Source organism: Homarus americanus, unplaced genomic scaffold (assembly GCF_018991925.1).
Source record: "Homarus americanus isolate GMGI-L3 unplaced genomic scaffold, GMGI_Hamer_2.0 scaffold11302, whole genome shotgun sequence".
NCBI classification, from domain to species: domain Eukaryota; kingdom Metazoa; phylum Arthropoda; class Malacostraca; order Decapoda; family Nephropidae; genus Homarus; species Homarus americanus.
In genome coordinates, this window is record NW_024736744.1 from 1319827 (window position 1) to 1391915 (window position 72089).

The 72089-nt window shown below is 39.9% G+C and overlaps 4 protein-coding genes and 2 long non-coding RNA genes across 8 annotated transcripts; 3 read left to right on the forward strand and 3 right to left on the reverse strand.

Annotated features, from left to right (window-relative positions):
- Positions 1 to 6240: 6240 nt before the first annotated feature.
- On the forward strand, positions 6241 to 11993 carry LOC121872438. Its single transcript, XR_006090080.1, has 4 exons — positions 6241 to 6368; positions 6680 to 6769; positions 9352 to 9441; positions 11846 to 11993. It is a non-coding gene; the product is annotated as an uncharacterized LOC121872438 (long non-coding RNA).
- Positions 11994 to 12071: 78 nt separating this feature from the next.
- LOC121872439 lies at positions 12072 to 21619 on the reverse strand. 2 transcript variants are annotated; one of them, XR_006090081.1, is made up of 4 exons: positions 21470 to 21619; positions 20323 to 20469; positions 19130 to 19191; positions 12072 to 12152 (listed from the first exon to the last, which is right to left on the reverse strand). It is a non-coding gene; the product is annotated as an uncharacterized LOC121872439 (long non-coding RNA). The 2 variants fall into 2 exon arrangements; XR_006090082.1 differs by having other exon boundaries at positions 12084 to 12149.
- A 2344-nt stretch (positions 21620 to 23963) lies between these two features.
- On the forward strand, positions 23964 to 32783 carry LOC121872440. Its single transcript, XM_042375201.1, has 11 exons — positions 23964 to 24334; positions 24605 to 24662; positions 25062 to 25186; positions 25746 to 25819; positions 26676 to 27305; positions 28338 to 28566; positions 29108 to 29304; positions 29703 to 29814; positions 30863 to 30937; positions 31414 to 31523; positions 32105 to 32783. Exons 1-11 carry the CDS (start codon positions 24257 to 24259, stop codon positions 32241 to 32243), a joined length of 1827 nt encoding a protein of 608 aa, XP_042231135.1. The 5' UTR covers positions 23964 to 24256; the 3' UTR covers positions 32244 to 32783.
- Positions 28193 to 45379, reverse strand: LOC121872441 (coiled-coil domain-containing protein 93-like). Of its 2 annotated transcripts, XM_042375202.1 has the most exons (16): positions 45146 to 45378; positions 42911 to 43024; positions 42161 to 42255; positions 41849 to 41960; positions 41402 to 41557; positions 40021 to 40128; positions 39515 to 39553; positions 37697 to 37750; positions 37001 to 37102; positions 36516 to 36745; positions 35598 to 35711; positions 34939 to 35147; positions 34456 to 34576; positions 34034 to 34118; positions 32783 to 32949; positions 28193 to 28426 (listed from the first exon to the last, which is right to left on the reverse strand). In XM_042375202.1, the coding sequence occupies exons 1-16, from the start codon at positions 45194 to 45196 to the stop codon at positions 28414 to 28416; spliced, it is 1770 nt and encodes a 589-aa protein (XP_042231136.1). In that variant the 5' UTR covers positions 45197 to 45378; the 3' UTR covers positions 28193 to 28413. The 2 variants fall into 2 exon arrangements, with proteins under 2 accessions (XP_042231136.1, XP_042231137.1); XM_042375203.1 differs by lacking the exon at positions 37697 to 37750 and having other exon boundaries at positions 45146 to 45379.
- A 10006-nt stretch (positions 45380 to 55385) lies between these two features.
- On the forward strand, positions 55386 to 56888 carry LOC121872476 (keratin-associated protein 10-6-like). Its single transcript, XM_042375265.1, has one exon. The coding sequence runs from the start codon at positions 55386 to 55388 to the stop codon at positions 56886 to 56888; it is 1503 nt and encodes a 500-aa protein (XP_042231199.1).
- Positions 56889 to 59642: 2754 nt separating this feature from the next.
- On the reverse strand, positions 59643 to 64280 carry LOC121872443 (ras-related protein Rap-1b-like; the record flags this gene model as incomplete). Its single annotated transcript, XM_042375204.1, is given in 3 exon segments — positions 59643 to 63327; positions 63642 to 63850; positions 64107 to 64280. Coding segments are annotated over 3 exon segments (533 nt in total), but the record flags the coding sequence as incomplete, so codon positions are not given.
- Positions 64281 to 72089: the final 7809 nt, after the last annotated feature.

Sequence of the window (72089 nt, forward strand, 5' to 3'; positions counted from 1 at the left end):
CTGACACTCCCTGATACACTCTGGCACTCCCTGGTACACTCTGGCACTCCCTAGAACACTCTGGCACACCCTGGTACACTCTGGCACTCCCTGGTACACTCTGTCCTGGTACACTCTGGCACTCCCTGGTACACTCTGGAACTCCCTGGAACACTCTGGCACTCCCTGGTACACTGTGGCAAACCGTGGAACATTCTGGCACTCCCTGGTACACACTGGCACTCCTGGAACACTCTGGCACTCCATGGTACACACTCTGGCACTCCCTGGAAAACTCTTGGCACTCCCTGAAACACTCTGGCATTCCATGGAACACTCTGGCTCTCCTGGAATACTCTGGCACTCCCTGGTACACTCTGGTACTCCCTGGTACACTCTGGTACTCCCTGATACACCTAGGCACTCCCTGGAACACTCCTGGCACTCCCTGGAGCACTCTGGCACTCCCTGGACTCTGGCACTCCCTGGAACACTCTGGCACTCCCTGATACACTCTGGGACTCCCTGATACACTTTGGCACTCTCTGGTACACTCTGGCACTCTCTGATACACTCTGGCACTCCCTGATACACCTAGGCACTCCCTGGAACACTCTGGCACTACCTGATATACTCTGACTCTCCCTGATACCTCTGGCACTCCTGGTACACTCTGGCACTCCTGGAACACACTGGCACACCCTGGTACACTCTTGCACTCCCTGGTACACTCTGGCACTCCCTGGTACACTCTGGCACTCTCTGGTACATTCTGGCCTCCCTGGTACACTCTTGGCACTCCTGGAACACTCTGGCACTCCTGGAACACTCTGGTACTCCCTGATACACCTAGGCACTCCCTGGAACACTCTGGCCTCCTGGAGCACTCTGGCACTCCTGGTACACTCTGGCACTCCCTGGAACACTCTGGCACTCCTGGTACACTCTGGGACTCCCTGATACACTTTGGCACTCCTGTAATACTCTGGCACTCCCCTGATACACTCTGGCACTCCTGATACACTCCTGGCACTCCCTGATACCTAGGCACTCCCCTGGAACACTCTGGCACTACCTGATATACTCTGACTCTCCCTGGTACACTCTGGCACTCCCTGGTACACTCTGGCACTCCCTGGAACACACTGGCACACCCTGGTACACTCTTGCACTCCCTGGTACACTCTGACACTCCCTGGGCACTCTGGCACTCTCTGGTACATTCTGGCACTCCTGGTACACTCTGGCACTCCTGGAACAGTCTGGCACTCCCTGGAACACTCTGGCACTCCCTGATACACTCTGGCACTCCTGGTACACTCTGGCACTCCCTGATACACTCTGGCACTCCCTGGTACACTCTGGCACTCCCTGGAACATGGCACTCCCTGGAACACTCTGGCACTCCCTGGAACACTCCGGCACTCCCTTGTATACTTTAGCACTCCCTGATGCACTCTGGCATACTCTGGCACTCCTGTCTGACACCCTGGCACACTCTGGCACTCCCTGGTACACTCTCTGACACTCCGTGGCACACTCTGGCACTCCCTGGTACATTCTGGCGCTCCCTGGAACACTCTGGCAGTCCCTGGTACACTCTGGCACTCCCTGGTACACTCTGGCACTCCCTGGAACACTCCGGCACTCCCTTGTACATTTAGCACTCCCTGGTACACTCTGGCACTCCCTGGTACACTCTGGCACTCCTGGAACACTCTGGCACTCCTGGGTACACTCTGGCACTCCTGGAACACTCTGGCCTCCTGGAACACTCCGGCACTCCCTTGTACACTTTAGCACTCCTGGTACCTCTGGCACTCCCTGGTACACTCTGGCCTCCTGGTACACTCCTGGCACTCCCTGGAACACTCTGGCACTCCCTGGTACACTCTGGCACTCCTGGTACACTCTGGCACTCTCTGGAACACTCTGGCACTCACTGGGACACTCTGGCACTCCCTGGTACACTCTGGCCCGGACACACTGGCACTCCCTGGACACTCTGGAACACCTGGCACTCCTGGGACACTCTGGCACTCCCTGGGACCTCTGGACACTCTGGCACTCCTGAGACACTCTGGCACTCCCTGGGACCTGAACACTCTGGCACTCCTGGGACACTCTGGAACACTCTGGCACTCCCTGGGACACTCTGGAACACTCTGGCACTCCTGGGACACTCTGGAACACTCTGGCACTCCCTGGGACATGCAGGAACATCTGGCACTCCTGGGACACTCTGGAACACTCTGGCACTCCGTAGACACTCTGGCACTCCCAGGACACTCTGGAACACTCTGGCACTCCCTGGGACCCTGGAACACTCTGGCACTCCCTGGGACACTCTGGACACTCGGCACTCCTGGGACACTCTGGCACCTCCTGGAACACTCTGGCACTCCTGGGACACTCTGGCACTCCTGGGACACTCCTGGGGTGCACCTCTGGCACTCCCTGGGACACTCCTGGAACACTCTGGCACTCCCTGGGACACACTGGAACACTCTGGCACTCCCTGGGACACTCTGGAACACTCTGGCACTCCTGGGACACTCCTGGAACACTCTGGCACTCCTGGGACACTCTGGAACACTCTGGCACTCCTGGGACACGCTGGTACACTCGGCACTCCCTGGGACACCTGTTCTCTGGCACTCCTGGAACACCCTGGAACACTCTGGCACTCCCAGGACACACTGGAACACTCGTTCCTGGGACACTCTGGTACACTCTGGGACACTTGGCCCTCACACTCTGGCACTTCCTGGGACACACTGGCACTCCCGGGACACTCTGGCACTTCCTGGGACACACTGGCACTCCCGGGACTGGAACACTCTGGCACTCCCTGGTACACTCTGGCACTCCCTGGGACACTCTGGCACTCTGGGACACTCTGGCCCTCCTGGGACACTCTGGCACTCCCTGGGACACTCCCTGGAACACTCTGGCACTTCCTGGGACACTCTGGCACTCCCTGGGACACGCTGGAACACTCTGGCACTCCCTGGTACACTCTGGCACTCCCTGGGACACTCTGGCACTCCCTGGGACACAGTGGCACTCCTGGAACCTCTGGCACTCCCTGGTACCTCTGGCACTCCCTGGGACATACTGGCCTCCCTGAACACTCTGGTAATCCCTGGTACCTCTGGCACTCCCTGGTACACTCTGGCACTCCCTGGTATGCTCTGGCCTCCCCGTACGCTCTGGCACTCCTGGAACACTATTTCCTCCCTGGAACACTCTGGCACTCCCTGGTACACTCTGGCACTCCTGGAACCTCTGGCACTCCCTGGTACACTCTGGCACTCCTGGTACATTCTGGCACTCTGGCACACACTGGCACTCCCTGGAACACTCTGGCACTCCCTGGTACACACTGGCACTCCTGTTGCTCTGGCACTCACTGGGTACACTGGAACTCCTGAACACTCTGGCACTCCTGGTACACTCAGGCACTCCTGGTACACTCTGGCACCCTGGTACACTCTGGCACTCTTTGGTACTCTGGTACACTCTGGCACTCCCTGGTACTCTCTGGCACTCCTGGGCACTCTAGCACTCTGGTACATTCTGGCACTCCTGCATACTGGCACTCCTAGTACACTCTGGCACCCTGGGACACACTGGCACTCCCTGGAACACTCTGGCACTCCCTGGTACACTCAGGCACTCCCTGGTACCTCTGGCACTCCTAATCTCTGGCACTCTTTGGTACGCACTGGTACTCCCTGGTACACTCTGGCACTCCCTGGTACTCTCTGGCACTCCTGAACACTCTGGCACTCCCTGGTACACTCTGGCACTCTCTCTGGTACACTGGCACTCCCTGGTACACTCTGGCACTCCCTGGTACACTTTGGCCTCTGGTACACTCCACTCCCTGGTACACTCTGGCACTCCTGGTACACTCTGGCACTCCCTGGTACCTCTGGCACTCCCTGGAACACGCTGAACCTCTGGCACTCCTACACTCTGGCACTCCTGGTATACTCAGCACTCCTGGTACGCTCTGGCGCTCCCTGGAACACTCTTTCACTCCCTGGAACACTCTGGCACTCCTAAGTGCACTCTGGCACTCCCTGGAACCTCTGGCACTCCTGGTACACTCTGGCACTCCGTGGTACATTCTGGCACTCCCTGGCACACTGCTCCCAGACACTCTGGCACTCCTAGTACCTCTGGCACTCCCTGGGACACTGCTCCTGGACACTCTGGCACTCCTGGTACTCAGGCACTCCTGGTACACTCTGGCACTCCCTGTACACTCTGGCACTCTTGGTACGCACTGGCACTCCCTGGTACACTCTGGCACTCCCTGGTACTCTCTGGCACTCCCTGGAACACTCTGGCACTCCTGGTACATTCTGGCACTCCTGGCACACACACACTCCTAGTACACTCTGGCACTCCCTGGGTCTGGCACTCCTGGAACACTCTGGCACTCCTGGTACTCAGGCCTCCTGGTACACTCTGGCACTCCTGGTACCTCCTGGCACTCTTTGGTACGCACTGGTACTCCCTTACCTCTGGCACTCCCTGGTACTCTTGGCACTCCTGGACACTCTGGCACTCCTGGTACACTCTGGCCTCTGGTACGCACTGGCATTCCCTGGTACCTCTGGCACTCCCTGGTACACTTTGGCACTCCCTGGTACACTCTGGCACTCCTGGTACACTCTGGCACTCCTAGTACCTCTGGCACTCCCTGGTACACTCTGGCGCTCCTGGAACACGCTGGAACACTCTGGCACTCCCTGGTACACTCTGGCACTCCCTGGTATACTCTGGCACTCCCTGGTACACTCTGGCACTCCCTGGAACACGCTGGAAACTCTGGCACTCCTTGGGACTTGCTGGAACACTCTTTCACTTCCTGGGACATGCTGGAACCTCTGGCACTCCCTGGACACGCTGGAACACTCTGGCATTCCCTGGGACATGCTGATTTGGCACTCCCTGGGACATGGCACTTCAGGGACATGCCTGGTGCCTCTGGCTCCTGGGACATGCTGGAACACTCTGGCACTCCCTGGGACACGCTGGAACACTCTGGCACTCCCTGGGACATTCTGGCACTCCCAGCGACATGCTGGAACACTCTGGCACTCCCTGGGACATGCTGGAACACTCTGGCACTCCCTGGGACACGCTGGAACACTCTGGCACTCCCTGGGACACGCTGGAACACTCTGGCACTCCCTGGGACACTCTTCTATGGCATTTCTATAATGTGTCCAGCACAAATAAGCCATAGTTTAATTATTGTTATTGTTATTATTTTAATTAATACTATAGTAATAGTTTTAATCCCACTCAAAGTTATTTAATACGGCTTTTAATCTCAAGGTCATTTAATTCCGCTTTTAATCTCATTCAAAGTCATTTAATTAGTCTGGTATTTAATCTCATTCACGTTACAGTTTATTTACGTTTGTTCGTTTTTTTTGATGACATTATAAGAGAAAACGAATCTTTTATGGGTAACTGTTTTACTTTTTATTGTATTATATAATACAATAAAAAGTGTATAATTATACACCTTGTCACATATCAGTTGAGACATTGTTACATAACTACTTGACAAATTTCATAACCGAATGACAGAACACATATCGAATGACAATCTAAAATAACTGTTCGTTCATGCTAATGGAAATGATTGACATAAGTTATGAAGTTGACAGATGTGAACAATAAACCGACGTCTACATATAGTTTGAGAATGTAACAATTGGAGAATGACAGACCACCAACAGTTATTTTAGATTATCATTCGATATGTGTTCTGTCATTCGGTTATGAAATTTGTCAAGTAGTTATGTAGCAATGTCTCAACTGATATGTGACAAGGTGTATTGAAATTACTTCTCTTTATCTTCTTCGCCACTGACCGGCCTGTGTATCTATCTGTATATATATGTATGTATGTATGTATGTATGCATGTATCTATCTATCTATCTATCTATCTATTACCAATCAGCGATAACTACCCATTAGGGTACGATACAGTTGAGTAAATCGGTGATGTTGGCAGCCCTGAATGGTCAACAAATGACTGTCTCCGAAGCTGAAGAATTTGGATTATATTATTGTATTTATCTTTGTATTTATTTTTCCGTAAAGTTTTCCTGATTGTTATTTTTTCTATATTACGATATAAATTAATTTACACCAAAATTTACCTTAAAATTTGTATTGAAATTTGTATATACGATTGAGGTTGTATATATTTTGTTATGATTCCTCATTCGGACAAGGCTTGGCAGGAAGACAAGTAATATAGAGCAGTGATTGGCTGGTGGCCGCAGTGCTCCTGGAGACGCCGAGGTGGAAGTGCTGCCGGTCGTCTCTCTCACCTGACAGACGTTGATCTTTAAAGGTATAGTTTGTTTTATTTTCAATTTATTTCAGTGGTTAAATTTATTATTCGATTTTGTACCAAGTGATTTATTTTAAAAGGAAATAATTTAAACAGACTTAAATAATATTGAAGATACACAATGACGAGTTAATGAACAAGCATAGGTTAATGGTCGTTAACTATCACATTGACTAGTTACTATAGAGAATACTATACTAGTTTTGGCTAGTGCTTTTATTTAAATTAATAAAATATGGTTTAGTTTTGGTCACCGTAAACACTCCGTTAATACTTGTTTGTTCCTCATAAACTTTTTCATTTCTTTACAGATGATGGATCCAATTGGTTGTGTCGCTGTCGTGCTGCAGACCAGTTTGCTGCATCAATGGTCGTCAGCGTGGGTCACCTTATTGGCTGAGGTTAGAAAGTTTGTTTTGAGGTGAAATGTAAAGTCTACTTCACTTTAAACTTTGCCACTGGGGTCTAGAGACGGTCGAACGCATCTAGACGACGTTGGCAAGTGTACTGGGCAAGTACCGATTGTTACATTTTTGGCAAGTACTGGGCATGAACTGGCTGTTACAGTTGGCATGTACTGGCTCTCCTGTTACTGTGGAAAGTACTGGGCATGTACTCACTGTTGGCAAGTACTGGGCATTTATTATGTACTAGCTATGTTACACTGTTGGCAAGTACTGTACTGTAGTCACAAAACGGCTCTCACTCGGTGCCGTCACAGCAGATTGTTCCAACAGTTCACAACTCGCTACAAAAAAAAATGCATTAAAGTTTTCTGGACTTGTGGCATCAACCATAAGCTGTGGCCTCTAGTGGGGCGGGCTTCTGCTAGTTATGAACACCAGACATGAGTAATGACCTATTACATGTTTATAAACTTTTATTAAGTCACACCTTGCCTGTCTATAAGCTGGACAATAGCATTAACCAATTGGCTCTACTTTACACAATATGCCAATCACTCTTAATACTGTTATTCATACGTCATCTGTTTCAATATAGGACTTGGGTATGTCCTTTTCCAGTCATTGGGGGAACGTTGTGCTTGTTTATGCTTCTGTACAACGAGATTTAATGAGGTCAGGAAGCTCATTGTACATCTTAACACCTGAAGCTCGCCATCAGGGCTCTACTGTCTGTACCTTTATGGTGTTAGTGCAGTTTGGACCAATACACGGCGGACTGTTCTAACCATCCCAACCTTTACGTCTCCTTATTGGGAGTATTTCTAACCCCATTTCAACCAGGGGGCCAAGAATGACAGAAATGAATCTTGAAGTTTTTCCATACTTTTGGGGGATAACAAACTGTTACTTTCCCCCGGAATTAAAGGTCAAATTAGATTGTCACACCAAAATACACAGGATAAACTAACGGGGCATATTGGCCGAAACTGCTATTTTACCAAGTTCAGTTTTGATAATGTGTTTTAATACATGAATGAGAACATGTCATTGTTGCCACTCCCCAAACACATGGGAGGTTTACATCCTCTTGTGAACACTCATTAACGCCTCTCGTCTTGCCCTGATCTAAGTGTGTAACTATGATCTTAGTCAAGAGTCTGATGTGCCCACATGTAGAAAGATTTTGAGGCTTTGACTTCATTTGGAATCGGACTGGCTATCTTGCTCAGTGTTCATACAATCTGAATGGACTGTGTTGAGTCGGTGGGTTTGGTCTGGAGTATACAGTACAGTATATTTTATCAAACGGTTTACTGGCTGTGATATTCAGCATAGTGTCTGCATTCCTGTTTCTCAGTGTAATTTCATTCCTCCAGTCAGTGTCGCCAGTAGCCCATAATGCTGTGTACAGTATTAATGCTTTTAAACTGGCTTGGCTTAATAAACTTCAGTTCTGTGATCTATAAATACATCCAACAAGGATTAAGTCTTTTGCCTTTAGTTTAATTTTCCATTTATATTCAGTCCTTCTCTTACCCCCCAAGTACCTTCACCTGGTTGGCTCTTAAGCTCCTGTACAGTAACAGAATCCTTCTTAAGTTAGCCGCCAAAATAACTTCAGTCAACCTTGGCATTATTAACTTGTCTGCCTCTATAGTTATCAATTTGTTACGTTGTTCCCAGTACAGGTAACTACACCTGTAATCTATATGAACCTTATACCTAGTGAAGAATGTGGATTACATCTGTTATAAATGGTGGAATTGTTTAATTATATTTATTTAACTTTACAAGGAACTTTCATGTAGTGGTAAAGAATTGTAAATTAATGCTCTGGGTTGACGGCCTGTTGATGTTTATAGACAGTCATTGGGTGAGTAACTCATAATTGTAAATGTTAAGTTTCTTCAAATTTTAACTTCTTTTCATTAATTTTTCGCCATTTTGTTTATTAATGTTGCTGCATTCTTACAGGAAATTGAGAAAATGTTGAATGTTACTTTGCCTTACTCTTACCAACAGCTCTTGAAAGTAGTAATGTTCATCAATAATAAAGTACTGTACTATAAAACATTATGGGGGGGTGGGCAGTTAACCAGTATAATCAGGGGATGACTACTTAATACTTGTAATACTGTACACTGTATCCAAGCTTACATAATACTTTTAATACTGTATTCAAGTTTATCAGTGATATCATCAATAGTTAAAGAGCTGTTAAAAATAAGGTTGCTTAACTCTGTGTTGTTCTCCACTTAAGTTGTGCTGTAATGCTTCATTTATTCAGTAGACTAGTTGACAGGTGTTCCTTAATATACAACAGTTTTATTCCTGGTAATATGTTCATTTAGTGGAAGTAATTTATATATTATTGGTTTATGTTCTGGAGGGAAAATCTTTATTCATATACAGATAAAAGTGGCATCAAAATGGGATTTATTCACTGTGCGCTTCTGTGTAGTCTAGACTTTTGTTGAAACTATCAGGTATATGTGCTGTTTATTGGGGGATACCTGTAATGTACTGTAGGTATAATATTTAATTTAATCATACAGAGTTGTAACAATTCATTCCAGGATGATGACTTAAAGATGAAGGATCCAACAAATGACCCGAGAGTTTTCTGGTGAACGGGCTCTTACTGCACGGCCCTACACTAGTCCAGGGTAACTCATTGTGGTTTCTTCACTAAACTCTCAACAAAGTACAGTACAGTATTTGTAATTCATGAACTGCTGTGTCTAGTTAACTCTTATGTATGTACAGTATATATATATATATATATATATATATATATATATATCTTGATAAAATCACACGGGAAAATGGAAACAACGGAGTACCTTAGCTATCGTCTTTATTCATCTGAAGATGTCTTGAATAAAGACGATAGCTAAGGTACTCCGTTGTTTCCATTTTCCCGTGTGATTTATCAAGATTTATCTTATCCACGTTTTCATTGTGGATTTACATGAAATATATATATATATATATATATATATATATATATATATATATATATATATATATATATATATATATATATATATATATATATATATATATATATATATATATATATATATATATATATATATATATATATATATATCGATAAAGTATTAGTACAGTACAATATTAGGGATGCACCAATTAATGTAAGTTAAAGATATATCAATATTTTGTGGAATAATCAGTATTAGTAAGCAAAGTATTAGCCGATGCCATTTTGCTGTGTTTTGGGTGAAGAAATTAATCGGTAAAATTTTTATTACGGGCAAAATACAGTAATTACGGAAACCAGCTTTAGTCTGTTCACTTATTATGGTCATGTCACTCGTCCGCCGATCATTGTCTCGTAGTTGTGATGGATAACATGGCAGTGTCCTCTGTGCAGATTTACAGCACTTCATTTTATGGTAATGAATATATTATCAGGACAGACAAAGTAACTTTTATTTATTGAGAGAAAAATAATCTGGTAAAGACTGTCGCTGATGAGAAAGTTTGTTTCATATATTGTAGCATTGTTAAAGTACATTAGATATTTATTTACCAATATTACTCAAATTAGAACTAAGAAAGACCTGGTACAATATTAACCTATAATGAACGACACTCAGTAGGTCGTTGAGGCTGGAGAGGAATTCTTGATAACAAAATTAGTCAATGATAAATAACTCCCTTTAAAGATTATATTTTATTAGAGAATGAGTAAATGCAGATTAAATGTCTCAAAATAAGTCTTAAACATTATCAAGTCTCTATTTGAGTTATAACATTAGTCCGTACTTTATATTATACCGTACAGTAAATATTTAATGTAGACAATATACAGTACATGGTATTCTTCCTTGATGGTTGCACCTTCTAACAGCCTTTAAATTATTTACCTATAAATAGTTGACCACTTGATTAGCGAGTTATGATAATAATTACTGCGTGTTGTGCCGGGTTGACTTAAAACACTGAAATAATGATGAAACCCAGCTGCTCTTAATATTGCAGCTTCAAGAATTCCGTAAGACTATTAATAAAGTTGATGTATTTGTGGACGGGTTCTCTACCACCAGAGTAAATTGATTTATTTAAATGCTGTATTTAACTGATATTTTACTTTGTTCATAGTCCGAGTTTGGTGGTGAGACTATATAGTGACTTCATTGTTATGCCTGCATGATAAAATTGATCAAAATTATAGCATTAAATCTAAATATGTGTTTTGAATCTGGCGGCAGATTACTGGAAAAGTTTTAAATATGGTTATTAATGGTGCATCACTAATGTTCTTCAATTACTGTACTAGATTAAATGGATTAATGTAGCACTTCTGAAGAGGATAAAACCTTCAGTTTAGGGTCATGTTAAAATACTGTATTAGGATAAAATAGTATTAAAATATCTTACTTTAAACCTTTTATAGGTAATAACTTTTGACTTTACTCTTAACTACTTACAACTTTAAAAAATGATAATTTAATACATAAAATTTAAAATTAAGTAAATTAACTTTTGCTCAATGCTGAACTTGGTGAAATAATTCATAAATATAGATGTAAACTTGCCTGCATTTTGTATACTTTAGAAATAATAAATTACTCTCAGCAACTTTAACCTTTAATAAACAAGACTGTACTGGGCCCAAGATATTCATTGATGTAAATTTAGTTAAAATTAATTGTTGACAAATCAATAATTCCCAGAGCATAGTCGTTGAAAGCCAAAACATTTTAAATATATTAACAAAACTATGAACCAAAGATGCAGGTTTATTGTAGTTATGACTTGGTAACTCTTATGGTTAAGCTAAGCATGTACAATATACATGGTTAGGTTAAGTTGATGTACAGTTACTGATAATATTCCCTGAACACTTAGCAGTATGTTATCAAAGATCATTAGGTGAAGGATTTCAATTACGAAATTTAGATTTTTGTAAGTAATTTGTACATTTGGTCCTTAAGTGTTAAATTATCTAAAACACTACAGAACATTTAGTCATTATTATATTTTAAATAATTTTCTGGTTAAATAAATGTGATTATTAATTTTACATTTTATTTTGTACAGAAATATTATTCTGGACTTTGGTTGGTGGTTACCACCAAGCTGGACTGCCTACTGCTGCCCTGGACCTTGTCCTGGGCTGGACTACCTGCTGCTGCCGCCGCCGCCCTGGACTACCTGCTGCTGCCGCCGCCCTGGACTACCTGCTGCCGCCCTGGACTACCTGCTGCCGCCGCCGCCCTGGACTACCTGCTGCTGCCGCCGCCCTGGACTACCTGCTGCCGCCGCCCTAGACCACCTGCTGCCGCTGCCGCCCTGGACCACCTGCTGCCCCCGCCGCCCTGGACTACCTGCTGCCGCAGCTGCTCTGCTAAAGAAAAATTTATAATGCCATTAAGTTTCCATTAATAAATGTTTAAATGTCATTACCAGTATTCATTAACCTTTTCTTTACAACTTGAACAGAAAAGTTCAGTTTCACATTTTGAAGCCAAATACTTTCATAAAGCATCTGAAAAATTATATATACAAATATAATAAACAAATAAAATATACAAATGACACAAAGATAATATACAAATGAAACAAATATAAAACATATATAAATATATATAACATAACAAAGATATATAAATAAAAAAAAACAAATATGAAGAAAACTATAAATATAATAGAAAAATAGCTATGAATATGAAAAAATAGCTATAAATATGAAAAAATAGCTATAAATATGAAAAAATAGCTATAAATATGAAAAAATAGCTATAAATATGAAAAAATAGCTATAAATATGAAAAAATAGCTATAAATATGAAAAAATAGCTAAAAATATGAAAAAAATAGCATTTTTTATGAAAAAATGGCTAAAAAAAAGCAAAATTTCAGCCAAAAAATTAGCCTTTTTTTACCCTTAAGTGTTTTTTGAGTTTGCCATTGCCAGGACTAACGTTGAAAAAATTTGGTAAACGATAATCGGAAGAGTCTCCAGAGACCAGCCTTCAAATTATCATTCACCAATAATAAATAAAAAAAAAAGCGTAAAGAACTACCTGGCCGTGGGGAGATTAACTCAGTAGGGGCCCAGTGAGTTACTCTCCCCCCGTCCAGGTAGTCGGTTATGCCTTATAATACACAGATGCCAAGTTGGAGCTCTTAAGAACGGCACAAATGTTTTACCCCTAAAACCACACAATTTCTTATTACTCAAATTTTGCCCAGGTAAAATTTTGGTCATTTTTGGACTTAGAATATTTTTAACGATGGATTTTTGGACTTAGAATATTTTTAACGATGGATTTTTGGACTTAGAATATTTTTAACGATGAATTTTTCGACTTAGAATATTTTTAACAATGAATTTTTGGACTTAGAAATATTACTGTTAAGCACATCTAGATAAATACAAAAATATTAGCATAATCAGATTTAATACATGAAAAAAATTCTGACATTTCGGTGCTACTATAATATGCAGTCTACTGGGGTATTTACACTGTACGCTCTACCCTTGTTAAATCGGATAGTTGTAATTCGGCTTAATTAGTATGTTTTCAAAAAATTAATCAAACGATTTGAATTTGGAATAAATCTGAAATAACTGAGTGGTTAAAAAAATTGCCTTGGTTGCCACATACAATATTCTATTTAAAATTATTGTACAAATATAAATATTTATAAAATATACTTACAATTATAAAGTAAATAATACCGCAATAAATAAATAATGTGAGATCGTAAAATGTAGATGATACTCCGAAGGTGTCATGGCCACACTGGTAAATGAAATAAAAACCCTCAATGGAGAAATAAAAGATGAAATTTTGGAGCTAGAGTACCAAGACCCTCTTCAGCCAACTAACAACAAAACAAAACACTTTCTAAATATCATCCACATATTATCAGTTCACCTCACAATGTGCAGTAAGTCTTACATTTATTTATTATTGTATTATTTACTTTATTATTACTGTTTGTGCACTTAAAAAATATTTGTTTGCACAGTAATTATAAATAGAGTATTTTATGTGGCAGTCAAGGCATGGTAACTGAGTATGTTTGTTGGTTGGAATAATGAGGAACAAATTGAACAGAAAATGAATGAATAATTGAACACAAAAAATTAGAAATTGTCGAATAATATCAAAATATTTGGAACTCAGTTAGTAATTTGTACTTTCAATAATTCTGTGGACCACAAACTGCATTAAACCCTCATTGACTCGACAAAAAGAGACTCTGGGTCACTCGAATTACTGAAAATACGAATTAACCGAGTTCCGATTATTTTAACATTATTCAACAATTTCTCATTTTTTGGTGTTGAATTATTCATTCATTTTCTGTTCAGATTGTTCCTCATTATTCCAACCAACAAACATACTCAGTTACTATAGCAGCACCAACATTTCTTTACAACCTGTCCTCATGTTATTCTTTGCCTACCTCTAACTACCCACATTCATTCGTGTATCTCTTGACCAAGTTAGTTTCCTCCTTTCTCTCCTGAACCATCTCAGTTTAGCCTCCAGGTACTGTACTTCTCTCTGTTGCCAATCATCTTCCACATCTCACACAATCTTCTTTTCTCTTTTTATCTCTCTGTTTCCACTTCATCATTCCCGCCATCAACCACACTCAACAGAACATCTTTTATTATGGCCCAGCATCTTGGTACACTGCCCCTCACTGGCTGTTTCCTAGCCTCTCAACTCACAAGAAAATGTTTCCTTTACATTCAGTTCCTTCACAATTCCCACACTCTCCTTCTTCGAACATCCACCTTCTTCCTCTCCCTCCATCTTTAAGTAACATGTCAAACACACACAAGCACCCTTAACAAGCAACTTGTTCTAATTTCCTGACAAAAATATAGCCAATCTGGGTTTCTGTGCCACCTGCCTTAGGCCTACATGGTCAGCCTACTTGCCCTCTTCTTAAACACATGTTACATACCATCCCCAAACTCAAGTGTTCTTTCACCTTCAGTATTCCTTATCCCAAAGCCTTTCCCACCATGCACACCTTCATAACCCAGCGAGACAAATTTAGAAAATAAAAAGGTTTGTTTTAACGGAGATCACTACATTATAAACTGTATCTCCTACAACAACATTAACTAGCATGACTATAACAGAATAATTGACACTTAAGTCACTCAACAGATTTTACGGCAACATTAAATGACACCGAACTATTGAGATTGAATTCCTTAACTAAACCGTAAATACATTTAGTGTAACGTAAATGGTAAAGATATGTAAAGTACCGGAACAATTCAACAGTCTCACTAAATCATATTAATTCTAAAGTCCTTAAAAACACAAAAGAATATAATAATTTCAAATCATATTGTGATGGCATTCTAAGTCCAGGTAAATTTAAAAGATAAATTTAGCCAAATTATACCTGAATAAAAAGTGATAAATAAAGGTGTTCTGGTTTATAATTAAAATAAGACAAATTGTCAATCTTCCAGAGCCACAGCTAAACACCTCAGTTTAATACTGACCTCCACCTCACACTGGCTCACACTACAACAGAGTAACACCTGTGATGAAACAACATTATCAGGGAAAAGATCAAAATATTTACATACACTAGACCACTTTAGATAGATAGATATATAATTATTACCGTATGCAAACTTATCATATAAGTTTACAATTGGTTCAATCTGCATATAGCCAATACAGGTATACAGTTCAACATGTATATACACAATTCAGGTATACAGTTCAGCATGTATATAGACAATGCAAGTACCTGTATACAGTTTATGGAAAATACTGTACAGGTACCCAATGCTGTATTATACAACATAAGAATCTTTACTACAGAACAGAACTATTTGTGTCAGACCTCAGGTTAGCTTCTATATATAACCTTTGATTTAAAGACCAACAGTAGAGCACGTATGTGAAGCCACAGTCTGGGTACAGTTGTGATGCCAGGACAAATAAGGCAGCTACAGGTACCTTCTTTATCACTTAGTTAATGATCATCCCTCCCTACCATCCCTACAGCTAACTTCTGCAGGTGATGACTACCATCCCTACAGCTAACTTCTGCAGGTGATGACTACCATCCCTGCAGCTAACTTCTGCAGGTGATGACTACCATCCCTGCAGCTAACTTCTGCAGGTGATGGCTGCCATCCCTAAAGCTAACTTCTGCAGGTGATGGCTGCCATCCCTAAAGCTAACTTCTGCAGGTGATGGCTGCCATTTGAGAGTTATGAATGTAATCCATCCTCATTTACTCAATGAAGATTATAGAGGAACAGTCCTTAGTGTTCCTGACCTGCATCTGATAATGGCTGAACCACATCATCAAGGGCAAAAGTAAGTAATAAAAAAGGGCTTTGTTATAAACCATCAAGTGCCGTTGAGGACGTCTGTGTTGATACAGAGTTGTGACCTTCTGAATCCTGCCAAGTTAAACCTTTTAAGGAAGGTCTTCACTCCCTGCAGTAGTTTGTAACAGGTGGGTCAGACCTGCACAGTACCAGACTCACACCACCGACTTAACATCAAAATATTTATCATTGTCACCTCAGAGATCCACTACATCCTCACACAATAATATTTCTTGGCTTTTCCACAATAAAGGCCAGAAGGAAGATGGAGTGGCAAGAGAAGGCCGCCTTATAGTTGTGTGTGATCAAGACTCATTCATCGGTAGCATAAATGTTGAAGCTCGCTATGGCTGAGTCAGCATTATATTATGATTCACATTTGTATAAGTTAACGTAGCGACAACATAACTACCAGTAATGAGCCGTTTGGGCAGTTGGTCTGCTAAAACTGTACAGTATAGGAGGAAACTGTAGTTCTTGTACCTGCAGAAAACCTGCCATGTTTGGTAGTGAGGGTAACATCTGTCCCAGGCTGGGGAATGAACCCAGGACACAGTAATGCACCACTAAAGATATACAACTGATGTATCTGAGAGACAATCACCAGTGTTTTGGTATAAAAACAATAAACAACACTTTCATGGTTCTATATCACTAAAGTGGTCTAGTTGCTGAATATATTGGACATTTTCCTGCAAATATTTGTATTCCAGGTATTAATCACATGCATTGTCAACTGTCTATCATGGTTAGCACAGTAGTTCTGTCTACAGTACATATAAGACAGACATACTGTAGACAGATGGGCAGAAAGATGTAGAGAGATAGACTGAGAGATATACCATATTTCCCACCATATAAGACATATTTTTAACCTAACAAATGTCTCCATAATTCACCCTACATCATATACACCAAGCCAAGCTGTGTTATTGTTATTTTTCAACTCTTATTTTAGGGTAGATACTATATGTCATTTTATTCATTTGTTTATTACTGTTATATGCACCTGCAGTCATTCATACAGAGTGTATAAAAGAAATGATTACCATAAGGTCAAAAAATAAAGAAAATAAAAACTTCTGATGTCCATGAGAGTTAGTGGTGGATCGTGGGAGAGGAAGGGGGTAGGTGGGAATGGTTACAGGGATCTAAGCCTCTCCCTACCAGGCCAAGCTGAGAGCTGCATCATTGTTATTTTTCAACTCGTAGTTTTCGGTAGATATATGTAGTTATATTTACCTTTTGTTAACTGTTACATCCACACACAATCATTCAGAGTTAACAAAATAAAATTAAAAGAAATGATTATGAAAAGGTCAATAAACATTTATTACGTCGGCAGGAGTCAGCCCACGAGGGGGGAGCACACCCGTCTCCTACATCTTTAGTGAAACAATTGTCAAATGGCAAGGAAGTATTTTTTCCTCCCTTTTATTTATTATTATTATTTTTATTCGTTCCTCACATTTACGGAGGAATACATTAGACTGCAGAGGGATAAAGACGCCACACTTATCCACACATTCTTGAAATTCAATGACGTGGTTGTGTGAAATGGTTTGCAGAGTAAAATCCGTGAACTTTTCTGGGACTATACAGTAAACCTTTCATGCTATATCAGTGGTTGCCTTTAATATGGTGAGAAATACAGTACAGTAGTATAGATAGATAGACTGAAAGTTAGACAGAAAGATAAAACAGAATCATCATCACCATCCAAATCATACAGCCATTTTCCACACCATCTCTTGCAGTCTGTCTTGTCAGGTTCTAAGATCATTTCTTACAATCTCTCCCCATGTCATTCTTGGCCTACCTACCACTGGCTCTCCTCCTAACCACATTTATTGTAGAATCATGCACCACATAACCCAGCTGGTCTCATCCATTCTCTCCACAGGCCTGATCTCAGTCTACTTTTTCGTAAATCTTGGCCGATACTCTCAATACCCAGCCGTCCTCTTACCTCTGAGCGGGGATTCTTATCTTTCAGCGTCACAGTACACATCCACCTCACCATTCTCATTTCAGCTCACTCAAGACTGCATATGTCACCCTCTTTAACTGCCCATATTTTCACGGATAAATAACACCACACTTCTCACACTAGTTGTATACATTTTTCCTTTCATGTGATGGGAAAGTCCTCTTGCTGACAATAAAGACAACAGTTCCCTAATCTTCCTCCAGCCATTTCTGACTCTTAACAATGAACAGAACCCTCTCCAGCACTGATCTTGTCACCCAGGCAGCAGAACTCATCCATGACTCACAACACAGCAGCCTTCAGCACCCCCTCCAGCACTGATCATGTTACCCAGGCAGCAGAACTCATCCATCATCCATGACTCACAATACAGCAGCCTTCAGCACCCCCTCCAGCACTGATCACGTCATCCAGGCAGCAGAACTCATCCACACAGTCCAGGGATAATCTTCAGTGTTGAGTTTCTTCAGTCTTGCTGTGGACACATATTTACCTGCACATACATAACACTTACAGTCAGCAACATCCAGCAGTCTGCCATCCACTCCACTGTACCTCTTGTGTACACACCTTCCTCACTCACTGTACCTCTTGTGTACCCACCTTCCTCACTCACTGTACCTCTTGTGTACCCACCTTCCTCACTCACTGTACCTCTTGTGAACCCACCTTCCTCACTCCACTGTACCTCTTGTGTACCACCTTCCTCACTCACTGTACCTCTTGTGTACCCACCTTCCTCACTCACTGTACCTCTTGTGTACCCACCTTCCTCACTCACTGTACCTCTTGTGAACCCACCTTCCTCACTCACTGTCAATATCTTTCTTACTGATAGCATAGATATAGATAAGACAGATGCTTGTATAGACAAAGACAGTCTGACAGATGCTATAGATACCAAAAGACAGACTGACCGACATACAGGTATTGAAAGACTGATAGAAAGATATAGAGAAACAGATAGATAAATATAGACAGTTAGAAAGACAAAAAAACATACCTGTAACAGTAGTGTCTCCATGATCCAGTTGTTAATTTCTCAAGGGTTTAGTCGTTACTCATCTGTAACAAACAAACAAAGAACATTTTATATATACACAACAGTTTATGATAAAATATGTCCATGAATTAATAGTTATCCAATAGGTGTTTGTTTTATGCAAGTTTGGTTTAGGTGAACTTTCTTGGGACTGTAAACCGTGCATGCTTGAGAGACTCAGTAATTTTTGCATTAAAATGTAAGAACACAGCATAAATGATGTTTTAAATATTTTCAGTGCATTTTATTACTGTATTTCGAGGTTATTAATTAACACTTATTTACTCATTTTCTTTTAAATTTTCAACCCAGATCATTAATATTCCCTTCTAAATCAGTGGTACATTTAATACAATGGGAAATACAGGAGTTTAGACATATAGATGGGTAATATACATGGCTTGGTTGACGGACAGACACAGCAAGAGATATAAAAATATAAATACCCCCTGTACTTGGTAGATGCTGACAGATATAGATAAGCCATGAGGAGAGATAGATATACTACACTGTACTGTACTGTGCAGGGGTCACCAGGTACGAACAGGTTCTGTTCCTGAGGAAGTTCTTAAGTTGGATTTGTACATAAGTCGGAACACATGGTATGTGCATACCGTACTTACAGAACAATGTTTAAAATCCCACTATACCATAACGTAAGCCCTTATATACATCCAAAATCATTTAATTTAAGAAAAAAGAAGAAATAGAATGACAAAATACAGTAAATGAAAGTAAAAAATAATTCATCAGGTAAATACAATACTGTAAATTTCAAGCTTAACCCCGTTTGTATCGGTGGGCGTTCGTAAGTCGGTGACCCCCTATACCGTACTGTACTGTACTGTATATAAATTGACAGACTGACAAATATTTGTACTGATATATAGATTAACAGATATAGATAGATAGATTGTCTGATAGATAATAGATATATAAATTGATAAATATAGATATGGAAAATATACTGAAAGGCACATAGAGACGGACAGATAGAAAGACAGAGACACAAACATACATTAGCAGTTTGATAGACAGAAAGATATAAAAAGAAACACAGAAATGACTAACGGGAACACAGTTACAACTTGTCCACAGTTTGATGGGAATAAAGATTTCCTCTATAGGTTATGAGAGCTGCCCCTTAAGTTTACCTTGCCATAGGTGGTGGTGGTGCCAGTGTGATAGAGCCATGGTGGTGGTGGTGATAGTGATGCCACAGCTTTTGTTCCATGCTCCAGTTGGTCATTTTCAGCTATGACAGAACAGTTCAATTACCCAAAGTTTTGTTGTAACATCTCCTGTAACAAATAAAATATCATAGTTACGTACTGTACTATAAAGAACTTGGGAAGGTTAGGTTAAGGGTTATGTTAGATTCTTTAAGAGGGCAGAGGAGGTAAGTCAAGTCCTTCAATTTCTTCTGGTTAGGTTGGATTAGACAAGTAGCTACGTGTACATACTGATTTTTGAGTTCTTAGGTTACGTATTTTATCTTTTTGTTTGGCAAAAAGTTATTTCCTCCACCATTTTTTAGATGTTCTTGATAAACTGAAAAACGTTTCTTCTATTGAAAAGTTTCCTAACTCGGCTCCATAACTCTTGCACCTGTTCTTAAATAGTACACTTTTTAAAATTATCTGTAATAGTTAGTTTAAGTTAGGATTGATTTAATCAGTTTTTTGCATGTTTTACCCCACAATTTCTCTGTATTTCAATGCCCTGCCTGCTTTGTGTGATCAGAATTGCCAGAGTGCTGTAACAGCACCGAGTGTGAACTCTTTCAAGACCAGACTTGACCTGCACTGGAGCAGGTACAGACAATTCAGGAGCCAGTGCAAGCCCAGTACTTGCCAACAATGCTTTTGACAGAAATGCGACCAACTGCCCAAGCGGCTAACGAGCCAATCAGTAGCAAAGAAGATAAAAGTGAGCAAAAAAAGCAATAGGTTCTATGCATTGCCATTTTAATTTTCTTACTTAGGATCATCCAAACAACATCTAAAAATTTGGTGCAATTCCATTAAACCCTTCTGTTCCATCATTACCTACTGTAGTACACTATTGGAGTGAGGCAGCTGCTTTACCGTGACTATCATTATCTTCAAAATCACTTAACACAGACTGACAGTATATTGTTACTCTACGTTGACAGTTTCCTGCAGTCAACATTAAAGCATACAGTCATATGTCCTCGTTTAGTTCTGGCCCAACAGATGAGACCACAATACCCATAAAAGAACTCACTGCTTCATTAAACTATATAAAATGAGTTACTGGTATAATAACAAACATACATACCTGCATCAGTTATTAAGGTGATTGTCCATTGAGTTAGAGGAGGTTCAGGTGAGTTTGTTAATTAGAGGAGGTTCTGTTCAGGTGAGTTGTTGACAGCTTTGGGTCTGTCAGTGTTGCCAGCTGCCTGACACTCGCCAGGTGTTGACAGTGTTGCCAACCGTAGATTCTGGAGCAAAATGTCTTGTGATTTAGGAAAATTTCTGTAGATCTTGATTTAGTGACAGTTAATGACGGAATTATTTTTCGAAATGTTTAACCGTTCACCTAAATAAATGGGAAAATGACGTTCGTGTGGTTAAATCACATTTTATCCTCTTCACCAGTGATTTTTATGACAACCAATTTTCCTCCCAGTTTTCCTGTACAAAAACTGCTGCTCTACCACCTTACTTTTACTCGTTTGTTCTATTTTCACTTAGATTAATAGTTTACCATACAGATTAAACCTAGTATATTGACAATAAGGTTATCTTAGGGGTAGAGTTAGTAGTGATAGGTGGCCTTCTCTCACCGCCACATGTCGACGCCTCAGGTCATGGGGACGTAGCCCGCCCATAACAGGTGAGAGAATAACTATCTACTGTAATGTGTTTTACTTACTATGACTGTCAGATATTTCCTTAATCATTACCGAATATGACAATTAAACTATTTGTAAGTACCGGTATTATTATCCATCAATACTGTAATATATGTCACAGGTCACAGGTATGTTGAGTGGTGAATGTGGTGGACGTGGAGCACCAGGTGTCATCAGTGTGTCAAGGAGTGAGGTTTACGTCTAGGGGCTCCGTAATCTGTAGTACATGTATCTAGTTTTAATATTTATGTACGAGGATATTTCAGATAAATTTATACCCTGAATTTTTGTGTCTATAGTGATATTTTATGGGGGAAAAATATAACATATGAATTTATAATTGTTCCATTTTTATAAGTGCTTTTAATTGGTGAAAATGCTGTGGTAAGTTAATTATTATACAGCGTCTATACTTATTTGACCAATTTGGAATACTGTCCAATGCATGAACAATTTCTGTACAGATATCATAATTGTGACGTGATTATGCCTGGGGCTACTGACAGGTAAATTTAATTAGCAGGACACGATATGTGTATTTCTTCGTATCTTGCTCTTACGATAACAGTTTTTATTTTCCTAAACACTGTTATTACGATATAGAAACACATCACTGGTGAAACAGGAGTGAAACCTAACAAAATCTTAACTTATCCTAATGTAATCTAAGCCAAATCTAACTTAATTTATTGTGATCAAACCTAACTTATCCTTATCTAACCTAACCAATAATATACTGTACTAGGGTTCGGTTCCTAATAATCCTGAAATTCAATTATTCTCATATTTCTTTTCTAATAATTAATCTGTAACGTACAATTCATTAAACAAAAGTTTACTAAAGTTCCATTATGTGACCCTTATGTTATTAAAATTTATATGGCTAAGGTAAATTTCTGAATAATTATGATTACTATTATTATTATTATTACTATTATTATTATTAATATTATTATTATTGGCGCCAACAGAATATCAAACAATTTTATCTTTACAATCAATCGTTCAGACAAATTAAGACACTTTTCTTCTCTAATGTTCCCCGCGCGGCCCTGTATTATTATTATTGTTATGATTAGTTATTTAATTAAAGTGATACTCTTTAATACTACGGTTACACCTTTAAACTCATTCAAAGTTATTTAAGTCCGGCATTTTAACTCATTCATGACACTGTTTATTTACTTACGTTTTCTTTGTTGAGATAAAACGATAAAAGAAAATGAAACTTTTGATGGGATGACTACTGTAATCTTTTATTATGGTTGTAAGATTTAGCAATTATTTTAATTTAGTGTACTTTATTTTACTTTATCCTATTTGCCACTGATCGTCCTGTTAAACGCTTGGGAGATTAGTCACGTCTCTGTTAAGCACTGTTAGCAGGCATAGGCATAGGCAGGATTTTTTCCAGGGGGCTACAAGAAAGCAAGATAGGACCTGACAGTTACTTCAAAATAAGTGTATACATCCAGGTATACACATAGATTTTGTGAAGGCTTTAGACAACGTACCCCATGAAAGGCTGAAGATTAAACTGGAAAGGTATGTGGATTGGAGACTTTCTTCATGAGTGCAAGCAATGTGTGGTGATTAATAACACGAAATCGCCTATATTACCCGTGACAAGTGGAGTAATATAATTTGCATATTGTGAACAAGGACTGCAGAAAAAGAAAATTTCATTTTTTCCAGGGGGGGGGGGGGCGCAAGTGAACCCTCCTGAGGGCACCCATGCTTTACACTGTTCTGGATTAGTGACTTCTCCAACCTTGAGTTGTGATCTTTTTTACTTTTATCCTCTTCACCACTGACCGGTTCGTTAGCCGCTTGGGCGATCGGTCACGTCTCTGTTACGCAGTGTCCATGGATGGACACTGTCTCCTTTTCTTCGTCGCCTTTGCTTTTGAAATATTGTTCCTAATGAGGGGCATGTAATTTTGGAAATACCCAAATCCCTATCTCTTATTAAGGGGGAACTATATCCATAATACTGTACGTGAATAGTAAATATATCTAATGGCCAGGGTACCCAACGTTGCTCGGGTGTGTTTTGAGGAAGTAAGGTTAACAATAATGGAAAATATTTACACAAAGTAATTATTTTTGCTTATAACTGACTGTTACTTATATTACTGCAGCGACAGTATCAGGAGCAGCAGATCTACAGGTGTTATGAGAGGCTTATCCAGAGTTATACACACACCATGACAAGTTACCAGAGAAGAGAATCACTCAACAAGCAGAGCAGATCCTGGCGACCACCTTACCTCATTCTGGTGTTGGTAGGTGTCACTGACTACCTCCTCATATATTACTCCCTCACTCCATCATACATTACTCACAATTTGATTTTCCATAATTTCAAGGGTCAACGTCTCAAAATTCTTTGTGGTTTTTACTTCTGTTAAGAGTCTGATCTGCTCTTATATTGCTTACTGTATCTTTTGTAATTAACATATCACCCTGTGTCACTGATATATTTTTTATATTACAGGTATAATACAGTGGAACTACCTGTATAATACTAACATCCCTATATTTCTCCTTGGTAGGTAGTAATGGTAGTGTGTGTTGTGGGTCTGCTGACACTGCGACCAAGTATTAAGGCAGGTGAGTATTGTGGTAACTTGTGGGATCTACAAGTTTCCTGCATTACATAACAGGATATTCAATATTACTTACAACTATGCTTCTGGGTATGTTTACAATTTCAAATAAAGTTTTGTTGTCTGGGCATAAGATTGTAGTACAGTACAATCAATCATACAGTCTTTTATAAATTCTTACAAATGTCTATTTGTTGTTTTTAATATTGTGCAAGATCTTGTCATGGGCTGATCTTTTGGCATCCCAGTAACTACAGTGTAGATTGTCTCAGAAAAGTTCAGCATACATGGGAGTCACATTTGAAGGTCTCAGAAAAGTTTAACGTATATGGGAGTCATGCTTGTATTCAAAAGCTGTCATGTGGGGCACGTAGCAGTATGCCGTAAGTTTATCTTATTACAGATGATACATATTCCCTGGAGGAGGACACTGAACCCATATTGAAGCCTCACTCTCCCACTGGCCAAGCCCACAACTACCAGTTCCGGGCCCCGCTTCCTATGTGGGGCCAAGGAGATCACAACGAGGTAGTGACTTTCAAAGTTGTACGTGTGGAGTTGTAAGAACAGTATATAATAAAGGGGAGGGGATAGTATTGGATAAATTTAAAATAAGCTCTAGAATGATACTTGGCAGTGCAGCAACAAAATCAGTCAATAACAACAGTAAACAGTTAGCAACAACAGAAAGTCAGTAACAACAGGAACAGTAACAACAGAAACAGTCAGTAACAGTAAAGAGGGTAAATGAAAAATGTAGGGAGGGGAGATTAGACTACAAAGTGATATCCCCGTTAGTCGGAATAGCCGGAATAATTCGTGCAGAGCTCTTCAGACAATGAGAGATTTGGGGGTACAGCTCAGGTAAGTCCAAAGAACCTGTTATTTATTTTCATTACTGTATGTTATTTACAGTATTTGCTTTCCTCAATAAACTTTCTGACACTATGAGTACAGTACAGTAGAATTGTAATGTTCATGAGAGGCGAATACTGTACCTATTATGTGTTCAGTACAGTACAGTACTTGGTAATCATGTACTGTCATCCCTATGGAGTTACTAATGTACAGTATTTGTATCCGCTAGTTGCAGTTCGGGCCCCTGTCTGGAATTCCAATACTTATGTTGGTTGCCTCAGAAGATTTGTCAATAATACAAAGGTAAGAATTTACTGGAGTTGAATTTCAATGAATTATGTTTCTTTATTAACTTACATATTGCTTTTTACTCTGACAGTGTCTTGCTTGGAGCTTGTAGGGTTTCAGGGGAGAAATTTGCTAAAACTCCTTGACATAATGTGTTTGTAATTTTATGGATAGGAGGAAGTTTAACAAATTATGCCATTAAGTAAAAAAATAAAAAATAAAGCCATCTGAATGGCTAGTAAGCTGATAATTGGTGAAATGGTAAAGTGTATTAAATTGAATAGCTACCATAGTCTTTTATTAATGATGTTCATGAGTATAAAAAGTTATGCTGGAGGTGTTTTGGTAATTCTTAAGTGCTGTAGTTGCTCACTTTAATTCTTTTATGATTACCTCCTGTATATTAAATTTTAATGCATAAAACCTGTTGTCTTGTGTTCCATAGGGATATAGTAAAGATTACTTTAAAGGTCAGTGAAAGAGGTATTGTACAAACTTAATTCAGGTATATCAGTCGTACAGTAATTGATGACCTGTATCAAATATTTTCTAAGGTGTAATGATTTATGTAAGGAAAGCCAAGTGAAGGAGGTAAGGGAATATATTTAAATTTATTTTGATTCATTTGTTTCTCTTTAGTTTTACATAAACATCACTAGGATATCCCCCATATCCTAGTGATGTTAATGTAAGACTAAGGTGATTAGAGGTGATTTACGTACACTCGCTCAAGAAAATATCTTTACGACTTTGTGACAAACAATATAACACAACCGATGAAGGAATTTGACATCCCTATTTAGACTACAGGAGTTGCTGTGTTCATTTGGAATGAGTACACATTACATAATTTTTTTACTGTATTCTGCAGATCTATTGAAAGTGTACTGCAAGAAACAGCCGGGAGTGGGATGCACCTTACTGTCTCTGTACTGGACCCATCTGAGGAAGTAATGAGTCTACTACAGGAATATCCACTCAAGATCCATGTTATTAATAGTCCCAGTGAGAGTTCCTTCAGGTCAAGTGGCAATAAAAGGTTTCTGAGTAAATTCATCCATGGTTTGTCAGTTGTGGATAACTTAAAGAACATAATTGATGCTTTTTCGGGTACAAATGTATGTGTAAAAGATGCCATCAGTCCAGTAATTAACACCTTGAACACTGGGTCGAATATGACTGACACAGGAACCCGTCGCCCAACTGTAAAAGAATTAGAACGTGAACGAGGTGCTATTTTTGCCAGTCATCCTTATAACCCTATGCATCGGAAAGCTGTAATAAACTCCAGAGAAGAAGAATGGAAAGTCAATGCAGAGGAAAGTGTGGGTGAAGACTTGTCAAGGCAGAAAGGAAATACCAGTAAGCAAGAAAAAAGATCACATTGCCAGAAGAGTAAGAACTTAAAAGAAGCTCTTAAGTTTGTGAAGGCATCTTTTCCAGAGCTACAGTTCCTCATGCTGTTGGAGACAGGCTATGCTCTCTCTCCAGATTTTGTTAGGTAAATATATTGATGGCCCAAAAGTCTCACATCTGCATCTTCTTCAGCTAAAATAATACTGTAAGGACTCTACATATACTGACGTTGCATTTCATGAAAACATGATGTTAGGTAAAACAACACTCAATCACTATTTACTACCAAATTAATGACAAATATTTACGATACATTCCTAGGAGCATCTTGTCCACACCTATGTATTATACTGTATCTAAGGGCTTCTTTAAGTATTGGTAATAGCAGTAATAATGGTACTGTACACTTGATACATTAAAAATATTTTACAAATGAACAGAATACAATAATTGTTATTAGATCTGGGTATAAAAGTTGTGTACAGTACAGTACTCACCAATGCATTTTGTCAGACCACCATTTGCTGTCACCCCTAACTGGCTCTCCTTCGTCTCCAGTAAACACTTGGCTCCTGTTAATGAAATGGTGGAATGAGCAGAAGTCTTTATCCTGTGTGTATTCTTGAGAAGCTGTGATCAATGACAAACTGATGTTCACCATTGCCTCCACATGTACACTCAGACTGATGCCTTTCCATGATTGCTTGACCACATTTTCACTTTGTTTTTTTGCAGACATTATAGGTCAAAAATCAGTTTAAAAGAGTTAGTACTGTACCATGGTGGAGTAAACACACCCAGGCAAGAGGCAGACACTGATTGGTTGAGTGGTATACAGTGTCTCTCTCATTGGTTAAGCTCGTGGCTCAGAGTAAAGACGAGATCATCGTGTGTTGTATAATTTCATGGGGCATTTCTAAAATGTATTGTAGATTTTAATATTTTTTTCTTCATTTTAAAGTAAAAATTTCCCCTAAAATAATGAACAGTTTAATAGGTAACATCCTATTAGGTAAAAGATGAAACCCACAATGGCAGACAAAATGTTTATTCTTTTAGGTATGTCTATGATTATTATTTTTCATCATAAATTACCATCATTGATAGTAGAAAAAAAAGAGACCCCTGTTAAATATGTACCATTATTAACTTTGCAATTGGTATGTTTGGTTGTCAGTTATTACAAACAGACTGTTGAGGCCATGAAGGAAGATCCATCCATCTACTGCATCTCTGCTCACAACCCTCTCGCCTCAGCCTTCACGTCTGGAAATGTGTCAAGAGTGTATCGTTTTGACCACTTTGTCGGGAAAGCAACTTTAATTCCTTCAAAAGTCGTCAGTGAAATTTTAAAGGATTTTGTGATCTATCAAGACAAAAATTCATTGGAACAAAAGTCAGCTTTGGTAGGTGTATAAAAAGGTTGCATACAGTAATTCTTGTCTTTTGCTGTCTTCACAAAGTATCAGCTGACACACTGTACAGTTAACTACTAAAGTCTGTTTGCCTCTCCCCCTGAACCACGAATCCTGAGATTCGGACTCGTGAATCCATAGCATTTATGGACAGAATAACGCTGCTTCGGGTTCACGAGTCTGAATCTCGTGGTTCAGGGGGAGTTGACTGTACATACAATATTCAAATTAACATCTTTGTTTTCAACTGTTTAGATGTGTATAATTGTCCTCCCAGATTGTACTATAATTGCCATTGTAACATATTTTCAGAATCATATTTATTACTGAGTGAAGGCATTGTCTGTGCCAAGTTATTTGACAGTTTACCTAACCTTCACTATGGGGATGCCACTTTAATATTTTATTTGGCTAATACCAGACATTATTCAGTACGGAGAGTATCCCGTAAACAAGGGGTTTCTAATTATGGAAGATGGAGGGAATGTCTAATATTTATGTAAGCACTTCAGAATAGATTGTCATACTTCAGGAGTCTCTGGAGGTATGGCTCTCGTGGTGGAGCAGGAGGCGGAGGCGTGGCTGTGTTGTGCCTGATGTGCCAAGGATATGTCGTCTGTATGAACCAAGTACCAGTGACACTTCTACAGAGATGAAGGCAATGCACGAGGATAAACACGACCCACTGTGCTCTCAAGAATCTCATGTCATTCTTGTTAACTCTTCCAGGTAAAGCCACATGTAACATTTAGGTGTAAACCATTGGATGAATACTCCATGTACATTTAGTGTAGTTAGTTTACTGTTAGTCTCCCTGCTTGTAGAAGACTAGGCATTAACTCAAACACTTTCACAATATTTTTATAATCAAGACTTTATACTTTCATCTTTGTCTGTGAATACTTTTAAAATATTTGCTAAGTTTGAGTAATTTTATGAGTACCTGTACAATATTATTCAATGCCACTTCATAAATCCAACTTTCTTTTCATTCTAACCATATATCATAGGTAAGAGTTTTTTGAACTCAAGAATTATAAATTATACAGGAATTTATAAGTTACATACCAGCATAATTGTTATGTATTCATTTTCATGTACAGTACTGTATATCCCATTTTTATTAGACTACTTCACTACAAGTACTGTCAAGATATCTTCTCTGCCATCACAGCCGCTGAGCCACTTGGCGGGAACACTATTGACTGCAATGATCCTCAGTTCTTCCCAGAGAAAATGGTACAGTATCAGTTTATGTCTACAATCAGGCACATGCACAGTTAGCGCTCAAGGAGGGCTCGAGTCCCTGCCAGTTACGAAGTGCCCTCGATTTTTTTCAATCATCAGTAACAAGAGGGTAGGGTATTCACTAGCCATGAAAAAAGAGGCAGATCAGCCCATTTAGGATGCAAAGAACTTAGGGAGGAAAAATCCTCTTATAATAACCTAAATGCTATAAGCATGTAAAGCCATAACATTCAGTGACCCTGTTTCTTTAGTTTAAGTTGTAAATAAATGGTCTAATAATGTCATTGTATGGCATGTGATTCATCTACACATGAAGATGAAGTACATACAGTATTGACTAACAGTATTTTATAAAGAAGCAGTTTGTATGTTGCTTTTATTGCATATTAATTATATTTTCATTAAAAAATCATAAAATATATCAAAATTCCAGGGACATTCATAGCAAACTGCATATGGCCTCAAAATGGCCCTCAAATAGATCAGATTTAAAAAAAAAAACCCGAGGGGGGGCTTGCAGCAGCCCCTGAACCCCCCCACTGTAAGGGGATGGTGCCCGTTTTTGCAAACTCTCAGCTCCCCATCTGACAGATCTTGTGCATGTCCTTGTCTACAATTGACCTTTTTCCTAACATTAAATCTTACTTTGGAAATAATTTAGTATGATTATTTTTGTTGTCTTCATAACCTGCTTCTGATACAAGTCTTCATACAGAGTTAGTCATTCTGTAACCATGTTTGTTTTTTATTATTTACTCCTATACATACAGCATTATCTCTTGGTTCTGATGATGCCTAGAGGAAAACAGATTTGTTTATACACATATTGTAACACTTGCTCCAAAAAGCGCCTTTATGGAGGGGTCCGATAATTTTCACAATGAACACCGCGACTCCTGTTATCTCGATAGAGTTTTCAAAATCTTCATCCATTGTGTCATATTGTCTCACGCAAATTGGAAAGATACTTTTTGGAGAGCGAGCGTGTACAATGACCGGTGATTATTGTGTTGTAAGTTCTCTCTCCCAATTACTCCAGAATGCCTCGATATATGCTGTTTACATAAAAATGGAACATTATGCTGATGACTTAACCTTTCATCATATAATGAAGGTAAGTGATACAATCAATAGATCATTAATGTACCGTACTTGTGACTTAAATGTATTATAATGTTTCATTTGTACAATACAAGTACGTAACATTTTGGCACAACATTTAAAGAGTTGTTTAGCATGTCAGTGTTTATATCTCTCTGACACCTGTAAGGGAAATAATAGGAACTATTATGGTTTTCTGACCTTCACCAGAATTTAACTAAATTTTGTCCTCCTTTCTGTTATAATCATCCTTCATTAACCAAAAACTGTCTGTTCATTTCATTCTGTCCAACTTCTGAACTGTATAAAAGCATTTTCAGCCTTTTGTGTACTGTATTTTTTTTCTTCAAAATTGCAAATTTAAAAATTCTGACTCAGGGATGGTCGGTCAATCAAAAAGTTTAGGAAAGATTTTGCCCTTGCCAACATGCTTATATACTCATAAGGTGTGATAGTTGCAAGAACCAATTATTTGGGATTATTTTTCAGTGTTTTGGCCTCACCCTGGCATCACCAGTTGGGTACTTCGAGGGCATTTTTCAGTTTACATTTCGTCGCAGGACTATGCTTGTCATGAGCATACCGTACTCCAGATTTGCGTGGGTATATCTTTTTTTTTTTTTTATTAATATACAGTACAGTACAGGTATTCCTCAGTTAACACCTGTTTGTATTATACACTTTTGTTTTTACACTGTTCACCAATTAAAAAACATTTACTGTCACCATTTCCAATATTTACTGTAAGTAGAAAGAGGTAAATAACTACATTGTTAATTACTTCAGGTGCACAGGGAGTTTCCTAACACCCTGTACTGTACTGTATAATATTACACTAATATTTAAAGGGCTGTTATTATAATTCCTGCTACACAGTTTTATTGAGGCTTTGCTTGGTATTTTGGTATTACAGTATTTTTTTCTGAATTTTCTTGAGCCTAAATATGTAATGTTTTATTGAAACCTTTAATCTGACTGTGATCACTGTTCACCTGTTTTATTAGGCCAGCACAGATGGTGTGGCATCAACTGCTGGTCTAACACACAATCATTATATCAATTCTTACCCTAAACAACACATTTCACTCATCATTCGGCGCTCCCTTTGTTTTACACTAACTATTTGAGGAGATAACATTTTTTTATTGTTAAATTTAGTGGATATTTTTCTTTCTTTCAGACCATCTTTAAAGAATCCAAATGCTGTAATAGTTGCAGGCGCCCCAGTGTTGTATGACCAAAGTGAGAAAAATTATATGAAGAGTAATCATCAAAACATTACCTTTAACAGAATTTTAGTGACACAACATATTATATAAATATTACTGTATTTATAATTATGGTACGACTTATGACTGTAATGTACTGGTATCATTGTTGCTTAATCACAATGACAGGGTTAAGGGCTTTGAGACACTTTATGGCCATCTTCCTAAACCACTACGAAAGATGTAACTAAAGATACACATTACCAATATTAAACAATACAAACTAAAATAATTTGCATTTATTAAAATTTTATATTTTTTGTACATTCCGAATACACAAAAGTGAAGAATCAAATATTTTATTAAGCTTGGTGTAAAGTAGCTGGCAAGGAGAGGATCAGTTTTGTTCTTTGTTATCAAGAAGAGAAAATTAAATCAACTTATATCATTATCCAGAGTCCAGCTATTATTCAACAAATCACATTCACTTCTCACCGTCTCTAAAGACAAAACTATACTGAACTATGTATACAGTATATGCTTTTGTTTGACACTTTCTCACAGCCAACATAAGTATTAATATGACACATGTATTTTTAAGCACAAGTGAAAGGTTAAAATATGTACAAGAATGTCATAAATAATCCTACTTGGAGCCACGAGCAGTCACTTTCTGATGCAGCATTTCATTTCTATTAATTTCTTGTCCGAGTAAGTGGACAGTCTTGGCGTACTGTCGGTTCAACTCCTGTAAGCGACCAAGTTCATCACTGAGGGCATTACGGTGAACTCTCTCTTCCACACGTCTCCGCTCCAGCTGAAAACAAATCAATGTCATAGTTGTCAAAAACAGAGGAAACTGATAACATTATATAAAGTACAGTACTGCAGTCATGTGAACAATGTCAGGGACTTTTTTAAGGAATTTTTACTTGCGAGTCACATTTAATAAGGGGGTACAGTATAGTACATACATACAATATAGTTATTGTGGTTCATTTGCAACAAAACTGTGAAATATACCATAAAACCCTTTTACCGAAGTAGTTTAAATCCTGATCATTTTATATAGTGAAGTAACTGCCGTGCTGCCGGACGATGACGGTAGAAGAACTTCAGGAAAAAAATATATCGTGTCTGTTTTAATTATAAAAAATATTCTCATCAGAAAGGTGTGGCTTGGCAGGCCATTTGAAAATCTTGTGCGATCTGTTTCATAATTCATAAAACACGGTAAGAGACTAAGAGCAAGTTAGTTTAGTTGTGAGTAAAGTAGTTTTTTTTTTTTACATACCAAGTGACAAGTGGACCAATAGAATACATCTAGTAGACCAAATTCAAGGGCTAATGAGCCAAATGGCTCACTAGTATATACATCTTAAAAAAGTCTCTGAATAATGTCATGGCAAAATCTAGGTCACACACCTTGGAGACAGAATTTTTAATAAAGATGTGAATGTTGTAAGCTAAGTGACTTATAATATTGGTGTAATGGATCCTGGGAGCATCAAGCCTAACTATCAGGTACAGTGTATACAACACCTTTGTCTGGACCCAAAGACTTAAACACTGATCATTACATACACAAGAGGTGCCACTAACACTCCAAATATGTACAAGTTTAGAAATGATATAGGGTACAGTACTGTAAATATACACAAATTATTGATATACTGTACTGTACTGTACTCCCACTTACCATCCAAGATGAGGGAACAAATACAGAACATGATAGGTTACAGGATTCGTGAAGGATTTGTATGCCATGAAGGGATTCCCATGACAGAAAGATCATGTAGTGAGCTAGTTTGGTATACTGTACTGTATATGGCTTCTTGGTTCTGGTAGGAGGGTCAAAACAAAACTAATAAAAGTGTGGTGCAAATATATTTTTAACATACCTTCAGCTTATTTTGCCTAATGCCTTCCACAATGGTGTCCAGCTGCTGCAGGTATTCATCCATGTTGGCTGTGTTGCCCAGGGCCCTGGTAAATATACAGTAACTATCAATATATTGTATAAAATATTTTGCATTATTTATCACATCAAACATGTAGATTATGTTCTTCTTTATTCATGAAGTATCAGGAAGCATGTAAGATGATTTTCTACCCTATTGATCACACAGAAAGTCCTTTATTTACAGTACAGTACATTGTTCCAGTAAACCATACACACAAATTCGGGTACATGATTCAGTTTAAAATGTTTTGAATTCATACATAGTACTAAAAACAACAAAAGAGCTCCTCTTAATGAATTATTATCAAAATCATGAATTGAGATAATTTTCAGTACATATTAAAAAACTTATAAACTTACATAGCCATATTATCGAGTATTGAGTTAAGGAGAGACAGCTCCTTGTCCATATACATGCGAGTGTCTGCCAAGGTGTTGTACATGTTGTAGAACTGTTGTGTCTCCCGGTGTGTGGCGGCAACTACAACAAACAGTACAATCACAATCATAACAAAATGGCGTTAAAAATCAAACTTGTGTCAGTGGTAAGACCAAGTGGATGCTTGATGTACCCAAACTAAACCACACAACACTTTCAAACATGGAATTACTGTACTACATGTGTACAGTTCGATGAAAGTTCAATTTACTGATGAAGAGTTCAGTCTTCATGTTGAAAAATTAACTATTTAAGGAGTTTTGATTATGGTCAGATGCTGTTATCACAGAACTCTGTCATGGATCTATAGTCAAATTTGATAAGGACTTACAGGGGTGTATACTCATATAACTTGTTACTTATAAGTTATATTAGAGATTACAAGAATATATACAGTACAGTACCTTGATTATATAATTCTATAAATCTTCGTTGATACTGTGTAAGCTCTGCTCTGCCTGGTACATCATCAATGTATCTCTTGAGGGCTTCAACTTGTCTGGTTTTCTTGGCTAACTGCCGTCTCATCTTGGTGTACTTCTCCTTTTCTCCCTTGCAACGTTCTGTCACTTCATCTCCAACATCTACCTCCTTAAGTTGTGTCTGGAGATTACTGCAAAGTTAAATGCAAATGTGTGAAGCCACAAAATGGAACCCCCCCACCCCCCAGATATTTAGTCTTGTATACCAATATTTAAGTAACCAAACTATGCATTCCGTGCAATGTTCCCTCTAGGCTGCGAGTCAATGTGGCTCCACAACAGTCCGTCAAGTGCTGTGGACTTAATTTTTCCAACAGCACATTTTAAATAAACATCATAAGCAGCACCACTTGTTATTTATCCCGTATTTATAATCTTTCTACTTCTTGCACATCTATAGTGACTTTAAAACAAAGACTCTTTGTTTGTACTGTACTGGTCCACATAACACAGTTGATTCTGCTGCACTGTGATGTAAACATTTAAAGAGAACAGTGAAGTGCAGTTATTCCTTCACAAGTTTTACCATTACTGTACTAAGTTTACTACCTTACAGTCAAGAAACAGCCAACACACACTACCTGATTTCTTTCTTCATCTTCTCGGACTCCTTGCGGCAGCTGTCCTTAAACTCTGTTTCCCTTTTCCTGGATTTTTCATTTTCTTCAACCAGCTGTGACAATTGTTCTAGAAGTCTGTAGACATAAATAAAGTAAAGCATATCCTACTGGTTGATGATTATGTACATCTGTGTTTGTTGAAATGGTTTCATGTATATAGATCAAATATATTGTATGTGCGTTTGTGTACGTGTAAACACAATGTTAAAGTATCTGCAAAAAAAAAATTATGGATCCTGGTTATGAAATTAGAGGCCTTTCTTATGCTAAACTAAGAGTCCTGTTACTCCTCGCCTTATAGAATTAGGCACAAAATTTTTCATCTGCCAACTACAAGAATGTTCAAGTGATGGAGTGGTACGGGAACTCACCAGACCCCAACCCAACAGAAAATGTTTGGAAAGAGATAAAACACAAGCTGTCAATATGGACCACATCATCAGTACCTCACCTGCAAGAGGAGATCAGGAAGATTTTGACAGTTGATATGGGTTGTTATTATTTCCAAACACTTCCCAAAGCCATGCCATATCAACCTCAAATGATGTTAAACTCATAGGAAAACATGATAAAATAATAAATAATATAATATAAAAGTTTGCTTGTGTTTTCTTTATCCTCAACTTGTGGTTTTGTTGAAGTCAGGTAAAAAGGTTAAATGTGTCAATATATGTTGTGAACACTGTACTGTACATGTCTGTGTGTGAATGCTATTCTAATAGTACATGTTCTTGTATAATTATGTACAGTACTCAATTACTTTTTCGATATTAAATATTTAGCATTGTTACAGATCAGGCCTAAACAGAGGTTGTGTGGACATCAAGATAATGAGCTAAAGAAAAGACTTGTTTTAAATAAGGTTAAATCATAACTCACTGCTTATTTTCACTTGTATCCACTCCTCCCAATTCACTGACTTTTATCTCTAATTCTCTCCTCTCTTGTTTAACTTCCTGAAGCTTGGATCTCATCTTCTCAACCTTGGCTGTTTCAGTGGCTTGCTTAGTCTGTAACCCGGCCAGCTGGTTCAATAAACATGAACGTTGCTTTTCCAGTGATGCTAACATACGGGCCTGAGAGGTCGCACTGTCTCCAACGATCTCCTCCTGGAAACAGTGATGGTCATGGCAGGGCAGTGAAAGTACAGGTGCTAGAATCACAAAGGACTACATGTGGGATGTTTTAAGAATATGTTGGAGGTAATAACTAATATGTATATATTAATATAAAATGATTATAAATGCAGTGTGGTTGATTTATATCTTGCAGACCAGTTAGAAGGAAAGATTGTGAGTAAATTATTTTGGCCAAGTGGAAATGAAACAGACAGTAAAAAGTTAAATAAGTCATAAAATGCATACTGTAATTTGTTGCTGGAGCTCCGAGTAGTGCTTGGATGTGGCAGCGATCTCCTGCACCCGGGCGCTGACTATATTGCCAACCTGATGAGCACTTAGTTTACCCTGCAATAACATTTACCAATAAGACCATTGTACGCATATATGCTTGCATTATCTTATTACTTGAGATAGTTATTAACACCTTCACTATGGGGATGCTACTTTTAAATGTTTTATTTGGTTAACACCAGACAATTATATTCAGCAGAGAGGGAAGCCCATACACAAAAGGTTTATAACAGTTCTTTGTGGAGTAATAACAACTAAATGTCAATACTGTACTCTATAAGCTGACACTAATGAAGACTTCAGATGTGATGACAAGGCTAATGTCCAGATCAATCAATAACAGATCTATATAACTGTTCTTAGTATGCATTTCTATCTATACTAAATCTAAAAACATAACTTTATAGTAAATAATTCTTCCTTCTCTATGCACATTTTATATCTAATACTGTATACTAAAGGAAGGACCAATCTATTTTGGGGAATCAATTCAAAATTAAATATATCAAGTACAGTTTTCAATAACAATGTTATATAAAAATTTAGCAAATTTATATGAATATTTAGCATGAAAGAGACTGGACGAAGGATGGAAACTTTACTTAGTACAGAATGATCCTTGTCCCTGTACGAGAGTCTGAACCTTACCTCGACCACCTCAGCGACGTCCATCCCTGCCATCAGCTCCTCCACTTCTGCCATCTGATGTTGTACAGTAACACTCACAGGTTAAAAGCACAACAAAATCACACTGCTATGTTGACAACTGATGAGGAAAATTCAGTAACGAGACGTCTCTTCAGGCATTAAGAGAGATCACTTCACTCAGAAAATTAGTCTCAGAGTTATCAAACCGTTATGATCAACAATTCTTATTTAATTTTGTGTAATTCATGCAACTTACATCAGCCAACATTACCGTAAATATACAACACATTAGACTCTTGATTATCTCCGTTATTGACAGTTAAAGCAAAGGAATTTCTTAACCAAAAAAATTGGACATTGAAGAAGTTTGTGAGCTTCCTCCAAGTGAGTTAACAGGACTAAGGTGTTACCACGGCAACCAATGCACAAGAGGTAGCACAATAATGCTTTTCTCTTTTTTTTTATAATTTCACCACTTTATTATCTTACTCGTCATTTGGGTAGTTGGTCTACCCAGTTTTAGTACAGGAGAAGCCTGGAGGAAACCTGTGATGTTTAGTAGTGAGGGTCACACTGGGTAACACCCTTCTCCCGGGCCAAGCAGGACTCCAACCCATGACATATTGGTGAGAGATACAATACACGTGTTACTGATGTACTACCAGCACATTTCCTGAAGCTAAGGAAGTACTACAACACCTTAACCTCTCATCCAAACATGTTTATAATGCTTATGAAACTATTCTCTATTGGTGATGTTTTCCATTAAGGATGTTAGCTGATGGTAGTGAAAGATCTATATTGGGTTTCATAACAACAACAGAAGCACCATCTTAAATTACAGTTCCTCATTATCAGCCTGGCTGCCAGACACAGTGTATTAAAAATTACTAAGTACTTTCCATGCATTATAGAACAAATAAAAATAGTCTGGATGCTGTAATAAATACTTCCAGAATAGTTTAATAATTCTTGTGAACCCAAAGCATTTATGGACGGAATAATACATCCGTGTCTACTACTCTTGGTTTACGAGTCTGAATCTCGGGGTTGGTGGTTCAGGAGGAGAGGCAACAGTACTATTGTGGGACACTGTACTTCTAATAAAACATCATATGACAAAAGTTATTCATGAGTCCAATAACCACTACAGGTAATCAAGAGTCTACTGTACATAGATCAATATGAACACTGTTAATATGTTATAATACTGGTGAAAATTTCAAACAATACTGTACATCCCTTCAAAGGAATTAACTGATTTTTTGGGGTGTGTATAATTATAATACAGTATTTCAATTTAAAGTCAACAATACACTAAAGTGATCATCTGATATTAAGGTTTAACCATCCAAAAGAAAATACTGCTGATATACCAAAATAGATACATGGTACCTTTATAAAATATAGTATATGGGTGTACTGTACTTTGGTAAAATGTAGCGTACTTTAATGAAATGTATGCATATCTTTATAAAGAAAAGGCATATGTTTATAAAATGCACATATCTGTTAAGAAAAACTGTAGATTAGGATAGATGATGGTACAAATTATATTCCTGTATTTAAGTTATATTTACATTCAAAACAGGAAATATAATCTAGGGAACAACTGTAGTGGGAAAGAGTTTGTCAACAATATGGATGCATATTTGGGTCCATTATTTATTAGTTAAATTTAGTTCCACTTCCAAGTAGACTTAAATAAGAACTAAATAGATGAAAAATCAAACAGCCTGAAAATGCAGATTGATAAATAAAACAGGAGTGAAGGCAGGCACCAGAGACAGTAGACAGTATTGGTGTAGTGTACTTTACCTCACTGTTGGCAGTGTCAGTTTGGTCCTGACCATCTTGCTGCAGGAGAAAACGAGAAAATGATTATGATATTTACTGATTAAATGTAAATAGTACACAGTGTGTACATGTGTGTGTGTGTGTGTGTGTGTGTCCTCTGTACTGGGACATGCTAAGATTTGTATCCAGAGATCTATGTGCAGGACCATGTGCCATTGTTAAAGTACTGATTGTATACTGTATACTAAATGCAAGCAGTTATACACGTGGACGTTTCTCTATGTACTGTACAGGTAATCAGGCACTGTACTGTATACAGTATAATCAAGCATTAATCTCATAATCTCTGATAAATTTTCCACACAATGGTACTGTTTACGCACTTGCCCAAATCCTCAATTTACATATGATAAATTGTGTGAATCCTTACCAATACAACAGTCCGTATATAATTAAGTGCATAATACTGTACCTCCAAAGGAAATTTTTTTAAATCTTACTCATAATTATTAAACCAAATTAGTTACCTTGCTCAGATGGCCGTACTCCAACAGAGTGGTCTGTACTCGCATGCTTGACAACTCTATTGGGGTTGAATCCTTCCTTCTCCACCTTCGCTTTGGACCATATGCTGACTAGAGTAGTGATCCCATACATTAATAATTACAAATATAATCTGTGGTTACCAATATTAATTAACTACTGCATAGTACTGTACTTCAATAGAAACATTATGTATGGTCACTTTTGAACCAAAGTACAGTTCTTTATGTTTATTTTTTCCCTTTTATAAAACTATTTATATTCAATTGTCTTTATTCTGATTACTAAAACAATCACAGCTAAGTTGTATTAAGCCTCATAAAAAAGATAAAATGAAATACAGAACATTAATTTTCATTGTAAGTGAATCAGAATATCCACACCAGTCAAATATCAATGTTGTGCTTCACAACTTACCAACTTTTCAAAATATCAGTTACAGTATACAGTATAATTGCAATGTAATAATGTTGCGATGAACAAATGAAAAATCCTAAAATCCCATTTTATGGCTGAGGTCAGAAGTAGAGAGTTAGGTACAATACACACACTAAGCCAAGGAGGTTGAATGGATGGAGGCAGCACCTGCTGCCTCAAGTGAAGTCACTGAGTGTGACTGATGGCTTTACCAATATAGCGCCACTTTTCTCTCAGTGACTTCATCCTCCTTGGTTGATCCCTCTATAATGTGCATAATAAATAAAACAATAGTATAAATCCTGCAGAGTTATCTGTAACCAATGCTTGTTCGTAAGTAGCCGGGGCAACTGTGGCCTTGTTGCCCTCACCAGCATGCCAGCCTCTGTTACATACACAGCAAACACCGCCTCCATCCATTCAACCTCCTTGCACTAAGCCACCTAGGAATGTCTGGGACTAATATGAATGATAAGTAAACCTCCCCCTTGCAGTAGTTGTCTTGATTGAAGCATGTCATGTCAAATTAGTTACATTAGTTAATGCTCATCTCATTCATCAGCCACATTGGTTTTCCAGGTTATGAAAGTTGTGGAGAAAGTGACCCCTGATTTAGTTGTACATTATACTTGAATTATCTAGTGAAGGGTGGCTGGCCATTAATGAAAAACAACATGTAAAAAAAACACTCCATCCACAGTACAAAGAACCAGTACATGCAGTCATCACAAGAGTGAAAGACAGCTCTTTATTTATGCATTTAATGTAGTCTAGGCTTATTATTCTTTAAAGTTTTCTTATATATGTTTGCAATAAACACTTACAGTGAAGATTAAAAAAGACTGCCACTAAGGTAACCTAAGCCAACCACACTCTAAAGTTGTAAATAATTATTAAAAATGACAAAGTACCACACAATGCATAACAATAACTGTCCCAAATACATACATGTACAGCAGATAATGTGTGAGTAGCCTGAGCCAACGACTCCTTTAGTTTCTCTTCTTGAGGAGTAGTGTAGTAGTGACAGAACTGGAGAACGGAGAAGTTTCGAGTTTCATCACCAAATTCTTCTCTTGTTTCGAGGGCCTTTTTGACGAGCCACTGTAAGACAATGAATAAATAACAGAATTGATTGCCTTTAGGAAAAAATTATTAGTGTTGATTACTGTATATAATACAGTATACAGTATACTGTACTGTGTATCTCAACAGCTGAGTGCATTACTGCAAATAAAACAGTTTTGAAGTTCCCCATGTGAACAAAGTTTTTGTCAATATCAATTTCCTCTAATACCATCATATCCTCTACTAATTCAGATTTCAAATAGACCTTTTATTTGAAGATGTTGAAGCACTTACACCACAGTTCTGTAAGATGAATATTTCACATACCTGGATGACTGGAAAGACGTGTATAGCATCCAATCCTTGGATCTGGTGAGGCTCTAGTCTATGAGGACACTTCATCGATCTCACCACTCGTACTATTTTCTCCGTCAGAGCTCTGCCAGGATAGTCAATGATTTACATCCTTAGTAAACAAATAATTTAGAGCCTTTATATATACAATAAATAAGTTCCTTCAGCTGAAAAGAAGGTATTATAGAGTACTGACATAGATTATCTTACCCAAGTACTGTATCTGACATATGGAAAACAATACTGGGCAAGCAAATTAAAAACAAAAATCCTCCCTACGCTCACATTTTCTGACCAATGGTAAGATTCTCGTGGAAAAGCAGATCAACGTCCACATCAAAGTTGCACGTCTCAATACACCAAGTCATCCCTCCAACTATCTGGGAAAAATAAAAGAAAAAGTAAAGTTTATTCAATGAGAACAATAAAGGTTTCGTTAGCCTCCAATCTTGTGGTTATGTGGGTCAGTATTTGCAGCAATATACAGTACAGAAGAAGATCATGTTGCAGACACCTACAGTATATATTAATCCTGCACCTTCAAGTTAATACAGGGTCCTTCTTAGAGCAATTCCTGGGTTTTCCATTGTATACCAGAGTACTTTACTGTATTTCATTTATTTCTCAAATATATAAAGTATACTCTGCAATACATGCTATAAAGTATACTGCATATAAATTAAGGGTCATCTATTACGAAATATGAAAGTAATCCCTGTTCACAAAATAAAAATACTTGTATAAATAAGATTAACTGATTTACATGAACAAATTAACAAGCTATAGCAACTGGAGAATATGCTAAATGCACACTTATAGTATATACCTGTAAAGCACTGAAATGATGCCCTACAAGAAATAAGTTTACACAAGAACATGTAAGAGTGAGTAAGATTTATTCTCTAATGTGTGTGCAAAGATATGGTCACTCATCATCTTACGACTTCATAAATGACACATTCTTCATATATGGTGGGTGGTAAGGCAAGAGTAAACGATAAAGTTTTTAGAATTCGGCTTAACAACACATCCTACCTTGTCAAATGGAGAGAGACCCTTGATGCGAGCCCTGAAGTACCCAGCAGCGACGAGGAGTTCAATAATCTCTGAGAGTTTAACTCCCTGATCCTCATCTTCCCGGACATCCACCTGGCAGTGTAATTTTGAACATTATTTCTCTTAACTTGGAGATGTTAGATTGTGCAGGCAACCAAATGGCGAATCCCAAGGGGTTTTTCCAGGTATATAGGACAAAGGTCAAGGACAAAGTGGGGCCTTTAAAGTCAGAGAGAGGGGAAGTGATCGAAGATAGTGAAGAAATAAGCAAAGCATTAAACAGCTACTTCTTATCAGTTTTCACAGAAGAAATTCACGAGGAAACGCCAGATTTGGAACTGACATTTAGGGGAAAGGAAGAAGAGAAACTAAAGGATATCACTATCAGAAAAGAGGATGTTCTTATGAAGATAAATAAATTAAAGAAGACAAAATCTCCAGGGCCAGATGAAATTTTCCCTCGAGTTTTGAAAGAGTGTAAGGAACAGATTAGCAGACCCCTCGTAAATTTATTTACAAAATCATTAGACACGGAGTTGTGCCAGACTTGTGGAAACAGGCAAATGTAGTACCCATATTCAAAAAGGGAGACAGAGCATCAGCGTCAAATTACCGGCCGATTAGTTTGACGTCAGTAGTGGGGAAATTTCTTGAATCAATTATAGCAGATAGCATCCGATCGCATCTAAAGAAAAACAAATTAATCTACGACTTAATATGGGTTTACAAAGGGAAAATCTTGTCTAACAAATCTGACCTTTTTAGGAAAGTCTGAGGTAGTAGACAATGACGAAAATTACGATGTTATTTACTTAGACTTTAGCAAAGCATTTGACAGAGTACCGCATCAGAGGCTTCTGAGAAAAATTAAGGCTCATGGTATCGAGGGGAAAGTTTTAAATTGGATAAAATCATGGCTCACCGATAGAACGCAGAGGGTCAGCGTAGATGGTGTTAAATCTGAGTGGGGCCGTGTAACCAGTGGGGTTCCCCAGGGGTCAGTACTAGGCCCACTCTTGTTCATAATCTACATAAACGATCTAGATACTGGGATCAGCAGTGACATAAGCAAGTTTGCGGATGACACCAAAATAGGGCGGCAGATTAATTCAGGGCAGGATGCAAATGCATTACAGGAGGATCTAAATAAACTGCAGGGGTGGTCTGAAAAATGGCAAATGAAATTCAACACCAGCAAGTGCAGCATACTTAATATTGGAAGAACAAATACTGACAATGTATACAGCCTTAACAACATCAACCTTGTAAAAACAACAACAAGAAACTGAGATTAAAAATGACAGAACAATACATAATACTTCACAACTACAAATACACATCCAAAGGGTTTATGGTTAAACTGTTGATGTGCTTCCCAGTGAGTGACTTAACCTTGAGTAATTTAACACTTCCGAGCAAACTTTTCACATGAATTGTTAATAAAATAACACCCTAACCTACCTACCTACCTAACCTACCTATCCTAGTGTACCTTACCTAACCTAACCTACCTAGCCTAGCTTACCTGCCTAACTTAACCTAAAATAATGCACCTCCATCCTAGCATAGGCAGGTTAAGTTGGGTTATGCAGATTAGATTAGATAGATAAAGTAGGTAAGGTTAGGCTGGACATAATTGCCAAATTAATAATATGAAAACTGCTGTACGTCCTTTTTATTTATTGGTTTATTATTATTTTAAGAAAGGCTTTATAATTATCTATGCAGCAAGAACAGTACAGTACTGGGCTTCAATACAAATCTAGAGAAAACTATCAAGATTCAAGAATAATGGAGGGTTCCTACACAGACCACTGACCTTCCCTCCCACGGAAATAAAAGTCATACAGTACTTGTTTATAACAGGAAAAAATACAAAAGCAACAACATATTTTAGTAATCAATTTCCTGTTATGACATAAAATGAATCTTTATCCAAACCTTCATTAAGGTGACAACTCAGGTATACCTCTACTACAGGTTCTCACCAAAGGTTAGTGAAAATTTGGAGTTTCAGATCAGTAAACCAAATTTTATTCTATTAGGTAAAGCAAAAATAGTCTGTACATTAATTTTGAAGATAAATACGTCAAAATACTATGTCAATTTGTAGCAAAGGTAACATATTTAAACAAAAATTACTATTTAATTTCATGAATACCTGTGTATTAAAGATAAATGAATGTTAACATACACAAACAAGAGCCTCCTTACCTGTCCCTCTCTGGCACTGTTTGAACGAATCTTATTTTCAGTAGAGATCATGGCTACTCTTCTCCACTGTTCCTCTCTCTTTATGTTGAGAATACCTGCTCCTCTGGTCTTATTTTTCTTATATTCTTGCTGTTTGTTGACCTATTCCTGCTCTTTAACCCGTGGTGTGAGGTCTCCGCCCCCTCCCGTGTTTACAGTAGTCAGCTGATCCTCTCACCTGTCGTCAGCAGGGGTGCCAGGGGTGCTACTGTCCTCCCATCTATTAACTCTATCATTACTGTACCTTAACACTTCACTAGTCGTTCGTCCCGTTGGTCTGTTCTTCGTTATGAACTTTATTGTCCAGCGAGGAAGGTGGTATAAATATAATATATACTGTAATGACAATGGTGGGGGAAGGGGCGGTCATTTAACGAGGTATTTCAGCACAGTAACAGTACGGAAGGGAGTTAACACACAGGCTATTTAATTATGAGTCGATAAATTTTAAGATGGTTGGATTGGACTGTTTTTATATCGATCAGTGAGAGAGACGCCACTGTGTCCTATAATATTCAGCTAAATAAATTGCTTTACAGTCTTTTCGTTCACATTAAAATCCAACTCAGATTTTACTTTTTTTTTACTTTTATCCTCTTCGCCACTGATCGGCTTGTTAGCCGCTTGGGCGATCGGTCACGACTCTTTATATTCTTCACCAAAAGGTCGGCTCGCTAGCCGCCCGGGCGATCGGTCACGTCTCTGTCACGCACTGTTGGCAAATACTGGGCATGCACCGGCTCCTGAATGTACCTGAACCCGCTCCAGTGTTGGTCAAGTCTTCTCTTGAAAGAGCTCACACTCGGTGCCGTCACAACACTTTCTGGTAGATTGTTCCAAGAGTTTACAACCCTCACTCCGAAAAAGTTTGCCCTCACGGTTTTCCGGACTTGCGGCTTCTTCAATCTTGAGCTGTGACCCCTTGTGGGGCGAGCGTCCGCCAGCTCCAAGTAAGGACACTCAACTGAGTAGTGCCCCCTGAGATGCTTATAAACCTCAACTAGGTCCCCCCTTGCCCGTCTGTAGTATAAGCTAGGCAAGTTCAGGCGCTCCAATCTCGCAGGGTAGCTGAGATGCCGAAGTGCAGGCACCAGCTTGGTGGCCCTCCTTTGAACATTTTCAACCAACTGACAGTCCCTAGCATATCTCGGGGACCAGATGGGGTGACAGTACTCCAGATGGGGAAGCACTTCACTCCTGAAGATCGTCACGAGGGACGGACCGTCTAGATATCTGAACGACCTTCTTATAAGACCCAATAATTTATTTGCCTGATTTACCTTCTTCTCACAATGGCCCGAGAACTTCAGCTCATTGTCAACATACACACCTAGGTCCTTCTCACACACAGTCTCAACTAGTACATTTTCTTCATCCCGTTGGGACATATGGTACGCCTCCTTACCGTTGGTACGCCCCAGGTGCATCCTCTTACACTTCGTGACATTGAATCTCAGCAGCCATTCCTTCGACCATTCCTGGAGCCGAAGGAATGGCTGCTGAGATATGTGACGTCAACTTAGTATAATAAGAAGAGCTGATTTGTTGAATTACTTTTGACGATAATGATTAAGAAACGCTTCTGGCGTAAGCGGGTAGCCCGCGTTTACAAGTTTTGTGTTATGTTTATAATATTATGTTCAATAACTAACAATATAGTTACAGATAATAAGCTTCCATCAGATGTTACCGCAGAAACTTACACAGCTGAGTGCCAGAGACCAGTTACTTCCATTCTGGAAAAGTTTTCCTAGGAACAGAGGCGTTTAGGGGCAACGGGTGACCTAGTTGAGGTGTATAAGCATCTCAAGGAGCATTGCTCAGTCGAATGTCCTTACTTGGAGCTGGCGGACACTCGTCCCACAAGGGGTCACAGCTCAAGATTGAAGAAGCCGCAAGTCCAGAAAACTGTGAGGGCAAACTTTTTCGGAGTGAAGAGTTGTGAACTCTTGGGACAATCTACCAGAAAGTGTTGTGACGGCACCGAGTGTGAGCTCTTTCAAGACCAGACTTGACCAACACTGGAGCGGGTTCAGGTACATTCAGGAGCCGGTGCATGTCCAGTATTTGCCAACAGTGCGTGACAGAGACGTGACCGATCTCCCAAGCGGCTAACGAGCCGATCATTTGATGAAGAGGATAAAAGAAAAAGACAAGTAACAGAGACGTGACCGATCGCCCAAGGGGCTAACGAGCCGATCAGTGGTGAAGAGGATAAAACAAAAAAGGCCCCGTCGGCGTCGGGTTCCCGGCCCTATCGAATAGGTACTCAACACCACCAGTAAAAGATTTTCTTAAAATATCAAGTTCAAGAATAAGTGTAGCAGCCGAGTCCATATTCATTGTGTAAATTACTGTACTGTTAACTAAAGTCAACACCTGATTTTTTTATGGTTACGATTCCTGATAATTGCTGTTGACGTGTATTGTAGCACTGTCCGCCTATAGCGCCTCAAGTCCATGTTTTTCATCATTGTCGCTCACTAGAGCGATATTACCTCTTGACGTTCTGATTTACACCACTGTTCTAATACTTCTTGTTGCACACTTGTCAGGGGGGATTTATGGAGGCCTTTGTGATGAGTTACACAGGATAACATAGATGAAGTGCCAAGTTATTCTGGACCTGGTCAGTGTTGTCATTGGCTGCCGGACAAAGCCCTACGAAGGAGACCATCATGTACTGTACAGTACTTATTGTGATTGGTTGAGAACCTCATCTTGGGGAGGAGTCATGAAGAACTGTATCGTGATTGGTTGTTTACCACAACCTGCGTGGGAAGATTCCACTGGTGGTTGGAGGAAGACTTTTTCAGTCGAGCTTGGAACAGGTTCAACTTTTCAGGTATCACGAGCATCAGGCAGCGTCATTCCTCCTTGAACATTGCTTTATCCCTCAACTTGTAGGACCTGCCAGGGCTCCTCCCGTCCACCAGATATTTACTGTCAAGTTAAACTGACCTACATGCCAATCCTCAATGGTTGATGCACTCTTCCTCACCGTAATTTATCAGTTCCCTAGTCGGTCATGTTCTTAAAGATTCATTAATCATTTTCTCATCTTAACTAGGAAGGAGAGAACTCACAGAGTGACGATGAAGTCTCATTTCTATTATCATACCATTTTTACTTCCATATTTGTGTAGTAGCTCGAACAGAATAGCTGGAAGGGCTCTCACATACCCGCAAGCAGTAAAAACTAATATATGAATCTTTGAAGATCCACGTGTGTGCCGCAGCTTAAGGAGATCCACGTGTGTGCCGCAGCTTAAGGAGATCCACGTGTGTGTCGCAGCTTAAGAAGTCTCAGGAAAGAGGTAAGAAAATTATTGTACGAAGCTGTGGGAAAACATCAAACCTAGACACTTCTGTTATGACACAAATATGGAAACAAAACTTGCATCGAAACTACTTATTCGTCTCCAAGATTCTGATTTCAACATTTTAGACACATTCACGTCTTACACAAACAGAGAGTGACAGACGACCACTGTTCAAGGATGAGGACGTTTTCACCACAACTACTACTGTGCCTTCTGCTGCTGCTGTCGCTCACTCTGGCTGATGAAGCTCTATACACTCGTATGTTCCAAGGCCGTGATGTCACCGCCAGTGGAACCTACAGCGTTTACTACACCGTGTCCTGGGCTTGGTGAGTTACTGTAATCTTAACCGTATCCAAAGTGGGTCACTGTAACATAGTCTGTAGCTAGGTTGAGTCACTGTAACCTGAACTGTAACACAGGTTGGACTGATGAGTGACTCGTTCAGCCACTGTAATTCAAAAGTCCACGTAAATTCAAGTAGCAAGTACAGGATACAGGAGCAACTACATAAGGTCCTACAGGAAAGTTTGGCAGAATAACATAACAGTACTACACTTGAATCAACAATAGGCCACTTGATAATGACTATAATATGCTAGGCGTACCACAGGCAGGAATTAAACGATGAACAGTCTTCTTAATAGCCAAAATAACACATTCAATAAATATTGTATTATATGGCTAGGGCAAAACCACAGTCTCCCATAACCCATCAACACATCTCGTTATATATGATATCCCACAGGCAAGGACTAAACCGAATTAAAAATATTCTTAGACAATGCCGAAACAGTTTGAAATAGTGAAAATTATAGAAGCACAAATTAACCATAATAGGCCTATGCTCCTTTAAAACAATGAAAATACTGTTCTTATTCAATAAAGTCTTAGGAATAGTCATTAAAACAAGAAGGTATAAAGGAACCATTCGTACACCAGCATCACCGTTATTTCACCAAACCAACATACTGGACTAAAATTTTAGGAACACGACAATAAGAGTTAAATACAGTTATTATAGTGGAAGTTACAGTGATGGAAATGTTGTGTTGATTGTGAGTCTGGCTTCTGTGTGCCCTTACGATAGTGTAAAAGAGGGGAAAAATATATATGAGTATATACTGTACTCGCATAGAGACCCCGATCCTATTCTATTTTGACCATCAGAATAATGTGCAAGAAAAACCACACACACACGTTAACAGTACACACATGGCGACACATCAATGTATTGTACCCTTAGATACACGCCCTGCTCGTATGTTTGTCACTGAAAGGTGATATTGTGATCTGTGTTGACCTGCCTGGCTCCATGGATCTATAGACATCATGTACAGTAGATTTGTCCCATTAACCTGCGAGTGTTTGTATACACGCCTGTGAATGGTCGAGACCTTCTTTTGGCAATATGAAATATTTGTTCTTTTTTGGTACAATAAGACTGGTGTTGATCTCTTATTATGCTTTCATGAGTTCAGTTATGGATTGTCTGTCTCCAGTGACGTCCTGGTGAGAGGGCAAACCAGGTAGTGAAAATTGTGGCCATTTAGTAAAGACAACGCCCGGCCACCAAAAACCTGCTACATTACGGCGTTACTCACATGTTTAGTATATTCGTTTTGTTTTTTTAATTTTGCATGAATAACATGGTATGATATTTTATATTAACATTCAAATGTGATTTAGCAAATCTTTAATTCTCTGAAAACATTATGAATAAAGGCTACAGTAAGAATACTGTACTATACATTATACAGAGTATATGAAGGAAAGGATTATGCTGTATGTTTAAACACAGTTGGTAAATTTCTTCTACAATAGATGATCTTATATAGTGTTGTAGACTAAAGACTGAATGACCAGATGGTTTAGGCTTACTGTAGCGTGCATCAAGGGCCACCTCTACTACCAGTCCTTCCATGTGATGAGACACATTTTGGTTTGGGTGTTACATAAGTGTACCTGTTATTACTTTTCTAAACTAAAAGTATGGAAACTATGTAAATATTTACTTTATAAAGTACAGTATACACAAGGGTAAAAGTAACGTAGCAAGAAAGTAAGAAAATATAAAGGCAGAAATGTGGAAAACTTTTGTTAGACTTTTTATGTGTTAGTCAATATGTGTCAGTCTGGTCGATAGTACAGATAACACCATAAATTACAGCAAATGTTGACTGAACTACACATGTGATAGGCGGCCTTGCCTTACAACACATAGTTGACCCTTATAAATGCCATTTAAATTCCTCTGAGGCTTTACAGTACCGAGATACAATATTTATTCCATACTTAGAAAAATTTGTCATACCAGTCTTGAGAATCCGTGTGTTGTGCTGACTCGGTATTAACAGTGTGAGGCTAACTGAGTACTCTTGACAAACATATAGAAGTTGAACTAATTTAAAGAATGATTGAGATAATATGTTGCGATGTAATGTTAAAGATTATCTCCCATGTTGACAGGTGTAGTGTGTGGTGCCTGAGAACGGAAGGATGTTTGATATGGGCTTTGGATACTGTGTCGAGTGAGTGTAGGATGTTTACCTCCCTCACGCCCACACCCTACCCTACACCCACTACCTCAACGCTCTCCACGTATTCGATAGATGTGAGCGACTACTTCATGGCCAACCATCCCATAATTGACAACATGTCCTGGGAGGAGGGATTACGGGCGTGCCAGGCTAAAGGCGGCACCCTTGGTTACACCCCTCACCACCAGGTAATGATCCTCCTGATGCAGAAGTACGAGACTACTAAAGTGTGGGTGGGACTCCAGATGATCTCTTCCTCCTGGTACACCATGGACGGCAGCCCGGTACTGGACGCTTACTGGGGGCCAGGAGAGCCAGAGGCCCCATACGAGAAAGCCTACTACAGATTCGGAGGCACTCCAGGCCTATACACCATCTGGCCTACGTATATGAGCGAAACTGCAGCTTTCTGTCAATACAACAAAAATTAACACTTCTGCCATGGAACAGCAGCACTTCAGCCAAAAGGCAGTCTAATGTTCATCTAGTGTAGCTTCCATAAGCATTTATTCTGTGATCAAGATGAACTCCAAGCTCTGGTGATTGCTCTTGTTGGCGCTGAAGTCATGTCTGTCTCTCACGCCGTTATTCTATCCATTTTATGTTTCATTTTCGTTTGTATTTTATGTCCCTTATCTTGTTTATTGTCACTGCGGAGGCCGAGTGGGCACAACGCTCGCCTTCTGTCCTAAGAGTAGCTGGTCTGCACCCATTACACCCCTGTTTCACCCAACTCTGTATGGTTGCATATCTCTACTGTTGGAAAAGTGAAGGCAGTCGAGTGCAGTGTTCAACCATGCTGCCTTCCTGTGTATCAAAGGCTTAATATACAATGTAATATTTCCACACTGTTCCTTGCAGGCCGTCAGACCTATGGGAGCCTTCTTTACCTAACCTAACCTTCATTTTCATATATCATATACTGAGAGGCTCTTAGGTATAATGATCTTACTGTAGTTATACAATTTATATGCAGGAAACTGTACTGAGTGATGATGACAAGAACTGTAAAATAATACAGTTAGAAAGCCTAAGGATGTAGAAAATGACACGTGTGGGTTTCATAGCACACTACAGCATCGCTCACCATACAGTGCATATGAACTTGTCTTGGGTTAACATGCATTGTGTACTTGTTCCATCTCACATAGATAACAATTATTGGCAGCTCATGAAGTGCTCCATATTGTACACTGATTTATGAAATAAGTGGCACTGTAGTTGGCTTTGTCTAGATTGTAATGCATCAAGCCTTTTCTTACTATAATTCATGGGTGACAAACATTAAGTATAAATATACATACACATTCTCTATTAGTTGTGATGATTTTATTCTTACTGATGTGTGTGTGTGTGTGTGTGTGTGTGTGTGTGTGTGTGTGTGTGTGTGTGTGTGTGTGTGTGTGTGTGTGTGTTCATCTTCATTATCAAGTTTATATTAAAGGTGTTTATAGTTGCAGTTGTTACTAAGTATTGAAAATTACTGATAGATAATAACTTTCATAAATTATGAAAAACAAATATATAATATTGATACAGAATTGATTGGTGGCTAATTTACACCTTTTTATCCAGGTTAAGTATCTAGTTAATCTACTTTATTAGCTAATTACAACTAAGTCAGGAGATGAAACGTAAATACAATAGTACAAGAACCCAAATAATCAAGAATATTAGGTGTTGTACCCTATGCTAGCTTAACATGACCTATGTACTGTACTGTACTGTACTGTACTGTACACTATGCAACTAGTAACGTTTAATTTTTACGGATACCAAAAGGGTAGCAAAATAAATTCATATTTAAAAATAAAGCAAAATAATAAAAACATTTTTTTTAAAACTCGGGCATTTTTAACCAAAAATTCCAACTCGTGTGGGTGTACCGGTCACTACCGAGTACAACCTTGACGGTGAGGCCTCGCTTGTGAGACCTCACTTGGATTACGCAGTTCAATTTTGGTCACCGTACTACAGAATCGATATAGATATCCCTAGAAATAATTCAGAGGAGAATGCCAAGACTAATCCCGGGCATTTGGAACCTTGAGTACAGAGACAGGTTAAAGCATCTTAATTTGCACTCCCTCGAGGAACGTAGAGTGAGGGGCGATATGATCAAGGTGTATAAAAGGAAGTCAGGGCTAAACAAAGGGGACATTACAAAGGTACTCAAACTATCCAACCAGGAGCGAACTCGTAACAATGGTTTTAAATTAGACAAATTTAGATTTAAGTGAGAAATAGGTAAACATTGGTTTGGAAATAGAGTAGTGGACGAATGGAACAAGTTACCAAACATCATCATTAACTCGAATACGCTGGATAGCTTCAAACATAGTTTGGATGGATATATGAGCGATAGGGGTTGGGTGTAAACGGGATTGGACAGTATGGGACAATAGACCCGCTGCAGTTTCCTCCATTCTTATGTTGTTATGGAGAGTACAAGTTAGCCATCTGAAGAATATCTCGGTCTTCCATAGCCTTGATTTCTGCGTTATATTCGCTATTAAAAATATCCTTAAAATAATTTTTGGTAACTGACCCACACCCGCTGTCAACACTCCTATTGTGTCTAAGAAACCCGAGAGAGCCTTCAGACGGCCTGGCCAGCGGTCATGTCTCATACGCAAAACACTGATGTAGTTTGCTGGATGAGAAGACCTTAATCAAACAACTGGTAATTTCTTACTGTATATAAGAAGCTTTTTGCTCAGTGTGTGTGTGTGTGTTAACCATTGTTTAGTAAAAAAGAGTTAAGCAATGGCTATTTCTTCATGACTTCCTGTCCATAATATTGAGAAGAAGGCGATACATCTTACACAATATTCAGTATATATTCGTCTGTGTAAACAGATCACGTCAGCGAAGCAATGTGTACAAGAAGCTGGAATAACATTATTGGTCGAGACATTTGTGTCACGTACACGGCGGCTCTCAGTCAAAATTCAACAGCGTCATTATGTGGCAACGTGACCTTGGTTGCCACAAGACAAACGACGCACTCACTTAAAAGGGTTAAAACCTTAGAGGAGCTCGGGGAGGCGTAGTATCTGCCTGGCAGAGAGTGACACTTAAGACAGGTTCTGGAGGCAGGGCGCGAAGGTCCAGCACCACCATGTTGGTCTGGTTACTACTGCCACTATTATTGCAGAAGGCAACGTCCATCGCGGAACCCTGCGCCGTCCACAACGCCCCAACCACCCCTACACCAGGTACAGTACAGTCTGCTCTCATTTGTTAATCATTATTTCACCACTTATCGGACGGTGGGTCTGTTCTTTGTTACTTTGTTATGACCTTCATTGTGCAGTGTTCGTACCGGAGGAAACCTGCTATGTTTGGTAGTCATACTGGATAACAACTTCTCACATCTGTCTCGTGCCGGAGATTGAACCTAAGGACCTGACCTGACTTAACCTAACTAACCTAACCTAACCCAACCTAACCTAACCTAACCCCCCCTTCAGCATTACGGTGTTCGTTCATCCCTTTTCAACTGTGTATTTTCCAAGATTTCGTCCTGTAAGCAGTTCTGATTTTAAGTGTGTTGAATGGAACACGATACCGGCAGGAGTTCAAAGCTGGCAAGACAGTTTGTGCAATAATTGTGTAAAGAAGGAATGGTCAGTATATATGAGGGACACACACACACACACACACACGGTAGGAGCACTATCAAATAAGGTACAGTAGGTTAGGTTAGGTTAGGTAAGGTTAAAGTTGAATTAATGAGTAAAATATGTTCGTTTGGTGTGTTTATACTGAGCTGAACATGTATGGTAATAGTTTAGTTCAATGGCGCACCTTACCCGACCTTCACCATAAAACAAAAACGTTTAAAGGTTGTTTCTCCACTGACCATCAATTCCCTAAAATGGCAAGAATAAATAAAATGATTCTGGCCATATTAGACTACCTGTGCAGTGCACACCTGACAAATATACTGTTATGCGTTACCTGTTATTCAACTAAGGTCATTTTAATCCCATATTTTAATCAACTTCACTGTTTTGTGTTCTAGAATGTGATCCAGTACTGCAATGCTCTGACTCGTGCACCATAGTGTTGGGGAAGGACGGATGCCAGAAGTGTATCTGCGAGAATAGAGGAAAATGTCCGACAATTTATGAATGTCCTGCACCCTGTAAAGTCGACACAGATACCACTGGTTGTATAATATGTGATTGTAGTATGAACAACACCTGCCTTCCATTCGGTGATTGTCCAGAGTCTTGTGTAATTGAAACAGATGCAAATAATTGTCGTAAATGTCTATGTTCCTCTCCTCATGTTATCTGTCCACTGATATATGACTGTCCCGCGCTGTGCAGTATGAAGAAGAATGACAGCGGGTGTGAGGTGTGTGAGTGTCCTCCGTGTCCTAATATAGACTGTGAACTTCCCTGTCAGTCTAAGAAAGGTCCTGGTGGGTGTGAGGTGTGTGAGTGTCCTCCGTGTCCTAATATAGACTGTGAACTTCCCTGTCAGTCTAAGAAAGGTCCTGGTGGGTGTGAGGTGTGTGAGTGTCCTCCGTGTCCTAATATAGACTGTGAACGTCCCTGTCAGTCTAAGAAAGGTCCTGGTGGGTGTGAGGTGTGTGAGTGTCCTCCTCCGTGTCATAAGGTGGACTGCAAGCCCTCGTGTCAGGTGCAGGAGGGAAGTGATGGGTGTGATGAATGTGTGTGTCCAGCTTGTCCAGAGGTTGAATGTAAAGATCCCTGTGAGCTTATGATGACTCCCACTGGCTGCAACAGGTGTGTGTGTCCTGAGTGTCAGTCTGTCGAGTGTGATGCACGGTGTGAAAAGGTTCTAGGTTCTAATGGGTGCTACAGCTGTAACTGCTCCAAGGCTTGCCGACCTATGAGTGACTGTCCACCACACTGTAGTGTAAGAAATGACAGTCATGGTTGCGACTTCTGCGACTGCCCAGTCTGTAAAGAAGTCGGTTTGTGTCCATATCCATGCTTTATAAAAACAGACAAATTGGGCTGTGGTGTATGTGAGTGTCCACAATGTCAACTTATTGATAACTGTCCAAAAGCCTGCCCAGTTGATACGGATAAAGACGGGTGTAAAGTGTGTGATTGCCCGCCGTGTAAGGCACTCATGGACTGCCCAGCTGCCTGCCAGGTGAAGACAAACTGCTATGGGTGTGCAGTGTGTGACTGTCCCCCGTGTCAGCCAGTGGGTCTGTGCCCTAAACAATGCTGTGTTCGGAAGAACAAGTACGGGTGTGAGTACTGTGACTGTCCCACGTGTATGCCAATATCTGACTGTCCCAAAACGTGTTCTGTCGTGAAGGACCCCGAAGGTTGTGATACCTGCAGGTGCCAGACTTGTAAACCAGTAGACGAGTGCCCAGCACACTGCACCATCACTGCGGGTGTCAACGGTTGCGGCGTGTGCCAGTGCCCGACTTGCCCGCCAGTAGATGACTGTCCACCACAATGTTTACTCTCCAAGAACAGTGACGGATGTGGTGTTTGTGACTGTAGTGAGTGTCGACCATTACTGTACTGTCCCCCTCAGTGTTCGGTGGTGAAAGACGACAACAACTGTGATGTGTGTAAGTGTAAGGAGTGTAAGCCTGCGGCCAGCTGTCCAGAAGGGTGTTCACTTGTAAAGGTTACAAATGGCTGTGACGTGTGTGAGTGCTACGTGTGTAAACCTGTTATTGACTGTCCCAGGCAGTGCCGAGTCGTCAAGAACAACAAAGGCTGCGACGTTTGTTACTGTACAAAATGTAGACCTTTGCTGTTCTGCCCTAAAGAATGTGCAGTTGTTAAAGACAGTAACAGTTGTGATGTGTGTGACTGTGTGTCAACCACTCACTGACTGTCCTATTGAGTGCGAGGTGGTGAAGGATGTGACTGTATTGTGTCTAAAATTGTACCTGACTGTCCACTCAACTGTGTCATAAAGAAGACAACGATGTTATGGCGTTTATAAGTGCCACTCTGATAATAACAATAATATTGAAATAACATGGCGGCCAAAAGGCTGAGCACATACAGTTTCATACTTGGGGAATGGATCACTGGTTTGACAAATAATATACAAGTAACATAAGTGATACACCACCGCCATCCTTCTCTGTGGCTCAGTTGGGTGGACAATCAACTACCACCACACAACCACCACCACCACCACCACACAACCACCACCACCACCACCACCACCACACCCACCACCACCACCACCACCACCACCACCACACACCACCACCACCACCACCACTACACCCACCACCACCACCACACAACCACACAACCACCACCACCACCACACAACCACCTCTATCATATGATCTTACTATTGGTATCGTTTTTAATTTTGGGTGACGTAACTGGAACCGTCACCGCATATTACAGTGCCACCAACAGTGCCTCCAATAGTGCCACCAACAGTGCCTCCAACAGTGGCACTGTGTAATGATATAAATATTATGTTTATTATTTGTTTAACTCAAACCTTAATGTATAAAAGTATGATGAAGTAAAGTTAAATGGTGGAAATAAATGAAGTCTGGATATTGTGTTGTGTTGTGTTGTGTTGTGTTGTGTTGTGTTGTGTTGTGTTGTGCTGTACGAGGCGGCACTAGACAGACAACACAAACCATCAAATTATCTGAACTTACAACAATATACAGCTTAACTATAAAACAATACAGCACAATACTTAATGACATGCCAAGGAAAGTGGTGGTTGATATGGTGAACCCAAATACGAAATTATGGTTTGATACAAAAGTTCAATAAAAACAAAATCCTTCTCTTAGAAAAAAAAGGACATTTGACAAAAGTTTTATATAAGATTAATTTCCCTTTAATATTAGAGTGAACGATGGTGGAATTGCAGCTGTAAGGATATTTGTTGCTGATGCCTGAAGGGTTGTATCATCTTAGTATCATTATTATTAACACTGTGTCGTTGTTAGAGAGAGAGAGAGAGAGAGAGAGAGAGAGAGAGAGAGAGAGAGAGAGGAGGGAGGGGGGGAGACGACAAAACCTCTCCGCAAAATTTTTAATGATGATTCGTGTTGTCAGTCGTCACACCGTCAACCAGGGTGAAGAAAAGTACTGGACAAGACCTAATATTTACCCTGACGACCATAAGTATAACACACTGCCAGTCTCTCTCATAGCCACCAATCTAATCTTAAGTATATATATATATGTATACTACAGGCATATATATTTACGTATACCGAAATATTTTCTAATCTCTATAAGTGCAGTGTTGTTTACTGCGGATATTATCCGCTAAATTAAAGAAATATGCTGTTCTCTATACTATTCATCACGTATATTGATATTGCTAAGAAAACAAAGGTAATTTAATGGTTTATAAACTATATGGCAGGTGAGCGTGAGTGCCCCGACCCTGAGTGTTCGTTCCGCTCCTCACGTCAGGAAAATCATCAAGAAAACCAATTTAATATGATTGAAAAAAATAATTAAACACCGTGGCGGTTATCAACAACAGACGCCATCATAACATAAGATACATTTTGAGCTGCAAGAGACACAGATCGTGATGTAAGGCGTGACCCATGACTCGCGCGGGAGAGAAGAATGTAAACTGCCACAGGTGTATACACAGTTATATTTGAATGCTGGTGAGTTGTGATACGCTTGTATCAATATATACTGTAAGTGGTGTATCGTCTGCGGTAAGTGGTGTATCGTCTGCGATAAGTGGTGTATCGTCTGCGATAAGTGGTGTATCGTCTGCGATAAGTGGTGTATCGTCTGCGGTAAGTGGTGTATCGTCTGCGATAAGTGGTGTATCGTCTGCGATAAGTAAGTGGTGTCGTCGTCTGCGTCTGCGGTAAGTGGTATCGTCTGCGATAAGTGGTGTATCGTCTGCGATAAGTGGTGTATCGTCTGCGATAAGTGGTGTATCGTCTGCGGTAAGTGGTGTATCGTCTGCGGTAAGTGGTGTATCGTCTGCGGTAAGTGGTGTATCGTCTGCGGTAAGTGGTGTATCGTCTGCGGGTCTATTGTGTTCACGAGGAGTTTCAATAATTCTAGATGGAATAATAGACGTAAGTTACAGCAGTAAACAAGGACTATATAAGAAAGATAGGAAAGTGTTGGCCTTAAGTAAAGCGTAAAATATGACGTCCAACAGGATGCAGTATGTCTGCTATAATAATCACCAATCTGACTCCTTGCCAATCTTGTATGGAGTCCCCCAAGGTTCCATTCTCGGTCCAGTGATAGGTAACAGTTATTTCATGTGTTAATTGTAGGATTAGAGGTTCTTGTCTCTGATGTTGTTTCTCAGTTATAGTTGATGTATTTTCACTTTCACTTCTCTGTTTATATAGTTTGAATATGTTTAATACTTTATATATTATTGCAGTTTCTAGACAAGCATGTCCCATAACTTTACCTTCCAATTACTTTACCTGTGGAGCTGTAATGAAGAAAGAGAATACCAATTTTACCCGTGTGGTTTGTTAGGTGCTGTAGTGATGGTCTGTACACTATGATTTTAACCTTAGTAAGTTTATTGTTTTTTTTCATACACAGAACAAAGAACTGATTTAAACTTAATAGTAACTAGGGTGAAGGAAAACACAGATTAATATACTCTTACACATTTTTATTACCTATTACAAAAGTATACACGGAGAAGTAGATTAATAGAGGAGCAGTGGAGGAGACCAGTGAGTTTATAATCTCCTCTTCATTATGACGTCATGGATGAGTTAGAGAACTGTGTGACGTCATGGATGAGTTAGAGAACTGTGTGACGTCATGGATGAGTTAGAGAACTGTGTGACGTCATCAACTTATTCGTATCAAGAGTCGTGGTGACTTAATCGTCTCAACCTCGACCCAAACTCTCAAAGGTTCTTCCGAGTTTTTTTTTCTTCTTCTCGCTTTTTAGATATAAGAACTAAATTAATAGGCTAGTTCAAGCTACGGTACATAGTTGGGAGTAAGAAAGGAGGAGGTGAGAGAGATTGAAGTGAGAAAGATGGCGGTGAGAAAGAAAGGAATGAGAAAGATGGGTTAGGTTAGGGTATAAAGGATAGCTTATGAAGGTTAGGTTACGTTAGGCACTGTACTGTACATAGAACATTTACTCCAGATTAACACTCTCGATAACTAATCTACACATATACACATTTGTTAAGAAGCGGAGACTACACTCTCACATACACCAGCCTTAGAACAGGTAATGTATAACAGACTGCTTCACCTCAAACTACATTACTATGGTTACGAAATGCCATCCAGACACAAACATATTTTCTCTCGTTCCTATACTTGATGGAGGAAACAACAACAAAAATAAACGTAGGAACCAATGAGGATTTGGATAAGGAAGTCCCCGTCACCTGTCAGAACACCGAGTCAGTTTGTTGTGTAATCTAGCATATAATAAAATCCGTTTTCTATGATATATCCCTATACGTGGGGGCACTCTACTATCTAAACAGTTATTATTATTATTATTTTTATTATTATTCCTAAATAGTATGCCACACTGCTCGACTTGTTGTATATATATTAGTCTCACATAATTCAAGATGATATTTGTCACATGTGAGGACAGACGACCCAGGTTTATATTCTCAAGGAGTCATAAGTTAATGTACAGTTCACTCGTCAACAAAACTCCTGACGCCCCTCACTTCAGAGATCTCACAGGTCTCTGGATCTCTGGGGTCTTGAAGCGGCAGCTGAGGCGACAAGACTTTTGGTAGCGAGTGTTACAGTATTTTGTTGTCGAAAGATTAAAAAACAAAACAAAAACGCTTGTAGTTGGTTGTCTTGAATGGTACACACAGTAGGGGGTCAAAATATGATCAAAGTTACAGATTATGAAAAGCAGTTGTGTTATCATGTCCCATTAAGAGAGTAGTTAATTCTACGAATATTTGAGAATCAGAACTCATAAAGAAAATTGTTTTTCCATCTATGCGTCATTATTTATGTCCCCATCAGTAGGTGTATGAGAGACGTTCCTTGACTGTAGGTGCAGGAGGACCCGGGTGGTGGTGTAGGTGGCGAGTCGTATAGTCTGCATAACCCCTTCACATCTGTCGTGGCGCCACCTGCATCAGAGTCTTACTTCTGAATAACAGTTTTTTGGGGGCCAATAATGACATACCTTAGTATATCTCGGTGTGTATGAGGGGCTGATGATCGAGTGTGTCTGTATACGTCAGTTACTACTGTAATATGAGACGCACTATCCTTGCCATCCTGTAGTCAAGATCTCGTAACTGTCTCATCTATATAACACTGAACTATTACCCTGAAGGATCAATATTCCAGATTCACGATTATTCTGACTGTGAATAATTCCCTTATATAGAAATGTAAAAACGTGACTATTGGATAATTTTCAGTTATACAACAGACAAGAGAGAGTCGAACTTACTTTAAGTTTCTAACATAATTCGTTCTCACATCTGTACTAACAGGGATTAAAATTAACATAAGAATCTATGAGACTGAGGCCATTATAACAAGTCTTCAGAACGAATTAAATTATTAGACAGATTCTTAAAACAAATTTCAGGACTAACCAATGACTTAACTTTCAATTCCACATTATTTTTAAGTTTCAATTCTTCGAACCTTTACTTTTATTATCATTTTCTTGCTTCACAAAATGTGAAGTTTCAATCCAGTTTCTTTGTCGCTTTCGTCTGTCCGTCCACAACCACGATCCGATTAACTATTGTGTGTGACTTAGGTTGGGTTAAAATGTTTCTGAAGCTTTGTAGAGCATGATCTTCTTGTGGGTTCAGCCAGACCCTCTGGTACCACTCTGTTACAGGTTCGTGTGTGGAAAGAGAGAGAGAGAGAGAGACTGACAGTCACACAGGGGGGAACACCCCCCGTCCCCCGAGTGTGGTGATGTACAAGGAACAGTAACTTGTACTTAAAGCTTACCCAGTACTGTACACCATGAAAATACTGTATGATATAGTTGTACAGTCAGCCAAGGATTCACCGACCCCACCCTGGGTCTCGTGCTCGCCATTGTACCTGGCAATACTTGGTAAAGGAAGGCTGTATTATTTAAGGTCATTAGACGTTTCCAAATTTTCGTATATTTGTTTTAATAATTAAGAAATTATATTAATAAATTGGCAACTCAACTACAACCACAGCTGCTACAAGATTCTCACATCAAATTTTATTCATCATCTAAGCAAACATAGGAACATTTGGAAACTTGTCATGGCCTTAAATAACAATGAATAGTTTATTATTGTAAAAATGTTACCTATGGTTTGTTTAATATATATCCTGACAGTGATATAGACCAAAACAATCAGCCTTCCTTTACCAAGTATTGCCAGCACGAGACCCAGGGTGGGGTCAGTGCATCTTTGGCTGACCGTACATTATTAAAAGAGTATATAAGGTAATAGTAATAGTAATGATAATAATAGGAAGAAGTACAATAAATATATTTTTACCACTAATACTAATACTATAAATATACTACTTCTACTACTAAAACTACTACTACTACTTCTACTAAAAATAATGGCAGGAGATATAAGTAACATTAGCTATAGATAACAATAATAATCAATGTACTGTACAGGGAAGGAGAGAGACAAGGGGAAATGAGAACTGTGCAAGTACGGGCGAACAGCATCGTCTGGCGTTCCATTTTATTCCATAATGACACATTTGTGATATCTACGTCAAACGATCGTTCGTTAGCTGTGATTTTATTTATGGTGGAAGCAGATGTTTTGTCCACTGGCGACTGTTGCCTCACAAACAGTACAGACATAAACAGCTGATCATTAGTCCCTGGACACACCTTTGTTTATTTAGTGTCAGGTGTTTCTACTGTTACCTGTATAACACAAGATCTACTCTGTTATGATGACAGTTTGTGTCGTTGGTGTCTTAACTACACCAACAGTTTCATCTCTGAATACCTCCACGTCAGTCTGGGTGAAGTCAGGTCAGGTAAAAACTCTTGTTGACCTTCTGTAACAGTAAGGTCATTGGAGGTCACTGTGGGGCAGCATCCTGGGTCACTCAGGGTCATTGGTGAGCCCCTTACATGACGGCCAGCAGAAGGTAAGGTTTTCGCAGGTCAGTGTAGGTTACAGGTCAGAGTCGGTTACAGGTTAGAGTATGACACACTTGCTGTCACGAATGTCAGGATGGTCAGGGATGGCACTACAGGAGGCCGCCTGAGCCAAGCTGAAGGACCTCCGCCTCACCACCTCCATGATGTTACCCAAGGACTTGAGTCGACCCCGGCCCGCCGTCGGCGCCTGCAACGGGAGAGAGATGTGTTAGGTGGTGGTAGTAGTGGTGATGGTGGTGACGGATGGTGGTAGTGGTGATAGTGGATGGTAAACAAGCAATAGACCTGGATAATGGAGGATGGTTAAGGAGGCAACGAGGAACTCAACTGTAAGTAAGAACTTTGTTAGGGAAGTCTTGGTCAGGTTCACTTACTGTTTACACTGACCTTTGGTATTACTCTTATGATCCGTATAGAGTGCTTAATAAGAGAGGGAGAAAGGGAGAGACACACAGGGAAGAAGAGAGAGAGAGAGACACAGAGAGAGAACACCCAACTCACCATCTCATTATTAGCCAAGCCGTAAGTTCGTATCAGGAGTTGTTTGAAGAGTTCGCCCACATTGATGTTGTACTTGGCAGATGTCTCGAGGTATGAGGCGTTGGTCATATCCGTGTCCACCCAGTTCTGTGCCCGCTGGAAGCTCACCACTCTCTCTCTGTCTAAGTCCACCTTGTTCCCCACCACCACCACAGGCGCCCCGTCGAAACCTGCCAATCAACCCAGGTAAACACGGTTAATTATACAGGTACACATAGTAAGGAGAATACAAGTGTAGATACAAGTACAGGTACATAATATTGATTAGTTTATAATGAACAGTAAGAGTACAGGTAATACAGGTAAAGGAAGAGTTCTAATAAGTATGGCTCAAGGATGCAGACGTAAGTACCTGTTACGGGAAGATAATTACAGGTAATTTTATTAACTTCGAATCAGAATCTCTCTCTCTCTCTCTCACTCTACCTTTGATCTTGGTGATAAGGCTCCACAGGGACTGGGCCTCGTAGAAACTCTGTTCGTTGTTGACGGCGAACACGATGACGAAGGCTCGGCCAGACCTGATGGATAACTCCCTCATGGCTGGGAAGTGGTGAGACCCCGCGGTGTCCAAGATCTCCAACGCGTGGAACAAACCGTCTGTGGGGGTGATAGTGGTGTTAGTGGTGGTGTTAAGTAGTGGTGGTGGTGGTAAGGGTAGTGGTGATAATGAGGGTTAAAAGTTACACCAAGTTAACTCATCACAACTACAACTAAACAACACTAACATACTACATCTGTACCCAAACACAGCACATCCCATGAGAGACAATGTTAACACAGCACACAGTACACTTAACGAGGAGACAATGTTGCTGGCACTATACCCGACCGCCTTCACTTCCCCAATTGTAAAGTTAGGTACCTATGGACAGCTGGGTGGACTGAAGGGGACCAAACTTACCCCTTGAGAGACACCAACTTACATCTACTGGGGATTATGAGGAGAGAGAGAGAGAGAGAGAGAGAGAGAGAGAGAGAGAGACCTACTGAACTCATCAACACCTCCCCTCCCACCCCCCCTCCCACCCCCCTCCCCCTCCCCCCCCACACACAAGACATCAATTTTACCTCAGATTCTCATAAAGGTTCCTAGGTACAATTTTCCCCGTCACTGGAGATGCGAGAACGTACCCAATTGTCTCACTTAAACCTCGACTCTCAGTGGCAGCCAAAATATAAGTCAAAATTACAGAGACACAACCTAACCTAACCTGGACTATATGCTTCCTCTTACCTCCGGGTTGGGGAGGAAACTTAACGTAATGAAGTGGATATTTTATAGATCACGTGAGAGATGATAACTGTCTTGTGTTGGCGTTGATTATACGTCAATACTAGCAATGGTAAACGATATAAAATTTAGATTTTTTTTTTAGATTGCCCCGGAGGGGGCTAGTTTATTGGGCACCCCCTTACATCCTGTGCAAGGTGAAGCACAGAAGCGTTTACATCGCCCATCTGGGAAGCATGCGGGGTTCATGCTTGCCTTTATGACTCATGCATTAAGGGCGTAAAAGCCTGAAGGGTCATGGGTTTTGTCAGCAAGTTACATAAAGTGACAGAATGATGAGTGTGTGGGGGGAAATTTCCCGATACAATTTATCTATTTATGGCAAAGCGTGGCAGGTCCCTAGTGCCAGGCCATAGCCATAGGCACTGACAGTATTGAGGGACATACCTTTGAGTGTGATTGTGATGGCGTGTACGTCGGTAGTGTCGGCTTCAAGGGTGACGTCGAATATAATAGCGTAATAGAAGCACAATAGGTCAGAGGTTACCAGGTCACAGTCATGGGTGCCAAAATATCTAGGTCAGAGGTCACAAGGTCACAGTTTGTCAGGAATCCTAAAGCTGGTTACTTAAGACGCCACCCGGGTCAAGAGGTCAGGGGGTCAAGGGGTCAGGAGGTCACGGAGTCAGGGGATCAGGAGGTCACAGAGTTACGGGGTCAAAGGGTCAAGAGGTCACGGGGTCAGGGGATCAGGAGGTTTCTGGGTCATGGGGTCAGAGGGTGGCGGTCTCCTGGAGCGAGATAAGCCAAATAGAGAAGATTGTTGTGACCAGTGACACTTATTGTACCTCAGTACTCTGGACAAAACCCCATCCTTCAGCTCACCAGTGGACAAAATTATGCTCTACAGTTCCCAAGTGAATATTCCATCACACCAGTGGACAAAACCTATCGGACAATAATCTCTTGCCTGGACAGAATCTTGCGAAATTGTTTTATCAGAAGAAATTGTTAGTGAATTTTGTCTGGTGAAGAATAATCAAAGGTGATATTGTCTTATGGAATTTCGTTACGTGAGATTTCGTCCAGTGGAATCTTGTCCGTGTGTCTGACATCCACCAGACTAATAAAGCTTCAGTTTTATGGTGACGTCACTGCTGCGTAATTTCCCGCTCGTCCCACATGATGCCATGACCTGTCCTGATATGAACCGTTTTTACTTAAACCTGCAGCAGATCTGAGGCGACTTCCTCACGCGTTCATTTTGGGTTGTAATGAGTGTTTAATTTAAGTTTCCATAGGTGGTGGTGGTGGTAGTAGGTCGGGGGTAGTAGTGGTGGTAGGTCGGGGGGTAGTAGTGGTGGTAGGTCGGGGGGTAGTAGTGGTAGGTCGGGGGTAGTAGGTGGTAGGTAGGTAGTGGTAGGTCAGGTAGGTGTAGGTCGGGGTAGTAGGTGGTAGGTCGTAGTAGTGGTGGTAGGTCGGGGGGTAGTAGTGGTGGTGAGAACGTGACCACATTACCTCCTGGAAGCCTTAATTGATCACACAGGTTAAGAACTGATCAATGTTTACTCCCACAATTATTTTTACCAGAAGGAAAAATTATACAACTTTAGTGTTAAATAATGATGATGATGATGATGATGATGATGATGATGATGATGATGATGATGACAAATATTCAATCAAACATTACAGTCACCATAAGACATAGAATTAACATTAATTTAACATCATATTTACATTATTTTTTCTTATAGACCAAATTGTATGAGAGAGAGAGAGAGAGAGAGAGAGAGAGAGAGAGAGAGAGAGAGAGCGAGAGAGAGAGAGAGAGAGCTTAATGACGCACGCCATCACTACACAAAATTACCACAACAGGCACAAGACAAACGAACGGCAGCACTGTCGATCGATCACTAGTGTTGGCGCTGTTATAATGGTGAACCGATCCAAATTACCTCAACAACCTTCTCCTCCTGCAGTCTCAACCCACACTGGCAGACATATTGGAATACCTGTACCAATAAGGTGTAGGTGGGCTATATTGGTTTATTGGACTCACAATTATGTCCATCAACATGACACAAGGTGCCACCATGATATATTGCTCCCCATATTAATACCATATTAGGTTATATTGGACCTGTCATCCCTCAAAGAGACCATTCCGTTTTCTATGAATGAAGAATATGTATGTATGTATGTATGTATGCATGTATGTATGTATGTATGTATGTATGTATGTATGTATGTATGTATGTATGTATGTATGTATGTATGTATGTATGTACGTCTCACACACAGCATTTTTCTTCAACTTCAACTCATCACTAAACTTCTTATTTACTAAACTAACAAACTTGGGTAAGAATTCCTTAACCTATCAATGAATGTTTATGTAATGTTTGTAGTCTGTCTGTCTGTCTGTCTGTCTATAGATAGATAAATAGATAGATAGATAGATAGATAGATAGATAGATAGATAGATAATGTTAGTTTAATGTGTAATGCGAGAGGAGGTTGAGAGCTCCTCCAGGTATGTAAATCACGTGCTTAATGAGTCTTTTGCCTCACCTGGGTTCACTAATTACTGTTTACCTGTCTGTCTTTATTGTGTTTTCTTCTTTACTCCTGCCATCATTTATCTTTCTTTTCTCCTCCGTATATTTCTCTCCTTCTCTCCTTCTCTCCTTCTCTCCTTACCCTCCCCCTCCTCCTCTCCTTTGGCGATGTGTTCGGTGGTAGTAGTGGTGTTGGTGGTAGTGGTGGTGTGATAGTGCCCATGATAGCAGTAGTGGTAGTAGTGATAGTGGTAGTAGTGGTAGTGATAGTGGTAGTAGTGATAGTGCTAGTGATAGTAGTGATAGTGGTAGTGGTAGTTGTGGTAGTGATAGTGGTAGTAGTCGTCACTCTCATACAGGTAATCACAAGGCAGGAACACACACTGGCGCTCAACAGACAATCACTAACACCTCAGGAGCCTGGAAATTTGATAGTGGTGGAAGGCCCATGACGTGAGACTGACCACGCTACCTGAGATTGATTGAAATGAAGCGAGTGATTGAGATTGAAAGAGGATTGGGTAGTGTAGACGTCATAAATGGTGGTGATTGGCCATTCACCTTCTCACTAAAGCGTCGCCAACTTCCGATATCTATTGACTACAAACCATCCAGCAGTATACTGAATCCAAACGTTCTTAAAGGATGTTGGGACTTATTGGTACGGTACTCTGGTCTTAACCCTTTGACGACGATGATTTAACCCTTTGACGACGATGATTTAACCCTTTGACGACGATGATTTAACCCTTTGACGACGATGATTTAACCCTTTGAGGACGATGATTGATGATTATTTAACCCTTTGACGACGATGATGACGATGATTAACCCTTTGACGACGATGTTTATGATTTAACCCTTTGAGGACGATGATTTAACCTTTGACGACGATGATTTAACCCTTGAGGACGATGATTTAACCCTTTGATGACGATGATTTAACCCTTTGACGACGATGATTTAACCCTTTGACGACGATGATTTAACCAGACGATGATTTAACCCTTTGAGCGACGATGATTTAACCTGATGAGATGATTTAACCCTTTGACGATGATTCGATGATGATTAACCCTTTGACGATGATTTAACCCGATGATTGATGACGATGATTTAACCCTTTGATGACGATGATTTAACCCTTTGAGACGATGATTTAACCCTTTGATGACGATGATTTAACCCTTTGATGACGATGATTTAACCCTTTGATGACGATGATTTAACCCTTTGATGACGATGATTTAACCCTTTGATGACGATGATTTAACCCTTTGACGATGATTTAACGACGATGATTTAACCCTTTGATGACGATGATTTAACCCTTTGATGACGATGATTTAACCCTTTGATGACGATGATTTAACCCTTTGACGACGATGATTTAACCCTTTGACGACGATGATTTAACCCTTTAACGACGATGATTTAACCCTTTGAGGACGCTGTATATATAGAGAGATGTAGAGAAAGAGTGAACCACATCCCAAGAGATAGAGATAAAAGAGAAGAATAACGATAAAAACAGGGAGATAGAGCCACGTCACGAGAGAGAGAGAGAGAGAGAGAGAGAGAGAGAGAGAGAGGCGCCACCATCCAACACAACAACGCCGCTCCTTCGTTGTACACTCATTCATCAAAGGAAAATTAAAACCTCGTTTAGACTTGATTATAAAACTTTGGATCTTTTTTTCCTTTTTTAACCAAGAGAAAATAGAACACTTTATTTTAGGGAGAGACATCAAACACCGGCTATTAATGCCAGACCTTAGAGGACCGTCTTTGTCGGTGTCCTGCGTGATAACCAGCTGCCTCCAGGATCTTCTCTGGCGGTTTTTTGGCGTTTGGGGTCGGCTTTTTGGGTCGGCTTTTTGGGTCGGCTTTTTGGGGCGGCTTTTTGGGCGACGGCTTTTTGGGCGACGGCTTTTTGGGCGACGGCTTTTTGGGCGACGGCTTTTTGGGCGACGGCTTTTTTGACATCATGTTGTAGGAATGTTTCAAATTAGTTGTTTGTGTTACTGTATGTTATTGTTCCCCTGACGATTAATTAACCTAACTAAGAATATTTCACCTGAAGATTACGTATACCCTAATATTAACTTGACCTAACCTGACCTGACCTCACCCCTCCAGGCAGCACGAGGGTGTTTAATCATTAGCTCATCTCTAGTTATAATTTCTCCATCATCTCTCCTCTCCCCTCTCTCCCTCAGCCCCCCTCTCCTCTCCCCTCTCCCCTCTCCCCTCACCCCTTCATCTCTCACCTCTTGCAGCCCCCCCCACCCTGACCTCCCCTTCCAACACCCCCACCAGGGCTTGTCTTTGGTTATATTAATAATAACTTGCCATCATGCAACGAAGGAGGGGTGGGGGTGATGGAGGGGGGAGTAAGGGGTGGAGGGAGAAGAGTGAGGAGTGGGGGAAGGGTGTGGGAGGGGAGGGGAGAGGGAGGTTGGCTGCACTTGCCACTTATTGCTTCAGGGTAAATTTCTACCTTGACTTACCTGCTCCCACCTGTCTTAATTAAAAATCCTACCTGAAATTTTAACCCTTTGTTGGAGACAGTGAGAACGTCTCCATCTCCCTCATTATAGCTGAATTTGTTAAGGGTTCTGCATCACATGACCTTTACCCACCCTAGCTTATTTCACCTTAAGATTAACCACCCTAACTTAACGCTACCCTAACCTAACGCTACCCTAACCAAACCTAACCTAACCTAACGTAATCCCTGCCAGGTAGCGTTAGGGTGTTCAATCATCAGGTGATATAAGCTAGGGTGGTTACTCATCAGATGATCGAGAGTTCATATGTTAGATACAAACTTTAACCTAACACAAATTATTTTCCCCACAATTACAGGTAAATATTTTAACCAGAAAAACTGAATTACCTTTATAAGAAAACGTTAAATAAAATATAATGAATCTCGGGTCGGCTGTCACTTACACTCCCAGGAAATAATTGTTGGGGATATTCCAAGTCAGTAACTGTATTCTTGAGGTAAATTGAAATCTTCGAGTCACCGGCCAGTCCTTAATGGTATCTGTATATATACACTAGGGACGATAATACATTGAGTTTAAGTGAGGTTTTCGTCTCTATGGATGTTGTGAGTTAGTACTTTCTTTCCCCCGATCTCTTTGAGTTTACTACAGATAAGGAACTATTTCCAGGTAGTTGTTTATAAACTTCTGGTGATGAGCGTTGTTTTGTTTCTTTGTTTCTTTACCCCCTTGTGAGGGTGTCTGTCTCTCTGTCTGTCTGTCTGTCTGTCTCTCTGTCTCTCTGTCTGCCTCTGTGTGTGTGTGTGTGTGTGTGTGGCTCAAACCTACCCTGATACACACACAAAGGTCGGGTTAAGAGGCTAAAGCGTCTTGTCATCAGTAAGACTCAACAATCAACAAGAACAAGTCAAGTCCATTAGTTTGATCCGGATGATCCTTGAGTCCCAGCCTCTCCTGACACTCCTGACTAACACACACACTCCTGACACTCCTGACTAACACACACACTCCTGACACTCCTGACTAACACACACACACTCCTGACACTCCTGACTAACACACACACTCCTGACACTCCTGACTAACACACACACTCCTGACACTCCTGACTAACACACACACTCCTGACACTCCTGACTAACACACACACTCCTGACACTCCTGACTAACACACACACTCCTGACACTCCTGACTAACACACACACTCCTGACACTCCTGACTAACACACACACTCCTGACACAAGTGACTGACAGGCAGACTTAATCTTCTATACACAAACAGAAAGATAACTGACATAGAGATAATAAAAGGGAGAGACAGTGATAAGGATAAATAAAGAGATGAATAAAGAGACACAGGTAAGAAGAGAACACACACACACACACACACACACACACACACACACACACACTCACACACACACACACACACACACCGCAGATTAATGAGTTCCCCGAAAGCTATTATGAAATAGATAAATATTATTACTTTTTTTTTATGCCTCTAAAGTTATCTGTTTATTTTTACATTTATTTCCCTTTGTTACTGATGAAAGCTTTGTGAATTAGTGTATTCATGACGAGATGGGAGGATGAAATCACTGTGAACTTGGGTCTGACATGGTGTGCAGTAGCGTTGTGTTCAGAGGCATTTTAGGGGCCTTCAGAGCAATTCAGAGCTATTTGGAAGCATTCATTGGCATTCAGGGGCATAAAATGATATTCAGAGGCATTTAGTGACATTCAGAAATATTTAGTGACATTTATTGGCATTCAGAGGTATTTAGAAGCATTTATTGGCATTAAGAGGCATTTATTGGCATTCAGAGGCATTCAGAGGGATTTAGAGACATTCAGAGGCATATAAAGGCATTTAGAGACATTCAGAGGCATTTAGAGGCATTTATTGTCATTTAAAGGCATTTAGAGACATTCACAGGCATTTAGAGGAATTTGTTGGAATTCAAAGGCATTTATTGGCATTAAGAGGCATTCAGAGGTCTTTAGAGGCATTTATTGGCATTCAGAGGCATTTCGAGAGCGCATCATCAGTAGGGGCTTTTCCCGGTAAGCGAGTCTCAAAAATACTGGTTAATTAT

Coding starts and splice junctions, on each gene's coding strand:
- LOC121872476 (XM_042375265.1), top strand. CDS start 55,386: ATGAAGAAGAATGACAGCGGGTGTGAGGTGTGTGAGTGTCCTCCGTGT.
- LOC121872440 (XM_042375201.1), top strand. CDS start 24,257: ATGACAAGTTACCAGAGAAGAGAATCACTCAACAAGCAGAGCAGATCC. Junction 25,187..25,745: donor GCCAAGGAGATCACAACGAG/GTAGTGACTTTC, acceptor TGTATCCGCTAG/TTGCAGTTCGGGCCCCTGTC. Junction 29,815..30,862: donor AGTTCTTCCCAGAGAAAATG/GTACAGTATCAG, acceptor CAATTACTCCAG/AATGCCTCGATATATGCTGT.
- LOC121872441 (XM_042375202.1), bottom strand. CDS start 45,196: ATGATCTCTACTGAAAATAAGATTCGTTCAAACAGTGCCAGAGAGGGA. Junction 35,148..35,597: donor AAGATGAAGAAAGAAATCAG/GTAGTGTGTGTT, acceptor TTAACTTTGCAG/TAATCTCCAGACACAACTTA. Junction 32,950..34,033: donor TTAGGCAAAATAAGCTGAAG/GTATGTTAAAAA, acceptor ATTTGTTTTCAG/CTGGAGCGGAGACGTGTGGA.